Source organism: Pantherophis guttatus, chromosome 3 (assembly GCF_059756535.1).
Source record: "Pantherophis guttatus breed Tessera chromosome 3, ASM5975653v1, whole genome shotgun sequence".
Lineage (NCBI taxonomy): Eukaryota > Metazoa > Chordata > Lepidosauria > Squamata > Colubridae > Pantherophis > Pantherophis guttatus.
In genome coordinates, this window is record NC_142065.1 from 77,549,636 (window position 1) to 77,621,724 (window position 72,089).

Sequence of the window (72,089 nt, forward strand, 5' to 3'; positions counted from 1 at the left end):
AAGAACCTTCCCCAGACTCTAGGACTGGCCCAAGTTCCTCCCCAACCTCCTCATCATCCAAGTCTGCCGCCAGCTCCGCTGGCAGTTGGTGAGCCATGTTGCTAGTTTGGTTATCCTGGTTAGGCCCATATATAAGAGACTGTAGGCTTTCTTGTAATAGTAATATTTATTTCTTTTCTTCCTCAGGAACACAATTAGACAGGCACTAATCTGGGAGGAGCAAGAACTTATATACAGAGAAGGCGGGGCTAATGGTAAGTACTAACCAATGGTAAGTGACACAATGACATCACACAATGACATATAAACAAGCACACATATTTACAGATATCAGGTTAGGTATTTTCATCTGTAACAAATCCCCCTCTAAAATACCTAACTAATGGTGGGTTATTAAGATTATATATGCACATCAAGTTTGGAAGTCAAATACATATGTTGTTTGGTTGGCAATGGCTTAGTGAGGATATCAGCAATTTGTTCACTAGTATTGCAATGGATAGCTTTAATAAATCCTATACTTGACAGTTGTCTTACATGTTTATATTTTATATCGATATGTCGAGATCGTTGACCTATTGCTTCGGAAGCTGATATATCAATTGCTGCCTTATTGTCCTCATTGATAATAATTGGATAAACAGGTTCATCCCACACATTGGTTAACAAGTCATCGAACCAAGTTAGATTGTTGACCGCTTTGGATAAACAAACATATTCGGCTTCCGCTGTGGAAGTGGCAATTAAATTCTGTTTGCCTGTGTACCAGTGCACCGCACAGCCATTTATAAGAAAAACATATCCAGAAGTACTTTTTCTGGTTTTTGAATCAGTAGCCCAATCAGCATCAGCGTAGCAGGTCAAAGTTGGTTTTTCAGAAATGAATGGTTCTAAGAATAAGCACATATCAATGCTAGACTTTAGATATTTTAGAATCCTCTTAATTCCTTCCCAGTGGTATGAGTTAGGATTGCTTACATGTCTTGACAACAAATTTACAGCAAGGGTGATATCAGGCCTGGTCCAATTAGATATGTATAATAAGGACCCAATAATTGATCGATATAACGTGTTATCCTTGAATGGTTCGTACTCATTATACACATTCCTATAAAAATCAGTTGACATAGGAGTATCACAAATTTTTGAATTAATTAAATTACATTTTTGTATGAGTTCCATAATCTTGTCTTTCTGAGATAATTTGAACCCCTTATCTGTTTTGTCAATTTGGACTCCTAGATACTTATTTACCTTTCCTAATATTTTTAAGTTGAAATTTTTGCCTAGTTGTTCAGCGAAATTATCACATTTAATTTTGTCGTGTCCAAAATACAATATATCATCAACATAAATCAAAACATATTCAATAGAATCATTATTTTTTTTTGTGAAAAAACAAAAATCAGATGAAGTAGCTACAAAACCCATATTTTTAAGTATCTTTGATAAGCACTCATACCACCGCTTACCGGACTGTTTTAGTCCATAAAGGCTCTTGTTTAATAGCCAAATTTCTCCCTTTTTTGTATCCTTTCCTGGGGGTGCTTTCACATAAATTTCTTTATCTAGATCAGCGTGCAGATAGGCTGTCTGCACGTCAAATTGATATACTTCCAGATTTAAGATAGAAGCTAACACTAGTGCTGTTTTCACGCTTTCTGATCTAACGGTTGGGGAATAAGTGTCTTCATAGTCATCCGGAAATCTTTGGGCAAAGCCTTGAGCCACCAACCTGGCTTTGTATAGGAATTTACCATCCTCTAGCTCCTTGATTTTATAGATCCACCTAGTGCCAATAGGGGATTTCTCAGTGGGCAGGTCTGTTGGTGTATATACATTTAGTTCTCTCAAACTGTCCATCTCTTTTTTCATTGCTTCCTCCCACTTACTTTTTTCTTCTAGGGGTAGCTTAAGTATGTCATCATATGTGTTAGGAGTCAGGTGTTTAGCTTGGATAGACAGTACGTAATCATCTAATCTTTTAGGAATTATGCCCCTATTGGATCTAATGGGCCTATTCTGGGGATGTTCATCGCTATGCATATACTTAGCTTCTTTTTCGGTTAATTGATCTACTTTCAAAGTGGGGTGTCCTTTTTTCCATTCATCATTAACTATTACTGGGCATTTGATTCTGTTAGTAGATGTGGATTTGGGGTTCGTATCTGATGTGTGATGTTTTGCGTGCGTGTGTGTAATATTTTTTGATTCTGGGTAAATTTCATTGAGATGTAATTTTGACCAGTTCATGTGTTCATGAAACACGGCAGATCTGGATACAATGAAGTGATTATTTTTATCAATGAAGCGATATCCCTTGGTTCCTGATTCGTACCCCATAAATATCAGTCTTTTGGATACTTTCTCTCCTTTGCGTCTTAACTGTGAGGGCACATATACATCAGCAGATACACCAAATACGTGTAAATGCCCAATTTTTGGTTTCCTTCCATACATGAGTTCGTATGGGGTCTTATTGATTGTACTGGACCATAAGCGATTTATAGTGTAATTGGAATAATTAAGGGCTTCAGCCCAGAATGACTGGTTTAAACCAGCATCATCTAACACACATTTAACCATGGTTTGTAGCAAACCATTCTTCCTTTCAGAGACTCCATTTTGGAATGGGGAAAATGGACAAGATTTAAAGTGCAATATTCCTTGTGATTTTAGCCAAATTGAAAATTCGTTGGATAGGAATTCCGACCCCCTGTCAGTCATTATTTGTTTGATTTTGGTATTGTATTGTGTTTCTACCATTTTAAAGAACTCCTTAAATTTTTTGAAAACCTCACTTTTGTGGTTAAGGGTGTATACAAAACCAAATCTACTATAGTCATCGACTATGGTCAGGAAGTATCTTTTTTTGTATTTAATTGAAGGTTTTAATGGGCCTACTACATCCATATGAATTAGTTGAAAGGTTGATTGTGTGGTGCGGGTGGCTTTTTTGGGTTTTGGCTTGTTTTTAATTTTGGAAGAATTGCATACAGAGCATTCTAAGTAATTTTTACAGTTCTTTATTTTTAAATCTTCGGAACACTCTAACATTTTTCGTATGACTGGAAAGCTCGCGTGTCCTAGCTTTCTGTGGAGTAAGTGACTACAATTATCGTGAATAGGTTTTCCATTGTTTAAATTTTCAGACATATTAGTATCAGTGTTTGATGCATTCTTATCATTATTTTCATCATGGCTATCTGAATTTGGTTTTTTGTTTCTTAATTGATAGTTTGCATAGACTAGTTCGTTATCTTGTGGCAGTAGGTATGTTAGTCCATCATTTGTAAATAGTTTACCTATGTTTCTGTTGTTCTTAGTCATGAATACCTTTCCGCCTCTGAAAGTGGTTTCTATTGCATTGTCTAAGCTTAACTTTAGGGTTGCCAATATGTTATTTGGAATTTCGGGCACAAATAGTACCCCCTCTATTTTTCCTATACCTTTTATATGCGTGTCTCCTATTCCTCTCACTAGGACTCTATTTTGGTTTGCTACTTTAATATAATATTTCTTTTCAGTGAAGTTACTTAATATTTCTCTATTATGAGTTGTATGGCATGTGGCTCCTGAATCTATGAGCCAGGTGTTGAGTGAATCAGATATCAAAGTGTTATTATTTCTTATTCCATATAGTGATCCTTTCTTATTTTCTCTAGGGTTATTTCTGTATGTTTGTCTTTCTCTAGAGTGTGGTGATTCTCTTCTCTTATACCTGTAATCTGGGGAGGTTCTGTCTAAAAAGTGTATTCTTCTATCCTTGTGTTTATATGAGTCACTGTATCCTATATTCTTGGGACAGTCTCTACTCTGATGTCTTTCAGATCCACATGTGAGACATTCATGTGGGTATCTGTCTCTGGCCCTGAAATCAGTCCTTCTTTGATTTCTACCTTCTCTTTGTTGTGTATATCGCTCTCTTCTAAGTCTATCTTCAGTAATAAGCTTATTGGTAAGGTTTTCTAAAGTAATTTGCTCTATACTTAGGTTATCTATTAGTGTAATGTAGTTATCCCAGCTGTGATCTAGTGAGTTAATTATAATGCTTTTCATGGTGTTGTCAGAAATGGTTTCTCCCCTTTGAATAAGGTCTGCTCTTACAGCGTTTAAATTCAAGATATGCTCACTCATGGATGTATCATGTTTTAGTTTGGCAGAATAGAATTCCCTAGAGATTTTTGTGGTAGTGGCTACATTTTTGCTATAGAACAGTCTGAATAATTTTTGATATACTTCAAATACAGTTAAATTATGCTCTATACTGGGGAGTATACTTGGGGAAATAGAAACAATTAACATATAGTATGCTTTGTGGTGGAGGCAGTCTATTTCATAGGTCCAAGGCTTATTTGGTGGGTTATCAATAAAAAATAAAACATTTTCTTTCATATATACAATCTGTAAACACTGATCCCATTCTATTAAGTTGCTTCCATCTAATTTCAATTTTATAAAGTCTGGAGGTATTGTCCCTGAGTGTAGTGAGGTGTTATTCATGTTTAGTAGCTGTCCATGATTTAAGACCTTAGCATACTCACAATAAGGCCTGGGTATGGTAGATGTATGTCTGTATTTACTTATCTCTATGTTGCGCTGACTTGTATTTATGTTTCCTTCTTCTTTCTTTGCAGGCTCGTTCTGGGCATGCTCAGTCCTCATTTTTCTCCAGCAGTCGATGAGGGAGGTTCCTGTGTCTGCAGCTCCTGGGGTGAAGTCCCAGACGGCCTTCTGTTGCTCTGCTTTGTTTCCGGAGGGCCTCTGGTGACTGAAGAATGCCTGGGGTGCTGCTCTGCTCATCGGGGAGTCTTCTCTGAGGTCGTCAGTAAGTGGAGCTTGAGGCGGGCCGCCATTGCCAATGGAGCCGGGTTGTTCAGGGAGCTGCTCTTCAGTAGGTAAGTATGATTGCCAGCTTGTCTTTCTTCGGGTGGCTAGGCCTTTCTTTAGACAGTCTATTTCTTTTTGGCCTTTGGTAGATGGTAGTTTAGAATTTTCTATTTCATTTTCTGGTTGTTTGTTTGGTATTGTTAGTTTAGTCCCGAGTGCTGCAGTTAGCACCTGTATAGCATTGTCTATTTCTACTTCAGTAGGTTGAGCTTTGTTTTGTTTAAATAATTGTTTTTTATTTGTTTTTGGACTCGGGTAATCATCTTCTTGGTAGGTTTTGTTTTTTATTTCGTAGTTTGAGGTTTGGAATTCTTTTAGTAATTGGTCAGGCATTTTAGAGGTATTAGGTGGGTAAGATGGCTGCCATGAAAAAGGCGGGAAGCTGTCGCCATCTTTGGTGTCATTTTTGAAGTCAGGGGTTGAATTTTTTACCTTGCAGTTTTCTTGTTTGTTATTTTCGTTATCTGCTGCTGTTCCGTGGTCGTTTATTATGCTGCGGATTTTCACAAGCAGATTTGATTCAGCTGTAGTTGTTTCTATTAATTCTAGTATTTTTCTTTTTACCTCATCTTCTTTGTTTGGTGTTAGCAGTTCATTTTCTTGTAATTGCGTTTGTTTCTTAATATTTTCAAGTGGTGTATATTTGTCAGGAGTTAGTTGAGCTGCCATTCTTTTCGTTATGTATCTGGTGGCAGGTCTTCTTTTGTCGTTATGTGAGTCTTGCATCTTTATGTTCGGTTGGGCCTACCAAACCATCCTCTTGCTACCAATTTGTTGCTAGTTTGGTTATCCTGGTTAGGCCCATATATAAGAGACTGTAGGCTTTCTTGTAATAGTAATATTTATTTCTTTTCTTCCTCAGGAACACAATTAGACAGGCACTAATCTGGGAGGAGCAAGAACTTATATACAGAGAAGGCGGGGCTAATGGTAAGTACTAACCAATGGTAAGTGACACAATGACATCACACAATGACATATAAACAAGCACACATATTTACAGATATCAGGTTAGGTATTTTCATCTGTAACAAGCCACAACAGTTAGAATTCAGTATTGCAGGCTAATTCTGCTGACTGCTGACTGCCAGTAGTATGGCAGTTTGATTTTCACTGGCTCAATGTTGACTCAGCCTTTCATCCTTCCAAGGTCGATAAAATGAGGACCCAGATAGGTAGCGGAAATTCTGAGTAGTTCGGAGAACCGGTAGCAGAAATTCTGAGTAGTTTGGAGAACCAGTAAATACCACCTCTGACTGGCCCCACCCCCATCTATTCTCTGCCTCTCGAGTCCCAGCTGATTGGGAGGAAATGGGGATTTTGCAGTATCCTTGCCCTAGAATGGGGTTGGAATGGAGATTTTGCATATCCTTTCCCTGGAGTGGGGTGGGAATGGACATTTTACAGTATCCTTTCTCTGCCACACCCACCAACTCACACCCCCAGAACCGGCAGCAAAAAATTTTGAAACCCACCATTGATTGATATATTTATATATAGAGAGATATATATTACAAAACCCATACCAAAGAAGAGAGGAGGATCAATTTTTTTTTCATGCTATTGCCTGCCTAAATGGGAGGTAAGCTATCGATGCTGATGTTTTCATATTTAAAGATAGCAATGTTGCATTGATTACAGTATAATACTCTAGCAGTGGCCCAATTTAGAAGTAAAGAAAACCATTATGTTTCTATTATGTTATTTTATCATCCCTTTTATTGCCTTTTTCTGATGGGCAGAAAATGACAGCTTTCGCAATCCCCATTTTTCACAGATGTCCAAATGCAGCAAGTGACAATTTATTTAAAATGTGATTAGTAAGAATATGCCTGGATCAAATCATATCTTGTCTGAAGCCATAATTTAAATACATCCCAGTTTCCCAAGTTCAAAGTAAATACAGGAAATACAAAGCTTTTATATTGAGGAGAATGCCTCTAATCTCATCTCAAGTGTAAAAGAGGAAGGTGAATGGGAGGCCTGAAGTTTGTCATGGCTCATTTGTGTAGCAGAAAACCATGATTATAATTCCTAAACTGTCTGTTCTTGTTGTTGTTGTTGTTGTTGTTGTTGTTGTTGTTGTTGTTGTGTTGATTAGTCTGCATGTAGCAGGGAATAAAATAGCAATCCAGCAAATACTGCTTACAATGACCATTGGTGATTTTTGAGGGTTAGGAGAGAGGTGCAAAAGAGGATAATTAAACATTTCCCATTATTTCCCACCTGAGTATTTGCCCTTATTGTGAAAGTTTTAAAATTGGAATTCAGTTCCAACTATGGATAAGGATCAGTTGTGAGATCCAAATTGTTTACTACCAGTTCTGTGGGCGTGGCTTGGTGAGCATGGCAGGGGAAGGATACTGCAAAATCTCCATTCCCACCCCACTCCAGGGGAAGGATACAGAAAATCCCCATTCCCTCCCCACTCCTGGGGGAAGGATATTGCAAAATCTCCATTCCCGCCCCACTATGGGGCCAGCCAGAGGTGGATATACAACTTCTCACATTAATTTACACATCTCTCCTTTAGCTGAGGGATAATTTTTATATTTATTTATTTATTTATTAAATTTATGTGCCACCCATCTCACTGTCTGGAGTGATTCTGAGTGGCTTTTTCTTGCAGAAACCTTGTCATTATTGTCTCTGGGGGAAAAAAATCATGTTAGAAACTTTGGAATTCCACAACCAATATATGATAATATTATGAGCATTGTACTTCTATGATGCAACTTTTATTACTAATAATTTCTCTTATGTCTATAAAAATGTTACTGGACCGAGGAGAGCTGATCCTGGGATGAAAAAGATGTTTGGTTAATTATGAGAAATGTGTAAGACAATTAATACATTTAATTAGTAAGGAAATTTACTTTGCAGTATAATGCATGCTTACCTGGGAATAAGGCCAACTGCCAAAAATAGAAAAAAAAAATTCTGTGTCCATAGTTTTTTAACAGTCTCAGGGAAGTTATTACATAAAGTAAATAAGAATAGTTTTAGAATAAAAAGAACAAATTGTGCTATATAAATGTAAGCCAATATTAAAGGAAAGCAGAGGAGAAGATTGCTATTTTGAGGATCACATGACCTTAATAACATTGACTAATAATTAAAAAAAAAACTATTACAAGCTGGAAACCGGCCAAGTAGGCAATTGGACATTTGAATAATATAAAAATGAAAGAAGCACTGAAGGAAAAGAGAATTTCAGGTAAGCTAAACTGATTTATCATGTCTCTCCTTAGTGAACATATAGGCCAAATGCTAATATTTGAACGGATACTTTCAGGAAACAAATCTTAGAAACTAAGCCAAATGGTAACAAACAGTGGTGGGTTGCCCCTAGTTTGCACCGGTTCTATAGAACTGGTAGTAAAACCGGCAGGAGGCTTCACCCACCGACCCCGACATCATCAGAACGCTTCTGCACATGTGCAGAAGCTTCTGCGCATGCGCGCGGCCCCATTGCCAACCGGTAGTAAAGGTAAGTACCACCCCTGGTAACAAGTAATGTTGTAGATTGATTAATAAACTCCAGAAAGTTGTACAGCTGGTTAGTTTTCAATAAATTGATAAAGAGCCTCTGAATTAACCAAAATAATCAAATGTAAGAAAGGCAAATCTTGCTGGGATAGAATCAGTGTGGTTTCTGCAAGAGTAAGTCCTAATTTACCAATATTTCAGATAATGTTGACAAATATGTAGTCAGCGGGTTTCAGGAAGAAATTCTTGAGCTGAATTTTAATTTTAATTCAGAGAACTTTGGAGATTAAGAGAAGTCCGCTTTTGAATCAATATTTGGTTACAAATGAGAAGATAGGGATTAAGAAGCAGTGGGCTCCTCAAAGGAGAATTTGCATTTATTTGTTTGTTTGTTTGTTTGTTTATTTGTAATGAGGTGTAATGAAAATGTTGATATAGTCTACTGCTGTTGTTGGAAAAGCAAATTCTATTGTGGGAATCATTAAGAAAAGAAAAGAAAAGAAAAGAAAAGAAAGCTGACAACATTATAGCAATGGCAATACCACATAGACTTATTACCCTATATATATCATCCTATATAACTATATCACCCTACATCCTTTACAACCCTCTCTGGGCTGTTAACAATGTCACCATATTGCTCCCAACAATCTGGTCCTCATTTTACCAACCTTGGAAGGATGGAAGGCTGAGTCAACCTTAAGACCTGTCAGAATCAAACTCCAGGCAGTGGACAGAGTTAACCTGCAATACTGCATTTTAACCACTGTGCCATAGATTATATCAATCTGTGTCCAACCATTACAATTTCTGTAACTCAATAAAGATATCGCGGAACTTTCACAAAAGCATATATGGACAACTGAAATGATAACAAAAGCTGGCACAATTCTCTTGCAAGGAAAGGTTATAACATTTGCGATCTTTTAGCTCAAAGCAAAGAGGAGTGAGATGGATCATCAAATGATGTATGATGTGGAGCAAGAAGAAAGCAGAACTTATGCTTTCTTCCTAGATATTAAGGCATAAAAGGACTAAACAATTTCCCAGTAAAATTTCATTCTACTTTATAATTTTTCATGTCAGGAAAGTGGCATAATTGCAACTCTATTTCCCTGACCATTTATTTTGGCTATTTTTATTAGATTAAAAAAAAAAAAGTCATTTGAATTTCTACTTGGAGTCTAAAAGGTCACATCCCAGACACAGACTTCTCACCTAAATGAAAAGCAATTATATCCACAGCTACAAAGTGTGGTTCTCAGTGCTCAGATTCTTTTGGGAAGAAGCAACTTTGGTTAAATGAAGTTTTGTTTTGGGTTAAGATTACAGCTAGAAATAAGTCAGAGTGCATAAAGCATGACCCTTTCACTCTTTTGGTTGGCCTTATCCTGACATGTATTTGAATTCAGCTGTATTTCTTTTTAGAAGGAGTATGGTGGCCTAGTGGTTAAGACGTTGGGCTTGTCAATTGAAAGTCAGCAGTTCAAGACCCAAGTACCACATAGCAGACAGAACTCCTGTTTCTGCCCCAGTTCCTGCCAGCCTCACGGTCTGAAAACTTGCAAATGCAAGTAAATAAATAGATACCACTTTGGTTGGAAGGTTACATCATTCTTTATGCCTCAGCATATAGTCCATTCTGGCCACATGACCAGAGAAATATCTTTGGACAACACTGGCTTCCTCAATTAAGAAACAGAGATGAGCATCACCAGCTAGAGTCAGACATGGGACAGAGGCAACCTTTTCCTTTACCAATATCTCTTTTGCATGGCGAAGAAACAAGTATGTTGCCTAAATGTAGATACACATTTTAGTTTTGGTACAAATGTTATACTAGGCTACTGTCAAATCCAAAATCTAATGATTAATCCAGACCTATTGTTACAATTTCTACTATGAAAATATGGCCAAGTTTAAAAATCAGGATTAAAAGAAGTTGATTAATTAGTATGTGATAAATGAGCATATGATAAACTAATTTTGAAATTGAAGAGGATCTCACAAACTCATTTTCATAAGATAGACTAGAGGAACAGTCAATATCATTCTGGGTATGTTCACACTTTCAGGATCGCAGCCAAATCATTGCAATAGAAATAAGACGTCCCAAAAATATATAGTTTGCATAAACCACAATTGTTTTTAAAGTACAATGAATCACAAATAATATCTGATTTATATTTTTCACAATTGTAAAATGATGCCAACCCATAACCCAGCAAGATGTCTGGAGAAACCAGGTGCTTCATACTTCTAGGAATTCAAATTCAGGCTTTGGAAGGATGAAAATTACTGTAAAAGAATAAGCAGGGAAATATAATCTGACCATCTGTGCAAAGTGGTCAGATTGTAAACATCAAAAACAATATCTAACTGATGGTTCTTGTTCCTTCTTGTAAAAGAAATGGATGTCTTGATCTATGGATACTTCTACAGTGATAGGATAAGTCCACTGTCTGAGCCAAATCTGGAAATTGATTCATGGCAATTGAACTTCTTGTCTTTTTTTTTTTTTTTTTTTGCTTTGAAACATTTGACTTCTTATTCAAGTAGCTTCTTCACTGAAGTAGCACTGAAGAAGCTACTAAGATAAGCCATTTCAAACATTTCAAACCAAAAAAAGAAAGTAGTCCAGCAGCCATGAGTCAATTTCCAGATCTGGCGCAAAATGGTTAATGAAAGCTCTCAATATTACTCTTTATTGGATTAGTTAGAATTCTTTATTGGCCAAGTGTGATTGGACACACAAGGAATTTGTTTTTTTTGCATATGCTCTCAGTGAACATAAAAAGACAAGCTACATTCGTCAAGAATCATAATAAATTTATATGGGTTTATGTACAACCAAAAAGGGACATGGTGGTTCAGTGGCTAAGATGCTGAGCTTGTTGATCAACAAGTCAGCGGTTCGAATCCCTAGTGCCGTGTAATGGGGTGAGTTCCCGTTGTTTGTCCCAGCTTCTGCCAACCTAGCAGTTCAAAAGCACGTAAAAAAAGCAAGTAGAAAAATGGGGACCACCTTTTGTAGGAAGGTAACAGCACTCTGTGCACCTGCGGCATTTAGTCATGCTGGCCACATGATCACAGAGACATCTTCGGACAGTGCTGGCTCTTCAGCAGTGGTGGGATTCAAATAATTTAACAACTGGTTCTCTGTCCTAATGATTTCTTCCAACAACCAGTTCACCAAACTGCTCAGAAAGTTAACAACTGGGTCTCCCGAAGTGGTGCAAACTGACTGAATCCCACCACTGCTCTTCAGCTTTGAAATGGAGATGAGCACCACCCCCTAAAGTTGGGAATGACTAGCGCATACATGTGAGGGGAACATTTAACTTTACCTATGTACAACCATGCTATTTACAATTCCTATAACTCAGGGGTGTCAAACTTGATTTCATTGTGGGCCACAACAGGGTTGTGTTTGACCTCGGGGGTTGAGTGAGCATGGCTGGGGTGGGTGTGGCCACAGTGGGCATGACTGGCTCAATGTCCTGGAGCCTGTGTGTGGCGCTCCGGGCTCCATTTTTGACTGTGCAGGTCTCCTGCATCCCTCTGCCAATGAAAATTGAGGCCGCGTGCAGACATCCCGAGCTCCATTTTCACTGGCAGAGGCACAATGGGCCAGTCCTTCACTGTTTCCAGGACAGCCCTGTGGGCCAGATCTAAGCATCCCATGGGCTGGATTTGGTCCGGAGGCCTTAAATTTGACACCCCTGTTATAACTCAATAATGATATTGTGGAACTTCCGTTTCACTGAAGAAGCTGCTTGGGTAAGCAGCGAAATGTTTCAAACCAAAAAAGAAAACTCCAGTTGTCATGACTCAACTTCCCGACAACTCTACCTATATGATTGAAAATCTTCACCGACATATTATTTGAGTCCCAGTTGTCCCAGTTCACTACCTCCCAGCAGGTGTTTCAACAGTGAACAGTTCATAAGATAATTGTGTTCTGAGCATGCTCAAGAGAATTGGCCCCTGTTGGAATCCTTTGTAACGTTGGATGTTCCTATTGGTTAAGCCGTCTGACAGTTGGTATAAAAGAGCTGTCAGGCTGAGTTCGAGGTTCTTCATATTGTACTTCTTCTGAATTGTGTTAGAGCTGTATCTGTGAGGTAAATAAATACTTACCGTTATAATCCACCTCTGTAATTTATCGTCTGCTCGAGAACACCCCAATAATGATTAACCCAGCCCATTTTCAAAGGATCTTTGTAAGAAAAGAAGGAAAAGCAGAAGACCAAATAAATATATTATCTATAATATATGGGTCATGATTTACTGCTACCTCACAGATCAATTGATCCACTTACTGCATAAACTGATGATGGCCATTTATTTAATGACATTATTCTCAAAGGTCTTTTTTAGAGGAAGCTAGATCACATTAAGCTAACATCTGAAATAGAAAGAGACACAAACAGGGGAAAGTGCTTTGCTTTCAGTACTCTTCTTAATATACAGTATATGCATACTGTATATAAAGTATATAGGTCTGACAAATGGTCAGCTATTTGCATGGAAGATATCCACCAAAGGGCACCGATCTTTAGTGCAAAACATTTTCATGTTAGCCATGTTATAATGCATGAAGAGGCATTGGATCTGTGATTAAACTATATCTCATATTACCCTTCAAATTTATTATGAATGCAGTCGAGTCATAACAGTTGTTAGCCTTTAATTGGTGGATACTACAAATCTGTACATTCAACTTTTGAGCACAATATAGTAACATTAGAGCGCATGACTGGAAAACATAGTTATCCCACGTTTCACATATGTAAAGCATAAGTGCATAATATACTGTATGCAAATTCCATTGAAAGAAATCAGATATGAACCTGGTAGATATTGGTTCCTCAGAACCATCTTTGGGCCAAATACAAACACAGTTATGACTTCCTAAGTATTCTGTGTTGTGCCTATGAATATGTTTCTCCAGTCACATTTCTTTTTTCTAGTTCTCAGTTTTAGTTTGCTCACAATCTAAAGATTGTGATACAATCATCCTGATCCTTATCTGACAGGGTCTTGGATGACTAAGCTCTCCCTTGGCTTTTTTCCCAAGTCTTCATCTAGTTCTCTTCAGAAATAGATTCCAATCCTATTCCAAGGCAATAGACAGAACCTCTTAATTCTTGGCACAACGCTATATGGGATGCTTCGCCTTGGTACCCATTCAGTCTTAGCTTCACTTTGGTCTGCTAATGTATGTGAATTCTACTCCTGCCTTAGGCACAGAGCCAGTTGAGTTACCTTAACCCAGTGCCGCTTTCTCAGCCTTAGGAAAAATGCACCGGCAAAGCAATTCTAAAAATCTTTCCAAGAAAATTATAGGGATTAGGCCAGGCAACTGCAATGAGTCATCAATGACTTGAAGACACATACACACAAACACAAAGGAAAATGTGAAAAGAACACTAAGCTGTTTATCCATCTTTCCCTCTTTCTTCTCTTCCCTTTGTTTCAATTTGTGAATAATGATTACTTGCTAAAGTTACTGTATATTTTCCAATCTTTGAGAAAAAATACTCATTTTTAAGACCAATATTGACTCAAATAAGGGGCACTGGTGTTTAAAATTAAGATTAAAGCCAGGAAAAGCAAATATTATCAAATATTATACAATTGGAATTTCATTTCTGAAACAGGACATCATTCTTATTCTTTTTTTATTTCCAGGTATATTTTATAAATGGTCTGTAGGAATTGGAGGACACAAAAGAACAGTTTTAAAAATTGAATAAGGGAGCCTATAAATGAAAAAGGAATAACCCTCCTAGTCCATGAGGACAAACTATTACCACTCATGAAATGCATTTTTTTTTTGGATCCCAATCTTTGTCATTGTCAGAAGGTCACAAAGACCTTACCCAACAAGGTCTTTAAAGTGACTGAAAGGCTGGAGAAGCAGGATTTTACAAGGATGTGAATTTGAACATAGATGAAGAGAAATAAATTAGCATTCAGCTTTCATTTCCAAGCTTAGAATGTGGTGTTTGTTTCAACCTGGTCAGATATAAATATACACACACAGTCATATAACTCACCCAAGCCAGAGGCTACTACAATAATTTTATTTTAACGTGATCATTTGGTCTGTTGACACCATTCAAGAAGCAGACTTTAAACCTGATGCAGGTGCAAAACAAGTCATCTTTAATGAAAATGGGTGAATAATCCTTCAGGGAGACTTAAAACTATGAATGAAGTACACCTTGTGGCCTTAATCTGTCTCTGACAAGAATTATATCCTATTTTATAGCCAGCTGTAGATAACTTTCCACCTGCAAGTGCCTGTCATTTACTCCATACTGTCCATTACTGCCCAGGTAGTGATGAAATGGTTTCTTAATAGGATGGAAACACAGGACTCCATTGTATGCAGCCAGTTGCTTTTAATAGTGAATTACTACAGTATGCTGGAAACTTTTCTAATGCTGTGTGAGTTCATTAGAGCAATTATACTGAGAATGCGGGAAAGACGAGATTGTTTTGGACATTGGTAGTGTTAGTAGTTTCCTGTGGTGTGGCTCTTATGATAGTAACAGTGACTCTGCATGCATGTTAGACCTGCCTGGGGCAAGTATGTAAGTTAAATGCCTGCTTTTTGATATTTGCTCTTTCCCCCCATTTCCAGGAAAAAAAAAAAAACATTTACAGTAAGTTAATCTGTTTGGCTGTTTTCCCACTGTCTTTGTTTATGCGCCAGCCCTATTTTCGCAATCCAAGGAAGAGAAGGAAGGATGACATTTGAATCGACATAATTCCAGGCACGGCGAGGTATAATTGTTTGGAAGAGTATATCAATCAAGAGATGTCATTATCATAAAAATATGGGCTGTAAAAAGAAATAAAATCCAATATTATCATCAGCAGTTAATTTCCAATGCTGGAACTGCATGAGCGTGCATTGAAGGGTGTATGTGAGTTTAAATGGTGCAGAGTTCATAGCTGTCACTGTAGCTTGTATGTCTTTGTGTGCGTGCATGCATGCCTTTGAGTCACTCTTGATTCCTGGTGATTGCCTGGACAAGTCCAGGCGGTTTCCTGGCAACATTTTTTAGAAGTGGTTTGCTATTTGTGTTTGGGGATTGTTATGTGTGTTGGACCTGGTCTTTGGGTGTTAAGTGAATTTCGTTGTATGGGTATACTGTGTATACACGTACAATGACACTAAAGTTATTATTATTATTATCTTTTATTCATTAAAAATGAAACTCAGTCAACTGGACATTTAAAAATGTGTCACAAATACCATTGACTGGTGCTAATGGTTGATACGGGTTGCTGCCAGCATCCTAAGTATCAACCAAGTACCTTCTTAAAATATATGATGTTCCAAGTAGCACAGTTTTTTGCAGTTCTGCTGGTGTTATTGCAGGAAGCTACAATTTCTTGAAGTGTTTTGTGAAATTCTTGGACCAAGTGCCCTGATGACAATGGGTATTACTGTGACATGTTTCTTCCATAGTCATATAGTTTCTATGGCCAGGTCATGATATTTCATGATTTTTTCCAGTTCTTTTTCTTTGACTCTGGCGTCTCCTGGTACCGCGATGTCAATAAATTGTATGTTTCAGTTTTCGACAACTGTGATAGCTGGCATGTTGTGTTCCAAGTGATGATCCGTCTATATTCAAAAGTATTATTATTATTATTATTATTATTATTATTATTATTATTATTACCTTCCTCCTAAGATGGGGACAAACTGACTGCCCCAAAGTCACTCATCTGGCTTTGTCCTTAAAGCAAAACTAGAACTTACAGTCTCCTGGTTTGTAGCCCAGTGCCATTAACCACTACATCAAGCTGTCTTTCTGCTTATTAAGAGACTTGCATTTGTTTTTGTTTTTAAGGAGAAGTACATAGGTTTTCTACTCCTGTAATAAAATATACCCTGTGGTAGGCAGTCTACATTCCACACCGATATTCAAATCTTTAAAAATGCATATTTACTTTGCATGGATTACATGGATCACATGTAGAGTGTCCAGTTACGTATGCAAAGCAAATCAGTAATGGAACAAATAGCAGTATCAAAACAAAAACACTTGCATTTTAGTTTACAGGAGCATCTTTATGTGTTTAGATGCAAATTTAAATCTTATTTTCTGTACATATTTGATTGATTATCTATTTTTAGTTTAGTTTACTGCAATTTCTCGGTTCTGAAGTGTCTATTTAACAGAAAGTTCTGGTTACTCACTATTGCAGGAAGTTTGTCATCCAGTTATGTGCTTGCTTAGTTTATTGTCATCAGCGGCTTTCAGCAAACTTTTCAAGTGAGCACCATTTGTGTGATTACGCAACCTTCCTCAATAAATTTCAAATGGGAATCCCAAAACCTCTCATTGTTCTCATGAGAAACTTACATACAGATCAGGAAGCTGCAATATGGACAGTATGTGTTAAAGCAGACTGACTCCACATTGGCAAAGGAGTATGATAAGGCTGAATATTTTCCCATTATTTATTCACCCTACATGTGAAATATATCAAGAGAAGCTGGACAGGAAGAATCAATCAGAATAGAGCTGGAAGAGACCTTGGAGATCTTCTAGTCCAACCCCCTGATCAAGCAGGAGACCCTATGGCCTATACCATTTCAGATAGGTGGCTGTCTGGTCTTTTCTTAAAAACCTCCAGTGATAAAGCACCTACAACTTCTGAAGGCAAGCTGTTCCACTGTGTTCTGTCCCCCGTCCTCACACATTCAAATGCAATATCCAACACACCTGCCAATAATGTATTGTATAAACAGACCAGAATTCCTGGCAGACGAGAGTTCTGGCAGCTACTTGTAAAACGCCTGCCAAATCCAATTAGTACTCCCCAAAAGCAGGAGAGGCCTTATCTGCAGTCCGTTTCCAGAGTGACAAATTATCCACAAGAGTTTAGTCCAAAATATATCTGAGCCGAAATGCAGGATTCACTATGTGATTCTTTAGAGTTTAAGCGTTTGTCCGTCACAAAGCCTGCCGAGCAATCACGCCCCCTTTTATCCCTTGTGGGGCATGGCTCAGTGACTCAGCTCAATCCATGGTCCTTCCACGCCTCTTCCTTTGCTGCGCACGCTTCTCCCTCCGATGCTGCCTGAGATCAAGCCAGGATTCATCACTATCATTCTCTATCAATGGGTGCTCCAAAATGCCTTCCTCCTGGCACATCCCAGGCTGTTCCTCCTAGCCTTCGGATGGAACCTGAGGCATTGCCAGAGAGGAAGGTCCTGGAGAGGGAGGCCTTGCCAGTTCCTCCCCCTAACCTTCTGAATCCTCTTCCTCCATGAGGCAGGCTCGGGAGTCAAAGTCACAACGCCAGGCTCAAGGTTGACTCAGCTTTCCATCCTTTCTAAGGTAGGTAAATTGAGGACCCAGTTGTGGGGGCAATAAGCTGACTTTGTATAAATATACAAAAGAATGAAGGCTATTGCTTAGCGCATTGTAAGCCACCCTGAGTCTCCAGAGAAGGGCGGCATATAAATCAAATTTAAAAAACACACACACACACACACTGGTTAATTGTCCTCAATGTTAGGAAGTTTCTCCTTAATTTCAGGTTGCTTCCCTCCTTGATTATTTTCCATCCATTGTTTCTTGTCTTGCAATCTGATGCTTTGGAAAATAAATTGACCCTCTCTTCTTTGTAGCAGTCCCTCGAATACTGGAATACTGCTATTATGTCACCCCTAGTCCTTCTTTTCTCTAGCCTACCATATCCAATTCTTGCAACCGTTCTTCATATGTTTTTGTCTCCAGGCCCTTAATTATCTTCTTTGCACTTTTTTCAAAGTCTCAATCTCTTTTTGGTAATGTGATGACCAAAACTGGATACAATATTCCAGGTGTGGCCTTACTAAGGCTTTATAAAGCAGTACTAATCCTTCACGTGATTTTGATTCTATGCCTCTGTTCATACACCCAAGGATTATATTAGCCTATTTGGCTTCTGCCGCACACTGCTACCATGGTTTGAAGATGAGCATAATTTTAAAATTGGAGGAAGAAATATCAGTAAGCTGTGCTCTGCTGATGAAACTACTCTGACAGCCAAAAATGCAAAGGATCTTCAGGCTTTGGTACTAAAAGTCAGAGCATAGTGAAAATAATAGGATTAAAATTAAATATAAAGAAGACCAAACTTACAACAACAGGTAGAACAACCAACTTTAGAATTGACATTGAAGGTATCAAAGTGGTGGAGAGCATCTGCCTTTTGGGATCTACTATCAATGATAAAGAAACAGTCCAGAAGTACTGCATACAAGCGCTCAGCAGAACAACCAGGAAGGCCTTGGAAAAGATACTCAGATGTCCCTATGTAAGCAGGATAGGAAGCATATGGATGCCTTTGAACTTTGGTGTTGGAGAAGACTACTGAGAATATTGTGGACAGCCAAGAAAACTAAAGAATCGATCACTGAACAAATCAACCCAGAGTTCACACTTGAGACCCAAATAACCAGACTCAAATTATCAAACAATTCTTGTAGCTAAATAGGATGAAAGATTGCTACATTTTTCAAACTGAGCTTTTGAAGGAAACACATACATACATATACAGACAGAGAGAGACATATACAATGTATACACGGGCACACAGGGACAACTATGCACACACACAAATACACACACACACACACACACACACACTAATATATCATCTGTCTTTCTATACACACACATACACACACACATACAATTCCTGTAGAATACTATAGAAAGATAAATAGATTGTTTTTGTTTGTTTTGCAATCATACATATTAAAAAGAAAAAAGCAATATCCCTTGGCTCCAACAACATTACTATTGCCTTGTGAACAACATAATATTTTGAACCTAGTATGGTGTTTAAATCCTGTATACGTATGTACTTCCCAGCTTGAAATGAAGAAATATTGACTCCTGTTTATTTTGTTATTTCATAGTTCAATATTGTCTTTGCTGTTATACCAATAGTGATAAATTACCATTATTTCAGCAACTCAGATAAAACCAGTACTTTCATTTTTGAATTTATCCTGAATAAGTTCCAGATCCCAGGGGCAAAAGGGTAGGGAAAGGAAACCGCAACATCCTCATGTCAGACTAACACATTCAGAATTGTGCTTTCACACCTCTACTGTCAAAGAATGCACTAAGAACATCGGGCAAATCTTTATCAAGTGCCCTTAGGCTGGGTACATAGATTTTGTCCTTGGAAAATGCACCCAGCATTCTGAAATAATCTCTCAGCCTGTGCAATGGGAAAACAAAAAATTTATGTACATAGTAAACAAAGAGAGACAAATGTAGCATTGTAATACGGTGTTATAATATTGTATTATGTGACAAGAGCACATTACATTATAGCATCGTATTATATATTCTAATTATATTCTTACATTATAAGATGTTATAGAAGGAAAAATGAAATAACTAGGCACATTTTTTTTCACCTTGTGTAGTCATTGGTTTCATCCTGAAGGTAAAGCCATTTATCCTTCAATGCAAGTCAACATGAATGGGCTATTGGCATTTTTGTCAACCTATCAAGTCCTTCCCAAGATCTGTGATAAGCAGCTGTTGTTTAATACTATTATTATTATGGTTGGTTGCACAATCAGCCAGTTGTTTAGACTGGATTTGGCATTTTTGGAAGGATTGAATCCTTCCAATATTTTTACTCTTATTACGGATTTGGCATTTTGGTTCACTTGTTGAGACTTTCCCAAGACCTGTGACAGACAGCAGTTGTCTGATCATGTTGAAGGTACTGTTGCAGCATACAGGCTGTTCCAATTGCCTTTTGCAATTGATTTACGGTAATCTTGCCAATGCCAATGGCATTCAAGTGATGTTCCAGATGTTTTGATTGTACCCAAGGCTCCCATAATTATCGGCACTATTTTACTTTCTTTTGCCAAAGTCATTCTGTTTCTATTTATGCAGGTCCTTATATTTTGTGATGTTTTCCAGTTCTTTCTCTTCTATTCCACTTTCTCCAAATACTGCCATGTCCAGTAGCCAGACTTCTCTGCCTTTCTTATCAACAATCGTTAAGTTGGCACTTATGTGGCAAGTGCTTGTCTCTTTGAATTCTAAAATCCCAGAGCATTTTAGCTTCTTCGTTTTCTATTTGTCTATTTTGTGGTGCCACCAGTTCTTTCTTGCATTAGATTATTTCTAATTCTGGATGTTGTTTCTTATGGAACTGGTATGTTCTTTCCAAATATTCTTTTCCTGTTGGATTTTATTTGTAATAACAGATCATTATTATTATTATTATTCAGTCTTTGAATGTTTGCAGTGGGTTATCAACTTTTCTTCCAGTAGCCTTGCAACTGCTGGTTCTGATTGCACATCCAACAGTCTTGAGTCGCTAGAGGTCCAGGCTTTGTCACCTAGTTAACTCATTTTGACCTGGGTAATAACTGATCCATTGATCCAGTATGGGTTTCTGTAAATTACATCTCACCATATTGCTTATGGGAGAGACATTCCTCATCTGACTTCTCTGATGAAACCTGTTCAATATATGACTGAACCTCTGGCATACAAGTCTCCGAACCACATCAATGTAGTGCTTCACTTGGAGGATAATTATTAAGAGCCTTGGTACTACAGTGGTTTAAAGCACCCTGTTATTAACACAGCTGCCTGCAATTTACTGCTGGTTCGAATCTCTCCAAGGCTCAAGGTTTACTCAGCCTTCCATCCTTTCTAAGGTAGGTTAAATGAGGACCCAGTTTGTGGGGGCAATAAGCTGACTTTGTATAAATATACAAAAGTATGAAGGCTATTGCTTAACGCACTGTAAGCCGCCCTGAGTCTCCGGAGAAGGGCGGCATATAAATCAAATAAAAAAAAAATGGAAGGTGAAATGATAAAAACATTTACCAAGTAATTTTTGAAAACCTTATCTCATCCAGTGCTTGGAAGATTGGCACATTTCCTATGCCATTTAATTAATTTCTAGAGCTTAAGCTAGGGATTTTTTTTTTTTTAAATGCTAACAAATGACCAGTTTGTTGTCAAGAGTATATTCAGTAAGTTTTTCCATTCTGGATTGTTATTCATTATGGAAATATCTGCAATAATTCAATTGTCCTAATAATTCCACCTCAAAATACAGCTCATATACTGTCCTGGGTAGCCAGTTTAGTTTAGTTTGTTAAGAAAAACAGGCATTGATCAGTTTGTCTATCTGCTTAAATTCAAAAGGCGCTCTTGAGAAGAAAAAGACCGCACAACTTAGGTTTTTTTTAGCCATTTTCATTTTCTGTGATAGATTCTGTAAGCACCCTCATACCCTATATTGCTTAGTTCATAGGACTTACCTTGTTGCAATGATCCCAAAAAGGGGCCTCCAGGTCAGGGGTGGGGAGGTTGAGATGAGAAAACTGATACTTGGAGTCACAGAAATGGAAAGTGCCATGAAAGCAGTGATGGGGAATGACACATCTTTATTTATCATTGTTACGATATACAGGTTGAGCTAAGATTATGATGAAAGCCAACCATATCTTTCCTCCAGCTCATTCTTCTCTTCCCAATGTTAGCAGCATCAGGCTAGGCAATGGAAGGAACAAGGCAAGTTCAGCATTCACATAAAGGACCAAAGGAACTGCAAAGCAGAAGAGTGTTTCAGAGAAGGAAGGATCTGACTATAAATGTTATGATTGAGCTCCAATTCTTGTCCATATATTGGTCAGTTTAAGCCACAGTTAAGGAGAACTGTTGGAGCTGTTTCAGTAATCTGCTAGGGGAGGAAGTTGATTTGCTTAATCCTTTCCACTGTTTTTCATATTTGAGCTGTGATTTAAAATGGGTGCTTGTTAGTTTACAGTTTACAGTGCTGATGCCCTTCTGAACCTGCCTTTTTTTTTTTATTTGTGATTAAAAAGCCATAGTTTTCTTCCGGCATATGAAAAAAAGCAGACTAAGGGGTGATAGCTTTTGTATTTATAACAGAGTTGGAAGGGACCTTGGAGGTCATCTAGTCCAACCCCCTGCTCACGCAGGAGACCTGTACTAGGGATTCGAACTGCCAAACTTCTGACCTTTCTGATTGACAAACTCAGTGTCTTAGCCACTGAGCCACCTAGTCAGGAGAACAGAACTGGAAACGATTAAGCTGCCTCTCAACACAGTTTGTTCCACTCACATTTCTCAACTGCTTTGCCTGGTTAGAGTATGCCCTTTAGCTCGCCTCCCATCCTCCAAAGTGCAGCCTTAACATTTATTCTACCAATCCCAATCTACTTGCCCTTCAAATGTATGGATTTTTTTACTCAAAATGCTCAGAAATGATCATGATGGCTGAGTTTTAGGGGGAACTGAAGTTAACAGTTTTGGAAAGGATAAACTCAGTGTCAGGGTTCCAAGTAACACCCCCAACGAAATCAAACTCCGAGGCTTGAAATTCCTCAAAGCTAACTTTTATTAGAGATGTCATATTGGCACATCTGGGAAAACCTGAATCTGAGAGTTTCCGGGTTTTCCACACCCAAAAGAAAGTTCAAGACCTTGCCCCTCACCCACATGTCCACCATGTACCATGTCCATCCAATCATGTACAGTCTGGAACAGAAGATATCTTCCCATTCTTCTCAGCACAGCTGCAAGGCACCTTGGCCTTGACTTTCTATAAAGAATTTTGTTTTGACTACATGTCTTCTTCACTCTATACTATCCCCACTCCCAACTTCCCATGGTAGGACTTGTGGCAGGCCTGAAGCCTGAAGGAACAAAGGGAGAAAGATGGCTTCCAGGTCTGACACTCAGTTTCTTTCAGAAATGATTCATGACATGGTTGCATTAAGGTAAAGGGAATGACTAGCACATATGTGCTAGTCATTCCCAACTCTAGGGGGTGGTGCTCATCTTTGTTTTAAAGCCGAAGAGCCAGCGCTGTCCGAAGATGTCTCCATGGTCATGTGGCCAGCATGACTAAATGCCACAGGTGCACAAAGCGCTGTTATCTTCCTACCAAAGGTGGTCCCTATTTTTCTACTTGCATTTTTTACATGCTTTTGAACTGCTAGGTTGGCAGAAGCTGGGACAAGTAATGGGAGCTCACCCTGTTACGCGGCACTAGGGATTCAAACCACTGAACTGCCAACCTTTCGATCAACAAACTCAGTGTCTTAGCCACCCAGCCACCTTGGTTGCATTAGGAATAGGCAATGTAGTCTGCTCCAAATATTTTGGAAAGGAGAAATCACAATCACTTGCCATTGGTTGCCCGGTTTGACGCTGATAATAAGTAAAATTTGAAGCTTCTGAAAGATTTAAGTTGCTTCCTCCAGTACTTCATGGAAAAACATCAGCTATCTTGTCAGAACAGGTAGCAGCATCTAGATGACTGTGGCTGATCTAAAAAAAAAAAGGGATTAATAGTTAGATGAGAAAGTATCAGGAAAATTTAGGACTATAGATCACTGGGAAATTTAAAGCAATGCAGAAAAGGGCAATGGTGAGCTACTTCCATATCATTGCCAAGAAAACAACATACACCTCACAAGGCACTAAAGTTACTCAAAGGAGTTTTAACCTTGTTAGCCAGAGAATAAAGAAATTGTACTGCAAATGACTTTCACGACATTTAAATTCCATTTTTGATTCCCCAAATGAGAAATTGCTCTTGTCTGACCACGTTTGTACAAAAATCAGGTTCAAGAAATGCTCCTTGGGGAGACAGCCCATTTCGTGTAAATAACCACTGTGTGAAACTTCCCCACCCCCCCTGATTAAACAGGACAAAGCATTGTGTTTTACTACGCAGCAGAAAATGTGCAAATTTGTGTGGTCCACTGTGATATTGACCCAGAGGTTCTCCTATACCAAAAGTCTCCTTGAAGTTCCTGCGTGACTAATGATACAGCAGACTATTATCCTAATTAAAAGTAATATTGTTCAACTCACAGATACACCCCAGCCCTTCACTTCTCTGAGAAAAAAAAGAAGAGAAATGTTATGGTTCTAACTGAGTCAGGAGATAGTTCAGCAAAAGTGTGACTGTAGGAAGCAGCTGGAACCAGAAGTTAACATTTCATGAACCAGAAACCAGTTCCAAAGCATAATAGACAATGGCCTGCTGTCCTCTTTATGCCATTTAGAGTACAGAATGTAATAGCAAAATATCTGGAAATGGCAGATTTAAAATAAAGTAAAAATCAACCAAAGAAGGAAGATACACGTAGCCTGATGCCATGCCTTGTTTTCATATAAGTGAGCAATGACCCTCGTTCTATAACCATACCACATAAATGCACAAAGTCTACATAAACATGTCCATGGTTAATTGGAGTTGAGGCAAATTGAGAAGTAGGGAAATCAGAAATCCTCAAGATATGTGGAAAGAGTGGAATTGGGGTGGGGGGGGTGGAAAGCTGTGAACAATTTTATCACTGTAAAAACTCTACTGAAAAGAATTATTTTATTCTGCTGAGCGTGTGATCACACGTCAGCAGACAATCAGACATACAAAGATCAACCAGCTTTTGAAAAGTACAGGAGGAAGATCAGATCTTATTCCAACTTCATTTTTGAAAAATAACCTATTGATGTAACGCTATTTGTAGTTGCTTATTATTTTTCTGGTTATTATTTATAAGCAAATCAATAAAAGCCATTATAGATGGTACTGGTCACTAACTAGAATGACTTTAGAAGGAAACTGGATAACTTCATGGAGATTGGGGTCATCAAGGGCTAATGGTCTTGAAGATTTAAAGGCACCTCCAGGTTGGCGACAGCATGTTTCCAAATACCAAATGGAAATGAATAATGAGAAGGTTATGGCTACATATCTTGCTTGTGAACACCTTAGCGCCATGTTGGTGAACCTATGGCACACATGCCACAGGTGGCATGTAAAGCCCTCTCTGCAGGCACGCCAGCCGTCATCCCAGCCCAGCTCCAGCATGCATGTGCATGTGCCTTCCACTGGCCAGCTGGTCTTTGGGTCTCTGCTGTGCATGCGCGGGAGGAGGGGCACATGCGGAGGAAGTGCACGTACATGCACGGGGCAGGGCGCATGCATGGGGGGTGCTTGCATTCATTTTGGGGTTCACATGCACGCACACCAAAAAGGTTAACCATCACTGCCTTAGAGGCTTCAGGTCAGCCATCGTGAGGAATACAACCCTTTATTAATGAGGGCTTTGGCCCGATTGAGCAGGATGGCTTTTGTGGTTTGATATTTAAAATTAAATAGTTAAAATGTTGGAAATGCTAAAGTTTTTTTTCAAGACGTTCTTTGCCCTAGCTATTCTAAATTTTCCTCTAAAGACATTTGTGAGCATACTGAGAATGCTCAGTCATTATCGCATTCTTTTTTTTAGGAGGAAATATTCCATTAAAAAAAAAAACCCTTTTCTGCAAAATGGATTTTTTTCCCCCACCACACAGTCCCTACCAAAAAAAAAAAAAAAAAAAAAAGGAGGGAAAAAACCCACCAGCAAATATATAACAAATTGTATATGAGTATAAAAAATTCTTATTTAGCCATACCGTAGTTTAGCTGCATCCCAAGGCCATCACGAGAATAGCTAATTTCCGTGTACTCAGAAAGGCATCAGGAAAAAGCTTAGAGTTTACTCTTGAGCATCGTCATATATAAAGCATTTGACTTCTTTGCCCTGTAGAGGGTAAATAATCTGTTGTGTATCGGCTTCCTTCTTGACTGTAATAAAGATTCTAATCTAATCTAATTGTGCCTGAGAGTCTTCTACGAAGTTACCCCAATTGCTGAATAAGGATTAAGTATTTGGAGAGCTGAGATTTATTTAAGCGTCCTGAGGTGAAGCCTTACAGTTGGATTTGCTCTCTTATCTATTTCTATTGCTACTGAAAGAAAGCCTTCACCTGATGACCAAAGATTAAATTATTGCTATAGACTTTCTTGCAATTCAGCCAGTGTTGGTCAGAATTAAATGGCTATTTAAATAGGCCAGATGATGAACCCCAAATTCCACAAAGTAGGACAAAATATATTATCATTCCCAGTCTCAGCTCCAATAGGTAGCTCAGCTCAGAAAATCAACTCTGTTGGAAGACTAGAGTGACATTTTAATGATATTAGCTTTAATAACAAAATCTGATTGTGCTTTACCTTCTTCTAATACCACTGTCAATCAGGGAAATGTTTGCCTAAACCACTTCAGGCACTTAAAAAACGTTTTAGCCCTCTTTGCCTTGGTAGGGTCTTATATATTTCTATCAAAGTTATCTTGCTTACATTCTACACCTCTCCAAGAACCTGCAATATGAATCACCCTCTTTGCCGGATAAAAATTATGGGGATCCAAACAAATGTATTGCCTTTCCCACTGAATATACAGTAATGGCCAAAATTATGGAAACCTTTTGAGAAAAATGTATTTTTGAGGTTTGATGGCTAATAACACCACTTTTTTGGGGGGGAGTTTCAAGATAATCATATTCCACTGCTGGAATGGCCTGGGAATAGCCCAGTTCTTAACCCAATTGAAAATCTATGGAGCTGACTAAAGAAACTTGTTAGTCAGAAGTGACCCAGCAACCAAACCCAGTTAATAGAAGCAATCATTCAATCTTGGTTTCACATTATAACAGCTCCAGAACTAAAAGACTTGGTTCACTCCATGGGAAGATGTTGTAAGGCCGTAATTCATGCTAAAGGTTACCCAACTATTAACTGACATGGTGATAATTTTTGTATATCTCATTTTTTCTACATGTTTCACTTTTCTTCTTTATACTGTAACTGCTATTCTAATATCAAATCCTTCATAAAAGTTATTGCATTACATTCTTGATTAAATTATCTTTCCATTGATATATAATTTTATGATACAACTCCAAAAAAATGGTGTTATTGGCTAGTTTTAGAAAATACACTTTTCCCAAAAGGTTTCCACAATTTTGGCCACTACTGTAGACTAGGCATGACATGAGACCAGATAACTTTCCCACTGAATGAACCTGCCTATGAGTGTAATTATGACAACAGGACTATAAAATAGGCAAGACATCTTGTGATTCAGAACAACCTAGATTTGGACAACTGTGCTAATGCTGTAGTAAGCTTAAGAGCTAACTTTGAGGATCTGGTCAAGCCAGTGACAGCCAACTGTGAAAGCCATTGCCAATGACAGCATAAGCATGTGGTGTAGGAATAGGCTGCTGAGTTTCAGATGTTAGCCCTGGATGAGGGCTGGCATGAAAGAAGCTTAACTGACCAGCTCAAAGAGAGATGATCAGATGAAATATGGAGTAACTCATTCAGGAAAGCATCTCAGAGATCAAAAGAATAAATCTAGGTCTGCTTGTGTATCAGTGAAAGAGTGGCAAAGGAGAATTTCACTTCAAGAGATTTAAACACTGAAAGGGTTAAAAGAGTTAGGTGACCTGTCAACTGAGATAATAAGTGGAAACAGCTGAAATCCAGGAAAACCAAATGCTAAGAAATCGATCAGGAGATTGAGCTTCCCCTCTCAGGTGGGTTTTTATAAAAGGAGAAATCTGTCTCCCTTTTAGTATTTGTTTTCCTCTTGAAGGCTAGCTGAATGCAGGGGGAGGGAGAGTTATTACAGGGTTGACTCTACTTAACCTAAACAACAATCTAGTGAAGCTAGTTATAGTATCCGTTGCACTTCGTGAGACCTGGGCAATGTGACCTGGGCATGCTGCAGATTGGTGCCAGGCCACAGACCAGGGGTTGGGGACCTCTCTCCTAGAACAGAGATCCCCAACCCCTGGTCTGTGGACTGACACCAGTCCGCAGTGTGCCAGCAACCAGGCCACGCAAACAAGCAAAGCCCCATCAATGGGATGCAGGCAGCATGCAAAACCATGTCCCCTCCAGTCCGCGGAAAAACCTTTCTCCATGGAACCAGTCTCTGGTGCCCAAAAAGTTGGGGGCCACTGTTTTAGGATATATGGTTGTGGGAGATCCTAAGTTAAAGGAGAAGTGAATCCCCAAATTGATAAAGGTTGAGATTAACCTCTTCATCCTTTTTTGATAAACTTTTCTCCCAGATTTCTGATTTCACGATAGAAAACATTGCAAGGATTGGAGTTTTCCCAATATGGTATCCTGACTCAGCAGGACTTTTTTCTCCTTGCTGAGAGACAGTTGGTTTTGCCACCAAAGCTGGCTGTTTTGGTAGCACACTTCCCAGATTTGAATGGGAGCTACTTTGAATGACTCAAGATGACTCTTGGATGACTGAGAAGAGGACCTAAAAGATAGCACTTCTCAGTGGGGAGCAGTCAGAGGGTGAGTCTACTCTTTTCCTTATAGCTGTCTGTTGTTTCGTGTACCTGCTTTGCAAGGGGGGATGAATTATTATCTTTGAAGTATATTTATCAGTATTCAACTAAAGGGGGGGGGCGTTTATGTATATGGTTTTTTTTATGTGCTCTTTTTGTGTAGTCTTGTTTAGTTGTGTTTTGTTTCTGTATTTTTTGTATTTTAATGTTTTGAATAAAAATAAAAAATTGTGAAAAAACACTGTAAGCATTTAAATTCTTAGTAAACTTATGGGGCTTATTCTAGGAAAAGCACTTAGCCTTTAATGCATGCCTCCTCTCCAATTTAACCTCCACTCTGATAAATCAGTGGCAAAATGGTTTAGTGACATTATACCTAAGGGGATCTCCTCAAGAATTGGGGTGAGTGTAACAGGGCTCATGGAAGGAATATTGGAGAGTCTATGTCAGTAGTAGCTGAAGCCACCATATACCATCTGTGCATTCATGGTCTCATTACAGATTTCTGATGTTAAACCCAGCTAATAGGACTTTGTTATCTCCTAAAAAAAGTTGTTTAAAAACAATTTATAGATGCATATATAGATTGCCTTTTCTTTTTAAAACTGGCAAAAGAATGTGACAAAGGAAATAAGATTTTAGCTGCTTTGAGTAGTTTATAAAGAGATTTCTCATTTGAAAATAAAAATGGATTCCAGGACCTCACTAAACACTACTAACTGGACAAAAAAATGGCTTATTTAGAAGAATGTATTTATGACAATTTACAGAAGGTTTACTAGACTCTCTGCATCTCTAGCACCAATATAATACAACGTCTAAGAACTCTGAGTCAAGAACAACCAGAAACTATGTGAAGTTACTAATGGTTTGGCCATTCCTTTTATTCTACAGATCTATATTGTTTATGAAGTGCAATTACTAACTTTAGTATATGATGGCACAAAAGCTACTGCAGAATGTAGTGGTCTGCCTACTCAACTTGGTCCCTATTACTTATGGTCCATTCTTATATTTAGAATTCATCATTAAGCACAATGAACTTCCACAACTCACCTTCACTCTTGCATATCTGGGAAGAAAAGCTTATAGTCTGCAGCATCTCAAACCTCCATCATGGTTCATCCCTGTGCTACTTCAAGTTTCTTATTGCCTTCAATTATATATTGGTAGTCTATCCCAATGTGCTTGGAAGGGAGAAGGAAAGATACTGCTTCATTGATTCTGCAAGTGTACTATCAGTTTTATTCTCAGAGCTTATATTGCACCTCAAATTGCCTCTATCCAATGTCAAAGGCAGAAATAATCAATCTAAAGGAATTTGTGAATGAAAGTGTAGAGAAAGCTTTTGTCCATCCTCGCTCCTGTACCAGTTCTCCAGCCTTTTCTCATTCCTAAACTCTCCGAATGGCCATAGAGAGTATTCGTTTTTATCACGTTGGATCTCACAAGGATTTACAATCTGATTTTCATGAAAGAGGATCATGAATATTTAACTGCCTTTGATTCTTGTTATAGAAAGTTTGCATGTATAGTAATGGTCTTTTGAGGGATTGACATTGTTAGTGTTCCAAAGATTTGTGAATCATATTTTCCATGATTTTTAAAGCAGTTTTGAATTATGTATCTCTAGACAATTTTTTGATTTACTCTGAGAATGCTACCTCCACACCAATAAACTTTGAGCAGTTTTTCAATGCCTTAATTACAGTTTGAAGGTAAGCTAAATAAATATACCTTTAATATGCCTGTTTTGAACTATGGGATTAGTATATTTCCCCAAAAGAAATTCAGATGGATTCAGTTAAAGTAGAATCGATTTTGTCTCCAGAGCCTAAATTCTTAAAGGGAGACCCATATAAAAGCTTTAATTTAATAGGCAGCCTGAGTGGCGTAGGAGGCTAATGCCTCCTACTAAGGCAGCATTTAACATCCAGCTGCCTGCAATTACTGCAAGTTCAATTCTCACCAGGCTCAAGGTCGACTCAACCTTCTATCCTTTCTAAGGTGGGTAAAATGAGGACCTGGTTTGTGGGGGCAATAAGCTGAATTTGTATAAAATATACAAAAGTATGAAGGCTATTGCTTAACGCATTGTAAGCCGCCCTGAGTCTCCGGAGAAGGGTGGCATATAAAAATAAAATAAATAAAATTAAAAAAAAAAATTTCTATGGGCTGCAGAAGGCAAATAATCTATTATATTTTAAGTTGCATTCTTGTCCATAATAATAATATATATATATATATATATTATTATGGACAATATAATTTAATATAATTTAATATAATTTAATCAATATAATTTAATATAATTTAATCAAGTGATATACTGAGACACTTCTGCTAAATCAAACCTATATTATCCAAACCTGGATAATATAAAGATATGGAGAGCTAAGATTTATTATGTACTGCTGCGAAGCCTCAAAAAAAAATTGCCCATCACTTTCCAGGAGTGCTCTCAGGGTACAAAAGTTGTTAGTGGCCATTAGAATATAGGATATAAGTACGAATGTTTTGTAGTAATAGAGCATTAAACCAGATTAGGGACATCCACATTTAAATTCCAACTCAGTTATGAAACTCACTGGCCGCTATCAGCCAGTCAGTCTAAACTATCTTTGAGACTTCCTGCAAAGATAAATATAATGATAATAAATAATAGAAGAAATGCTGACTGCTTCTGTAGAACCAATTTCAAAGTAGAGAAATATCCCCATAAATTACATTCCATCACCCCCCACTCCGCAGACATGAAGGCAATAAGAAAGTTAACAGAGTTTGAAGGAAAACAAAAGCAAGCCAACAAAGGACAAAACTTGGTGATTAATTATCAAAATATTTGAGCTTGTGGATAGATACTCCGAAGATTTTTTTTTTATTTTTTATTTTTTACATTTGAAGCCTAAAGGTTGATTTCTGCAGTATGCAAGATTATTTAACTGATACCACTAGAAACTTGGCATGTAGTTGTTTTGCCTGAAACATGTAGAATCAATCTACATGCAGGAGGGGGAATCCTTTCCCATTTCTCTGTGGACACACACCAGGCATTCTATGCAAGTTCCTTTTGACTATTTTTGTTTTGTTCTGAGAGCTAATGTCCTAAAATTAGAAATATGTAAATGTAGCATGTCAGAGGACTAAGCATAATTAATTCAAGTGGGAAGATCATACACTACGTTGATAAACATATAACTGGAACTTCAGCAAGAAAGGGAGTAGGAACTGAACGTACCTTTGAAGTTTTCAGACATTTGGAAATGGCTTTGCAATGCTGTTTAGGTCTTATTTTTGTCTCTGCATGGTGCTCCACCCCACAGATAGACACATGGAGTATATCATATTTAGTAATTTCTCTGTTTACAACATCAGTGAAATGCAGCCACAAACTCACTGGATGCTCTCACAGTAGTGGAGGCACATTATTAAAAATAGATGTTGTAACCCTCTCTGCAAGCACGCCAACTCTGTGTGGTGGGATGCACCACACAGAGAGAAAAATAGCACCAAATCCTTCAGTCTACAGGCTAAGAAAAAAGTTAAGTAATAGAACTGAAATCAATTTTTGTTTGTTGGTTTTGGTAGTATGTGTTTGTGAGTGTACGATAGTGACAAAACTTTACAGGGGATCTTTGCTCTATGTCTTATCAGCCTTTCAGGTATGTGGCTGAATTTCTAAATAGTCATAAAAATGCATCTAGACCTTAAAACATTTTATTTTCAAAAGTTATTTTCTAGAAGTCTGTCCTCCAATTGCTAGAGAGAGACACAATGCCACCAAAGGTGGCTTTAACAAAGGATATAATCTAATTTAGCTATTACTTTGGACTTCTGTATTATGAAATTCCAAAACAAGGCTAAACAAATGCTATTACCGTCCAGCAAACTAGATATTGATATAGTGGAGAAAATAGAGTACCACAGACATTTTTAAAATAAACTTTATTATGTGTACAAAAATGCTTGGGCTACTTGGTTCTTTCCATTAGAAAACTTTATAAGGTAACTTTTTAAGCTGATGTGGGGGGGGAACCTTTCTCACACTGGAGAATTACCTTGTGATCAGTTTCAGACTTTGTAAAAAGACAAAATATCAAAAGATATGGCCTAGTATTTATAAAATACTTTATTCCTTGTGGATGTCTTTTTGATTTCAAAATATTTTTCAGTATTTTTGCAGAGTACAATGCCAGTCATATTTATTCATTGTTTTTTAATGGGAATGTTAAATATTTAAAAAATAACCACATTTATTGCTACTTTTTAATGTATTTTAATATGCACATGCATATTAATAGCATGAAGGTCCTTTCTTCACAGATCTTGACAAATAATAATCACTAGTTATAACTGATAATAGAATTTATTGGAAGTATCCAAGCATTTAATGGCTTTCTTCCTTACAGTTTTGGTTTCAACTCAGGGAAATGTGATTATTTTAAATGTTCAGTATAGTACGTTCAGGTTTGGTAATGTCATTAAACAGGAATTGAAATAACTATGTTGTCATGCACTCTGGGATCAAAATAATTGAGCTACTAATAATACCAGTGTTCCTGCATAATATTTTTACTGAGAGACATTCTACCTAGTCTTTCATGGGCTTCAAACAAAGTCAATCTAAAGAATGATCAAGGATGGTCAGAAATGGCCAGATGGTTTTTGGAGATTTAAAGCAAAATAGAGCAAAAAAAAAAAATAATGGATGAAGTACAGTAGAGCAGAAGTGTGATGGAATGTGCGCCTAGAGAAGCAGTGGGGAGAGTTTTGGCAACACAGAGGTTTCTTGGAGAAAATGTACGTCAGATCAAATGCCTTAATTTTATCTGTAGTTTTGGCCCTGGATATTACTTTGTCAAGAAATAAATTCAGGTAAATCTAATAGTAAAAAAGAGTATACTCAAATAAAATTGTAATTAGTAGATAATAAGAGGTCAGAGGTGGTATTCAGCAGGTTCTGACCAGTTCTGGGAACCAGTAGCAGAAATTTTGAGTAGTTCGGAGAACCGATAAATACCACCTCTGACTGGTCCCACCCCCATCTATTCTCTGCCTCCCAAGTCCCAGCTGATCAGGAGGAAATGGGGATTTTGCAGTAACCTTCCCCTGGAGTGAGGCGGGAATGGAGAATTTACAGTATCCTTCCCCTGCCACACCCACCAAGCCATGCCCACATGAACCAGTAGTAAAAAAATTTGAATCCCACCACTGTAAAGAGGTGCTAACATTCCAGATGGAAGCATTGTATTTGTCACAGTAAATGTGGTGGCAGGGGAATTCTGGGAAAACTCGAACTCTCGGTCTTCTGATTGCTAGGCCAGCACCTTAACCATTAGAACAAACTGTTTTTTTTTTCTTAGCAGAATAACCATATGCTACCAGAAGAAAAAGAATCTAAATAGGGAGTGTCATAAAATTTTAAATAAATAGACTTCACATTGATTTAATGCAGAAAGGTCAGTTCCAATATCTGCAGCATATAGTAATTCTTATGATTTTTTTTTTCATAGCTAGAGGCTAAACCAGACTGATGACTCTAGTCTTTAGCACTATCCGATAGACCCTTCCCACCATCTCTCCTAATCTTTTCAAATTAATCATTTAAAGGGAAAGGCCGAATCAAAGGGCAATTTCCCATACATGTTCTCATTTGCTCAAGTTTAAAATTAATGACACAGAAACATAACCCCTCAACTCTGCATTGTACTCACTCATAGAACATAATTATACGACAGATCATAATTATTAAGGATATAATTGATAATAACACTTATTGAAGGTGGCCAAGCATTTAATAGACTCTCTCTTAGCGCTGCTGAAATATGTGTATCATAGATCATAAATGTTAAATATTGTATGCTCCAGGTTTTATAATTAAATTAATGGTAAGTATAATTTATGTCAAGTTGTCAAGCTGATTTGCAACAATCTCATGAATTTGCATGTGAGGGAGGCTGGCTAACCTTATTTAAAAACAAAAACAAAGGAGGACAAGAAGGAAAGATGGATTACCCATTTATCAAAAAAAGAATATGAACAAACAACATATGTATCAGATCAATGTGAACAGTCCCTTTTTTCTTTATTATGGCTATTGCCTGCATGTAGTATATATACATGTAATGCACGTATATCAGTGGTGAAATCCAAACTTTTTTACTACCGGTTCTGTGGGCGTGGCTTGGTGGGTGTGGCTTGGTGGGTGTGGCAGGGGAAGGATACTACAAAATCTCCATTCCTACTCCACTCCAAAATCCCCATTCCCTCCCCACTCCTAGGGGAAGGATACAGCAAAATCTCCATTCCCACCCCACTCCTGGAGAAAGGATATTGCAAAATCTTTCCCCACTCCTGGGGAAAGGATATTGCAAATTCCCCACTCCAGGGGAAGGATACTCCAAAATCCCCATTCCCTCCCCATTCCTGGGAGAAGAATATTGCAAAATCTCCATTCCCATCCCACTCTGTGGCCAGCCAGAGGTGGTATTTGCTGGTTTTCCAAACTACTCAAAATTTCTGCTGCTGGTTCTCCGAACTGCTCAAAATTTCCGCTACCGGTTCTTCAGAACCTATCAGAACCTGCTAGATTTCACCCCTGACATGTGTATGTGTGTGTGTGTGTATTAAGTGTTTTTCTGTATATATGTGCATGTAGTATATATACATGTAATATATATGTATTAGAATTGTATATGCACAGAGATATGATATGATACTATCACAAGGTGGTTTTTAGTTAAGTGATGCTGGTTTCCCAGATAGAACCCCTACAAATGCTTGGCAGACACTGGTTTCTTGCAAAGATCAAAGACTTTATCCAAACTGTTATTAAATTAATTCAGACGCCCTCTAGTTAATTTCTTCCCAAAATAAATCTGAAGAATTTGGATGACTTTTCCAGACCAATGGAAAAAAAATTGTAAAAATGTTCTCACTGCCAATAGGAAGTCACCTTCCAAAATCATCAATCTCATCTTGGAACCTTCTTATCTGTCAAACAGCCATGGACTGAATTGTGCACTGAAGTAATTCCCCATAATCTTCTTGGTCCTTTATTAAGATCTTCACCTTGTCTCTGCAAAGTCCCTTTGTGGCTTGGTACTGTTGCTGCAATTTTAGCATGGTAGTAAAATCTACTTCTGCCCTATTTTACAAAACAGAAGTGCAAGGGCTGTCTACAACTATGCATTAACCTTAAAAAAGGCCCTTATCATTTCAGATTGAAATAGTTTTATTCATATTATCCTCTTTATAAAAAAAAATTGTGTGGAGAGCAAATGATAAGTATTTTTTCTACTTCAGGCATGGGCATTTTATCATCTACATTAAGTCTTTGACAATAGTTTAATGCTCTCCAGCTTATAAGGATGAATCTCTGCATATTCACAAAGGGTATGTCAAGGCTTTAAACATTACTCACAGAGACACACAGAGACGAAAAAGTGATTCAGGGTATTCTCTCCAGTTGTCAGTAGGCAATCTCACCATAGGTGGTTTTAATAATTCTTTTATAAACTAACTTGAACCTTTGACAATAACAAACCTCTCTCATTCTTATTCTCTCTCTATTTAATTCTTGTAGTCATTAATGAAATCTATAAATTCTTCAGATTCATAAACTATTTTCTATGCCCTGACAGAGCAGGAGGAACTAAATTTCTATATGTTAAATCTTTCTCCCTTTCTCTCTCATTTTCTTTCAATTAACAGACTCTGCTTTAATTCTGTGTTCCCTTTTCTTTATTTTATTTTTTTTAAAAAAATGGAAGTGGGGCGTACGAACAAAAACAGAATATTAGAAAATAACTTGAATCTGTAAGGATAGGGGTCAGGAAGGCTAAGGCTCAAAATGGACTGAGATTTGCAACGAAGGCCAAAAATAACAAGAGTAACAACAAAAATGTTCCTTTGTGTAAGAAAGAAGAAGAAAATTGAGCAAACGATCAGTCCACTGGTTAGAGAAGAAGGCAAGAAAGTGAACAGGGAAAAGGCTAAACTGCTTGTTTCCTATTTTGCATTTCTCTTTTTATAAAAAAAGGAAGGAAGGAAGGAAGGAAGGAAGGAAGGAAGGAAGGAAGGGAAAGAAAGAAAGAAAGAAAGAAAGAAAGAAAGAAAGAAAGAAAGAAAGAAAGAAAGAAAGAAAGAAAGAAAGATGATCTAACTTGTCAGAAGCTGCATTAGAGTGGGCAGGAGAGATATGCAGTTCCAAAGAGTCACCTTGTGGTGAAATGAGCGTGAAATAAATGTAAATAAATAAATAAACAAATAAATAATTGGTGAGTCAAGACCTAGTGCTTTGAATGAATTCAAGTTTCTGGGGTTGAATTATCTACATTGCAGGTTGCTAAAGGAACTGGTGGATGGGTTTGCAGAACAATGATTACTGTATAATCTTTGAGAATTCCTGGAGTATAGGGAAATACCAGAAGATTGAGGAGTGTTAACATTCTTTTACATCCAGTATTTTAAAAAAGGGAGTGGACCCAGGAAATTGCAGGCCAATCACTTTGTTAACCATATTTAGGACTGGGATCCTCAACCCTCAGGCTATAGCCTGTTCAGAACAGGCCAGCGGAAGCTGTGGGTGAGTGTGCATTCAGCTTCACCTGTGCGCACAGCGGGCCAGTGAGCGCACATGCCTGCAGCAGGCAGGCAAACACACATGCCACTCCATTTGTGCAAGTGGCGTATGTGCATGGCCGCCACTTGTGCAAATGGAGCTGCATGTATGTATGTGCTCATCCGCTGCTTGTGCAGAACCATCCCTTCCAGTCCACACCCCACCAGTCCACAAATCTGGAAAGGTGGGAGACCCTGATATAGGAAAACTTAGAGAACATAACCGAGCAATGGGTTAGCAAGTACTCAGAAATGAATAAGATGATTATTATAAGGCGGCACGGTCTTGTTAAAATAGGTCATGCCAGATTAATCTTATTACTTTTTTTAAAAAAAAAATCAAAATGGCTAAATTGGAACAAGAGAATGTTATGGATATAGTATATCCAATTTTCAATAGTGCTTTTGATAAGGTTGACCACAGCCTTCTTCAGTACAATGTGGAATGGATGGTGCCACTAAGAATTGGACTGAATTTTGTTTGAACAACTATACCCAGTGGGTGGTCTTTAATCAATCTATGCCTACATGGAGAGAGAGATATGCGAAAGGGCACCTCAGGGTTCTGTCCTGAGCCAGTGCTCTTCAGTGACTTTATAAATGACTTAGACAAGGGAATAGAAAGGATGCTCAGCAAATCTGCAGATGACACAAAGCTGAAGGGAATTGCTGACAGATCTGGAGAGAGGCTCAAGATTCAAAGGATTTTAATAGAGTTAAATATTGTGCCTTCTCCCATAAAATACTGTTCAGTGGCAAGAACATTATCAGTGGTAAAGGTATAAGATTGGTACGAGACTGGTGGTAGCTGGATCAGTAAAGGTACTAGTAAGAAGGATATGGGTATTCTGGTCTCTTCACAGCAGTCACCTTCAAGGCTGCTGAGAATATTCCTCCAGTAAGTAGGGAGGCATTGGCAGTCTCCCAGAAAGTGGTCACCTCTCTGCTTTCTCATTACAACCACCAGAACATATAGGGCAGTGATGGCTAACCTTTTTGCTATCGCGTGCCAAAAGTGGGGATCATGCAGGGGGATTGCGCATGCGTGTGCCCATACCCATAATTCAATGTGCGCCACCCCCCGCACATGCGCGTGTGACCCCCCTGCGCTACCCCCACTTTTGGCACGCAATGGCATGGTGGGCCCGGTAGGCCCGTTTTCCACCCTCCACAGGCTCCAGAGACTTTCGTGGAGCCTGGGGAGGACGAAAACGGTAGGGTTGCCAGGTCTGCTTCCAAAAAATAGCGGACAAGCGGGGGAGGAGTTAAGTAGTAAAAAAATAAAAAAAAAATTACAATTAAATTATATATTTTCTTACAAACATTTTAACACGTATTAAAATAATCACTTCAAAACTTTACTTAAAATTCAAAACATCAAATATATTATAATAATATGTAAAATATTAAATTACATTTTACTTTGCTGTCGTGTGTATTTTTTATTTGACTGCGCAGCTTTGATCAATTCTTTGTGTTTAAGGAATAATGCTTTAATTTCAGTACAACATTGAGAAATATTAAAAAATATACAAAGTTCACTTCGAACTGATGGTACAAGCAGTCGGTTACGTTCGTCAGTCCACAAATTTCCCATGACGCTGAAAATTCATTCAACGTTTGCATTTGATACCGGAATTGATGCACAATACTGGAACAGTTTCAGTAAACTCAGAGCTGGCTCTTTCTTGAAAAAGTACGTCCACTTATCAAGGGATGAATCGCCCTGCAGATGAACATAAACTTCTTCTAAGGCAGAAATTTCATTGAAGAGAGGGTGGAAGTTCTTCTTGCCATGGTGATAATAACAAGATGTTCGTCATTTCTTCTAAAGTTGGAGGATTATTGCGATCAATTAGATTGAAACAACTTAGCGTCTCATATACAGAATCGGTGAAATTATACCACTTTTCTAGGTACGCAATGGCTCTTTGATACATGTTGATGGCTTCTTTCTTGAACTTTTGCACAGCATTCTCAAGCAAATGTTTTTTATGTAAGGCAAATAAAACTTTCATTCCAAAAAACTGCTCATCGTATTTTCTGTCTCATTCTAACTTATGAAAAAAAAGACAAAACGCGATTCTCCTATCCTTATTTTCTTAGACTGTACAGCTTTAGATTACGTACCATTTCATCATAAAGCTTTTGAATAAAAAAAATGTCAACTATTTTGTGAAAAAAAATAGTGAACATAATGTGAAAAAAGCGGACTGTCCGCTCAAATAGTGGACACCTGGCAAGCCTAGAAAACGGCCTTCCGTCCCCCACCTGGGAGGCCCTCCGGAGGCCAGAAACAGAACATTTCCTGACTTCAGGTGGGCCCGGAAGGCCCGAAAATTAGCTGGCTGGCATGTATATGTGTGCTGAAACTGAGTAGGGCAATGCTCGCGTGCCCACAGATATGGCTCCGTGTGCCACCTGTGGCACCCGTGCCATAGGTTCACCATCACGGATATAGGGTTTTAAAAGAAAACAGCAGACAACAACTAGATAGCATCATATCCATTTTCTCAAAGGCCACAGATCCAAAGAGTCCCAATAACATCACAAGGCTCCAATCACTACTAAGAACTCAGATCGCCCAGAATTTAAGCCGAATGAATTTATGTGAAGTATTGAACAAATTAATCACACAGTTTTTGTTGTTAACCTCCTTATTGCGGTGGTGAAGACTTGAATGTAGGTCTGCATCCATGCTTGATCAGATTTACTTCTTGTTTTCCTTCAGCAATGCTCCAGCCAACCTTTCTAATGCTCTAATTCCTGGAAGAAATGAAGGCATTAACTGAGATAGATCATCTGGAAAAACATTTTTGAGAACAATGGTGTCCATCACATTGATTCTTTTGGCAGCCAATTGCACATGAGACAATGGATACAATTACCTGCCAAAGGTAAGGGAATCTCCCCAAGTGCCCACATTGGATGTCAGCTTTGGAAGCCATATTAGGCCAGAAGCTTCCAAGCTGTCACCTTCTCATGTGCGGGAAAGTAGGAGGGGGATTTATTTGAGGGTTTTGAATTTAGACAAAATAGCATTCTTCCAGTCAGTCAAGGTCAGGACAAGCCTGCATCTGAAGAAGGCATGGTTAGAGTGCTGTCTCGAGATGGAACAGATGGTGATTGGAGCATGTGATCGACAGATGAGTGAGGGAATGGTTTTGGGGATTTTGATTTACTGAGGGAAAACCCAGAACTCTCAGATTCGGGTTTTCCCAAGATGTGCCAGTATACCTACTCTAATAAATGGAACTTTGAGAAAATGCTTGCCTCAGAGTTTTTAATTGGAGCAGAGGTTTTTCTGAAACACTGACATTGGATCCATTAAGCATCTGGGGCAGACTGTCAAAATAGGTCCTATTTATCGAAGCTGGTTCCCAAGCATCAAAAGAATGTTCATGAGAAGATGATAAAACTTAAGTAAAAGAAGACCCCAACATCATGTATACAAAGAAGTACATTCCTCCCACAATATCTACTACAGAATTTAGAATTTTGCAACAGTTACTACGTTAGTCCAGTTCTCTTTCAAAGTTCTGAAAGTTAGCAGTTATTTTTTAATATTATTTATGCTGTGATATCTGTAGCATGTTTTGGATATCTTTAGCAGAATTCCCACATATTCGACCTCAAACAGCTTCATGATGAACTGGCCATCATAACATTAAAGTGATCTGGTGGAAGAGAGTTTTTATTTTTGCAGTCCAAGCCAGAAGCATATACCTTTGTCTTTGAAAGGCAGTGTTGCCTTTCAGTCCTGGGTGAGGCAGTAAATATTGCACGATCATCTTCATTTATATTGTGACAATTGAAATTCTGGCAAAATGCATTGGAGCAGCTTGTCAATAAAGAAACGATGCTCAGTTCTTACCCTGGGGAGACTGTCGTATCCTAACAATACATCCTGAACCGAGCCCTGCCAAAATGATTGAAATTTAAGTTGTATGAAGAAGAACGAATATAATTACCATTAGTAATTGCCTTTGTTTGAAGCAAGAGCTTTCCTACTGCTCATACTGTGATGATGGCGGAAAATTCATTCCTCTGTTGTAAAGCATTATGCTACTGCATATACTTTGGAAAAACAAATCTACATACAGTCTGACACATTGTTAGAACAAATAGCGCTGTTGATCAATGCCTTTGTCCAGGGGGATCAATGGTATCCATGCTGGGTGATTTGCACTAACTGTGTTTCCCATTTTTATTTCCTGCGCAGAAAGCTTACAGTCTCATAAACATACCAGAGGGAGGACTGCCTGCTGTAGACTCAACAGCATCTAGGCTTAGCTACATACCATTGATGGCTCTTCTGCGATATTCAGTATCATTCTTACAACTCTAAAAACTGCAGAAAGAAAAGGATCATTTTGCACTTTCTAAAAAAGAGAAAATAGAGGGGTAGCAACTTTCACCCGGAATCTCTGATGAGAGAACTCCCACATTCAAACTTGATCAGTAAACAGATAGGAAAACATAAAGGACATTCACAAATTGACCTGTATAACAATAGTCTAACATTTTTATGGTCTAACATGTTTTACAGTGGTCTAATGTAACGAATAGAACTGCATGAAGAGCCATAGACCTTGCTGAATGTATCTATGACATGCAATATATTTTAATTCTTTAGGTGCTTAAATTGAGCTTTGCATTCTGGAATATCCACCCAAAAATGGTGAGTTTCTTCTACTTTAATGCAGATGTGTATGCATATACTATATATGCAGAAGCTATTATATATTAGTGGTTAAAATATTGTATTGGGTGTGGGTCTGAGAAATGTAGATTGAAGTGTACGGTTGCGAAACTCATTGGTTATTTCAAGCAGTTCAGTATTTCTCAGTCAAACTTACCTCACAGGATTGTTGCTCTCTTAAAATAAAGGAAGATGCCTATTTTTCCCCCTTCATGCACTCATAATAAATAAATAAAGGAAGATGCCTATTTTTTCCCCATCATGTACTCATATACATTCAATAAATGATTATATGAGATATAGAAGAAGGGATGAGACCTTGGGGATAATTTTGTTAAATGGGTAAAATTGATTTATGCTTCTCAGAAAGAACAAATAATTACTAATGGAGAACTAAAAAAAATCTCATGAGATTCAAAAAGGGACAAGGCAATGATTTCTACTGTCTCCACTTTTGATCATTTGGATTCTTGAGACATTGAATAGACGCTTGATACAAGATCTGGGAATTCAAAAAAGACTTATAAGTTAAAGGCATTTGTTGATGATTTGGTATTGATTTTAAAGGTTCACTAGAGGGAGAAAAAAATGTAAGCAAAAGTATAACATGCGCTGAACTAGGGGCACACATAACTGCCCCTGTTGTTGCATTCTGCATTAGTTGAAGGTTCCAGATACTTTTCAAGGGCAGCCCCATGTAGCATGCATTTCAATAGTCAATTTAAAAGTGATCAGGGTCTGCATTATGAGAGTAGAGCGTCTCAATCAAGGAACAAGTACAACTGCCCAGAATGTAAAGTTGCACAAAGGCCCTCCTAGTCACGATGGGTATCTGTTCCTGAAGGAGGAGTCATGAGTCCAGAAAGTTCCAAAACCCCAAACCCATTCAATCTTGCCAGGTTTGAGCCAAAGCCTGATGTTCCCTATCCAATTGCTCCCTTCTTCCAGACACAAGATAGGACATCAGCATTATCCCTTGATTTGCCAAGGGCAGAGATGTACAGGTGGGTATTGTCAGTATATCTTTCTTGTTCAGCGAAAGTTCACACTGTACAATCTGATTTTTTTCCTATGGAAGACAATAAGGGAAGCTGCAGCTTTTCAAGTTTTTCACACACACAAAAATAGATTAACCTCCAGTTGCATAAGTTTCTCCCGATTCCTGATTTACATTAAGAATAAGTCTCAATGAAGTCAACGTAACTTACATACAGATGAGCAGATGGAGGAATGAGCATTTGCATAGTATGCTGAAATGAAATTACTTTTTCCCCTAGAGTTCTTGTGTTGAAATCAACATTACATATATTTAGAACTTGTCCAGAATGAATGGCACAGAAAGTGTAAGAAATGCATGGTTTAGACTATTGAAATGATGAGTTTACTCCTTACCCTTTCTTGTCCACCAATACCCTCCATTAAAGCTCAAATAACATTTATTTGTAATTTGAATATCAAAGAAAGTCATACAAAAGCAGTTTGGGTGGGGATCTAACAGATGATCAAAGGACTGAGCACCACTTTTCCCATGCTTAAAAGCTCTTGGATCTTTTTCTTAAACATAAAATTATTACGACCTTTGAGGCTACATACAGTTAATTTCCAAAAATGCGAGAAAAGAATAAACAGCTGAGCTCAAAAAAGCTCTGATACCAACAACCCAAGCTGATTAACTGCTTAAAATTCTACGTAGACAAGCTCTTAAGCATTATTAATTTGTATATCAATGTGATCTCTATGAGGCCCTTGTATTATTGATTATCTCCACAGGAGTCTTACTGAAATTCTAGACTGTTTTGCTACCTGGTAGCTTTTGAGTATCTCTGCTTTGTGACAGAAATATAGTCTTTATAAGTGAGAAATTAGGATAGCAGTCAATGCCCAGAAAGAATATTAGTTAATTTCCCCAAATATTGTATATTCCATTCCAGCATTTGAGACACTTTCACTCCCTTTATTTAGTTTAGCTCCTCCCATGTCCATCTGGAAAGTGTCAGTTCAAAACCGCATTTGGTTTCCTTGAGTAACTCCCAATCACCAATCAGAATAGAGCTGGAAGGGACTTTGGAGGTCAAGTTCTGTTCAAGCAGGAAACCTTATATCATTTCAGACAGGTGGCTGACCAGTCTTTTCTTTAAAAAAAAGAAAGAAGTTGTAGATGAAGCATCTATAACTTCTGAAGGCAAGCTGTTCCACTAGTTAATTGTTCTCACTTTGTTAGGAAGTTTCTCCTTAATTCCAGGTTGCTTCTCTCCTTGATTAGTTTCCATCCAATGTTTCTTTTTTTGTCTTCTAGTGCTTTGGAAAATAAGCTGTGGCAGCCCCTCAAATACTGGAATACTGCTATCATTTCACCCCTAGTCCTTCTTTTCTCTAGACTAGCCAAACCCACATCCTGAAACCATTCATCATATGTTTTTGTTTCCAGGCCTTTAATCATCTTAGTTGCTCTTCTTTGAACTTTTTCTAAAGTCTCAACATCTTTTTTGTAATGTGGTGACCAAAACTGGAAGCAGTATTCCAGGTGTAATCTTACTAAGATTTATAAAGCAATACTAATACTTCACATGATTTTTATTCTATGCTTCTGTTTATACAACCAAGAATTGCATTAGTAGTTGTTGTTGTTTTTTGATGCTGCTGAAACTCAACGAACTCAACTCAAAACTCCTTGATACCAGATATATTAATAATTCTTGTGATATTATTGTTGTGATCTAGGCTTCCTGAGTCATTAAAACACATGAGTAGTCCCAAAAACCTCTTTTATTGCAACAGCTATGAATTACGTTCATTCACAGTTGAGTCCCAATTAGTTACAAAAAGTCCTTCGGGAGAAGTCCTTCGAGATAATCACCAACCTTTATCTCCCTTGACACTCTGCCAAAGACCTACTTGGCAAAGCCACACGGATTCCAGAATCAAACAGAGATGCCGACTGGGAACAGAATTAAGAACGTCACTTTCCTGCAAAGTGCCACGTGCCTTTACTCCTCTTTTAAGCCTTATGGGAGGTGCCAATCATCTCCAGGCCTTACTCCCGAGTCATCCCTTTTGTTCATGCCTTCTGGCAGCTCTACCCATGTGCACACTAGGAACAGGCTCCTCCTGTTCCTCTGCCTCTCTGCTGTCTGACTCTGGAGGCTCCAGAGTCCACGCATCACTCCCAGATGGCCCTGGCCCCATCCCTGCCTCTGATGCAGAGCCCTCATCCGGGCCTTCCCTAGATTCCAGTTACTCCCCAGTCTCCTCACTGTCTGACTCTGCTGACAGCTCTGCAGGCTGCTGGCAGACCATAATAATTATGAGTTACTCATTCCTGACGACATCTCCTGAAAATATACTTCAGTATAGACTTGCCTGGAAAGGCCCTGCAAATTGTCAGAGAGAAGCTAAGGATGGTTTGTTGTTGTCTCTGATAGGAACAGGGTTCCTAGCCATTGAAGGATGTGAGATTCTGTTCTGTATTCCTATTCTTCTATAGAACAGCTTGCCTGTATGTATAGAATACTAACAAAAAAAGTCTTTTTTAAAAAGATTAGTTTTTTCCCCCTGAGATTCCCATGGTTCCATTTTGGTTTGTTTTGGTTTGTTTTAAAAGAAACCTGGCCACCCCTCATTTCATCTGTTTTTCCAGTCACTCAAGTTAGAAGGGACTTCTAACCTTCAGTTCTCAAAATAGCCAAATAATCTGGAATATTTTTTCTGGAATAAAATAGGAATGCTTGAGCCAACATGTATCACAGTAAAAATATATTTTGGAAATGGAGCAAAAAACAGAGCAGAGGTCACTGTGAAGGTGAGTGGGGTCGAGAGTTAAATTATTCTAATAACAGAGATCAAAGTCATCTATATTTATCCTCTAGAAATGGTGGCCAGCCATTCTGGCAACAAGACAAACAAATAGTGTGGATTAACTTTTTGTGTAGGTTGGATTGTGCACTGAAAAAGAGAGGCCTGTATGATTCCCTCAGACTGTATGATTATGTGATGTTGCTGTATATCATTTTATAGTAGAAAGTGTTAATCACAGAATTTAGAATCTGAAGGACTATACAATAATCCTGTCTTCCAGGCAGTGCAGGACCTGAAGTACAGATGCCATTATAACATGTTTACGAGATCCAGCCTCCTCTTAAATATCTCCACTATACCGCAAGGCAGTATTTTCCATTATCAAGCACACCTTACTACCGCCTAATACTCAATAATAAGCATAGTTCTTTAGGTAAAATAAAAACATTTCAGGATTATCACACAAATGCACCCCTGCTTAATATATTAAATGATAACATTCAGAGATGAAAAATAGGAAAGGATTTTTTGAATTGCCACCATAGAACACTAAGATTTAAATAAATGCAAAGCTAGCAGGGCTATTGTGCAATGAAGACTTCTTACCACTGAAATGAGGTGCTAAGAAAATTTGAAATAAATTCTATTTGAGAATAAAAATTGTAATATGGAAATGAAGATGGTCATTAAAAATAAACTCCTATAGAAGTGGTGGCGAATCTTTTACTCACCACACGCGTGCCATCCACGCTAATGTGCAGCAGCTCCCCATTCGCTACGCATGCAAGCACACCATCTGTGTGCTGTATGTGCAATTGCACAATCTGCGCATGTGCATGGTTTTTGTGTGCACAATGCACTTGCGTGAACGCTGTCTGTGCACACCAGCAAACATGCATACATGCGCAGGAGAGCTCCAAAGACCAGCTGGGTCCCCTGAATTGCACGCATGCATAACTGAGGCCTGAACACCGAGCAGCTGTGAGCAGGTGAGTTGGGCGACAGTTCACATGCCTGAAAAAATGGCTTTGCGTGCCACTTCTGGCACGCGTGCCATAGGTTCGCCATCACGGTCCTATAGATTATCCAATTTTGATAGAAGAGTACGATTTGTGTTTATTTTATTATCTTCATATATTGCACTTAATTCTTCATATACTACACCCAATTTATTATCTTCCGCCACTGTACTTAATTGTTGCTCCTTAATTTTGCAAAATTCATCTTGTGAAGGAGAAATATGGTCCAATGAATGTCTGAATGGAAGCCACTTATTTTACTACTATATTTTTCAAAGTTTCAACACCAGGAGGAGATAACATTTGGGAACTAGATCAGAGTGCATACTTTATTTGCACATCTGGCCTTTAGGTGATGCAGTGATGTCACTGTATGATATGAACACTTTTGTCTCTCTGTTGGGGGAATACATTTGAAAAGAATTAAAAATGCAAATGACATTTTGTATACTGTAAATTAGAGTAAAGGGGAGAAGGGTAGAAACTCATGCTATGGAAATCAACAATTTCACCACCAAATTTCAGTGGCATGATCTAGTGTTCTGTAGGCTGCAAAAAGGGAGCTACGGCTTTTTTCTGATGTCCACTAGAAATGTCTCCTATTTGGCAATGATGGATGTCTCTGAACTGATATCTCTATTATAACTGAACAAGGAATGGATGTAGTATGTGAGGAGGGAGCCAGTTTGAGATCCCGAAAGACAAGTGGCGTTAAGAAAAAAATTAAATCAATAATTAAAAATTTAATACACTGATATAATCAAAACTGGGAGAGTAAATGTGCACAAACCTACCTTGGCTCATGTTCTCAGATTTCCCACTGTTCTCTCCTCTTGATTTTGTACCTTTCTAACCTGTTCCAGAGACTCCTCTATTTATTTGAACCTGATATGGGAAATTTTGGGATTGGAGGTTATTCAGAACGCAGTTTCTAAATTAAACAGCATGCACAAGTGCATTAACACACCCAAAAATGGACCCAATTAAAAAATCTACTTTATAAGCATACATTTATTTTGAAGCAATGGATGTTGAATTCTACATTTAGCCCTTCACTGACAGATTAGACAATTTGTTCTATGAATAATTAGTCTTTGGAAGAATATCTTGTCTTCCTCCTGAGATATACTTTGGGAATATGATATTATGAGTTTTTTTAATTATTGCTGCTGTTTCTGTAGCATGTTAATAGCTCTGGACACCTCTTTTGGACACCATCAACATGAATTTTGACTGATGGTATCAGTCTGATTGTATGCGGAATGATCATGAAGCACCTTAAGGCTACATTGATCTCTGTTCTTTCCTTGTCTTTGAGGACAATTTTGGAAGTTTTTATTCTCATACTTTTATTTACCATAACCCAGAATATCAGTAATCCCCTAAACTATAGGGTTGCTTCAACATATAGCCTCATGATATGAACTTATGCAATGAAATTGGCTTGCTTCCAAAAAATGATAAAAATAGACTGATTAATCATAACATCCAAAAGTAATCAAATGTCTTTCTTTAACATTGATTTTGAATGATATCTGCTCTTTTATACAACTTACTCTTTTCAAAATAGATCAGTACACATCAGTGATGAAAAAAACATTTTGCTAGTTCAGCTCATATGATGCAGCATTCTGCTTACAACTGTATTTCTCCTGACATTTCCTGAAATAATGTCTTTAAGTAGGTCTTCCTAAAGAGGAAGCAAATCTTCAGATTCCTGAACATTCAGACACTTTTTTTCTCTTTTTATGACCCTGTAATCTTTGGGATGGGGTCAGGGTAACTGAGTGGACCTGAGCATTTACTGGCTGGACACCCTTCCTGATGCCTATCTGGAGTTTGCAGCAGATATTTTCTCTTTGCTCTTTCAGAGTCTATTTATATTGTACATTGTAATTTATAGAATTACAAAATGTAATAAAATTACAAAATCTAAATTGTTGTTGTTAGTTGCGAAGTCGTATCCGACCCATCACGACTCCATGGACAACTTTCCTCCAGGCCTTCCTGTCCTCTACCATCCCCCAGATACCATTTAACCTCACGACATTTAAGCTCACACTCCCCTTCTTCTTTTGCCCTCAATCATTCCCAGCATTAGGCTCTTCTCCAGTGAGTCCTTCCTTCTCATTAGGTGGCCAAAATATTTGAGTTTCATCTTCAGGACCTGGCCCTCTAAAGAGCAGTCAGGGTTGATCTCTTCTAGAACTGACCGGTTTGATCACATTGCAGTCCAAGGGACTCAGAGGAGTCTTCTCCAGTGCCATAGTTCAAAGGCCTCAATTCTTTGACACTCAGCTTTTCTTATGGCCTAAATAGATGTTCCTAATTAAAAAGGTAATGTAATTCCACAATTATCAAGTTTGCACAGGTATACAGATCATCATATATCCCTTTTGAAAACCTCAAAGTGTCAGAGAAGCCTTTCATATCTTCGTCCTTCCAAGTAACTTTAAGTGGCATGTGTTTGCACCAGGGGTGGCTTCTATGTACCTTTACTAATGGTTCGCAACAGGATTGTGCGCGAATCCGCAGATTGTCTATGATGACATTCGGGGTGGTGGATGGTGCCTCCCGCCGGTTTTACTACCGGTTCTTGTGAACTAGTCTGAACTGGGGGCAACCCACCACTGGTTTGCACACGGAACCTATATGGTACAGATCTACAGTACTGACATAATGACCATTCAGTGTGGCATCATTTGTTCCTGCATTTTCAGGGTCAGATGATGTGATAATATCTCAGATCAGTTACACAAGCCTTCTAGAAGTTATGAATTCTCCATACTTTGAGCCCTGGCTTCAGAACAGTATTTTGTTCACTTCTTGATTTTTAATACTCCAGTATTCTTACCTGGTAGAATACATACAAGTGAGAATTGAATGAACAGTTTGTGGCTACTGCAGCCAGGATCAACCTAGCTTTGCAATGAATACTTGAAAACAATGTTGCCAGAAAGCAACTGTTGATATCACCATGGCAATGAAGCCTGAGGGGAAACTAAGGATTGATTTTGAAGGGAAAGGGTAGAAGATGCTGTTATGATACTCTCACCAATTGCTGGGATTCTGAATTGGTTTAAATGATTAAAAAGAAGAGGGAACCATCCTTCACTAAGTCTTCTCAATTTCTTTCGATAATTTCGCATTTTATCATATATGCGATACCAATTATGCATTGGTATTGCATATATCTGGACACAATTATCTGCCTATAGATCTTGCCTAGGGAAAGCTTAATAACACCTCTTAAACTGCTGCAGAATTCAATTGATGCAGTAGAAATTAATGGTCAATACTAATAATACTGTGTTTATGAGATTTGGCTTCAGGACACAGGCTTTTGAAGAGAATTTCAACTATTATTTCAGATATGTTTGGAAGTGCATCTGGTGATCCTTAATAAACACAAATAGGATTATAATGAATAATTCTACAAGTTGATGATTTCTTGCTTGAGAAAAACAATCCAACAAATGTTTTTTTTTCCTAATGCAGCTTAGCAAGAGCCATCTGAAGAACTTGCATTGTACACCCACAAGTTTTAATTTAATAGGCTACATATTTCAAATTACAACAGACAAAAACACAAAGAATATACAGAATGGTTTATCAGGTCAGATAAATGCCTGGAAGAGACTACTCAGGCTACAGTAATTAGGTCCTAAATTAAATAAATGAAATACTTCCATTTGAAAGGGACCACTCACACCATTGTTCCTGCATTTGCAATTTCACAGTTGCTCATCATTTAATTAGCTAAAAGATGCCATTGTATGCTGCCAAATTCTGTGTAATGGTTTGTGGGAATGACCTTGGGAAATGGGACAAAAAGATGCTGCCTAGGGAATGATTAGGTAAGAAGCAGCATCATAGCCCACAGCTGCATGGTGGGAAAAACAAGAGGCTCAGATGGGATCCTTCCTTAATTATCAAACTATAAAGGTGACAGTGGGAGAACCGTACTTTTAGACTTACAAGATTTTGTTAAAGTAGCTTTAATGTAAACTAGAATTAGCTGATCTGGTCATGTTTCCTGTCTGGTTGACCTGGTGAGACTGACATTCTGGCATACAGGAGGAAAACTTAGTACACTTATCACCGATAACTGCCCGCAAGTCATTATGTTAATTTTGCTTAGATACTTAAATGCATAGGTACTAAATGGTTAATAATACAGCCATTAATTCAATAGGCCACATTAGTGCTGCTGAATACTTAGCAACTAAGCAGCTACAGAAACTAAGATGTCATAATTTTTTTACGATATCGCTAACTAATATGACCAATTCTCTGTACCATCCCCTCTTCCTTCTACAAAGATAAGGGTTCAGAGAATCACATACAGTTAGTCCTCGCCTTACAACCACAATTGAATCCAAAATTTCTGTTGCTAATAACTGAGACAGTTGTTAAGTGAGTTTTGCTCCATTTTATGACTTTTCTTGCCACAGATGTTAAGGGAATCTCTGCAGTTGTTAAGGTAGTAACCTGGTTGTTAAATGAATCTGGCTTCCCCACTGACTTTGCTTGTCAGAAGGTCGTAAACAGTGATCACGTGACCCCAGGACACTGCTAACCATTATAAATATGAACCAGTTGCCAAGCATCCAAATTTTGATCACATGACTATGGGATTGCAGCAAAAATTGTGTGGAAAACAGTCTTAAGTCACTTTTTCAGTACCATTGTAACTTCGAACTGTCACTAAATAAATGGTTGTAAGTTGAGGACTATCTGTACTGTACCATTGGCAGTTTATACATATTTCTAATTCTGTCTTAAGTCTGTAAACTGGCTGGCTTACTTTGAACCAGTGACATATTCTCAACCCAACTCATTTCATGGGGTTGCATAAGGGGAAAAGCATATGTATCAGGGGTGAAATTTGACCGGCTCAGACCGGCTCGGGCAAACCAGTAGGGATGATATGAATCGGTTCACTGAACTGGTAAAAACCACCCCTGGTTGGCCCTGCCGATGCCCGCCTGCTCACCTGCTTGCCCAGTCACCACTCATCCCTTTCGGCCGGTCGCTCATCCCTTCTGGCTGCTGAACCCACCCACCCCCGCCCTATAGGGTGAGACTTTTCTCCCTCCATTCACAGCGGAGCTGGTGCTCCTTTTATAGTCCCCCCCCGGCCCTCTCCCTTCCAGATGTCAAACTACCTTAAAAGAACAGGCTGCAGCAGCTCTGCTGTGAATCGAGGCAGAAAACTTCGGATTCTCTCGGCCACAGCATTCACTATGAGCCCTTATCATGCTCATACACACATTTTTTTCCTACCGGGTTCTGTGCGTGTGGCTTGGTGGGAATGTCATGTGACTGAGCGGGCATGGGCGTGAATGACATCAAGTTGGCCATGCCCGCTCAGTCACAGGACCCCCCCCCATACACACCAAGCCACACCCACAGAACTGGTAGGGAAAAAATTGAATGTCACCACTGATATGTATGCCACCTTGAGCTGACCCACAATAAAATCTCGATAAAAATCTAATAATAATAATCCATTTACTCATCTAGAGATTTTTATGTGAAAAATGAAAACTATTGCCAGGAGGAAAACTAGAAAATATGGCAGAAAGTCTAATTAGGCTAATTTGAGAGTAAGCACCTTCAACTTTTAATTATCTGAAAAAAGTACTCTGCTAGATTAGTATAGTGTCTTATCAAATCCTGTTCCTCCAGGGGCTAATCAGAAAGCCATAACTAAATATATTGAGGCTGGCAATGATTCATTACATGGTTGGACAATTATCTGTTGCTCCATTGATCATTTGCTAATACTCAGAGAGAATATAATATATTTTTTGAATCGGACCTTATGACCTGGCCGCTATTCTTGAATGGGAATTTTATTACCAAATCTGGCAGGTGAGAACCATACTCTTTCTGTGTTCTAACCCTAACCCTAACCCAGGAGTGAAATGCTCCCGGTTCGGACCAGATCGCCCGATCTGGTAGCGATGGCGGCGGGTGGTTCGGAGAACGGTAGCAAAAATCTCTGTGCCCCCCCCATGCCCAGCTGAGCCGCGTGATCATGAGAGGCTTTTTTTTTTTACTTTTAAAAGCATTTTTTCTACAACCTCTTCCGACGAAAAAATGCTTTTAAAAGTAAAAAAAAAAGCCTCTGATGATCACGCGGCTCAGCTGGGATTGTCAGAGGCTTTTCAAAGCATTTTTTTCTGCAACCTCTTGGCCAAAGAGGTGGTAAAAAAAAATGCTTTGAAAAGTCTCTGACGATCCCAGCTGAGTTGCCTGATCGGCAGACAGGCATTTTTAAAAAGCCTCTCTGACGATCCCAACTGAGTTACCTGATTGGCAGAGAGGCTTTTCAAAGCATTTTTTAAAAAGTTTCTCTGACAATCCCAGCTGAGTTGCCTGATTGGCAGAGAGGCATTTTTTAAAAAGCCTCTCTGACGATCCCAGCTGAGTTGCCTGATTGGCAGAGAGGCTTTTCAAAGCATTTTTTAAAAAGTCTCTCTGACGATCCCAGCTGAGTTGCCTGATCAGCAGAGGCTTTTCAAAGCATTAGAAAAAATGCTTCGAAAAGTTTAAAAAAAAAAGTTGGCCACGCCCACCCAGTCACATTACTCCACACACATACTAAGCCATGCCCACAGAACCGGTAGTAACAAATTTTACATTTTACCCCTGCCCTAACCCTAATTGTGTGCTTTTTACTATATCAGGCAGCCTAGGTTGAACATTCTGGATCTCTTTCTGGAAGATGAAAACCATTTTTAACTTGGAAATATTGAGTTATGTGGTTTTAACTGGTCTGGAAATAACCTTGAGGGAAGATTGATCTACACATTTTCCGCTGGGAAAACAAATGCTTTTTGTCTGATCTATGCTTTTGATGTCTTGTTTTTAGGAATCTGGTTGTTTCTACAAAAATCTCTGCTTTATATTTGTATTTTGGCAGGCACTACCACCCTCTGAGTTGTTGCATTCAGAAGAAACTGGATTCAGCACTGTGCTTTATCTTTATTAGTTCAAACAGGGAATGTGTTATGAACTGAGTGGTCAGGCGATGGGAATTGGGAGAAGTTAAGATAGGAGATTATTTATATGTATTCATTAATTGTGAATTAAGCAGCAAAAGGAACATGCATGATGGTCAATCATGGATTTTCTTTGGTAAGTCTTTGACAGGTCAAACTTTGCAACAATCAGCACAAGACAATTTTTGCTAGAGGAGCTTAAAGGATCTTAAAGTTCATTTCCCTCAAGTTTCATGTATTATCTTGAAAATATTGCACATATTTACTGGCTTCCCTCTCACCCTTCACCTCTCTGAGTTCAATATTTTCCATCCATTTAATAGTGAAATAATTCAGCAGAATTATGTCATATTCAAGGTTTATACAGCTTGTAGAAAATGTTCCACTAATATGGAAGAAAGTAAAGAAGTCAGTTAATTTCCAGGTACCTTTTAACCCATTAACCAATTGTTAATAAAAAGTGTTTGAGCAACTTGCGGTGTTTGGATGTTTCTTGCATTTTTATCATTTAAAGTCTAAAATCATTTCTGAAATCACAAGAGCTCTGATTTAGAATAGCTCTGATGTAGAGAATTAAACAAGTAAACTCCAGCAGTACTTGATTGATTTCAGACAAACTTTGGGAAATAACTGATTTAATATTTTCAGCTAGTGTTGTCATTTACATATGATGATGTCTTTTCTCCCTACAAACAGTGAATCAGCCACGTTGCCAAGTTTTGATAAGTGTCATTATTTCTGAGATGTGTTTCCTCAAGTTTCTGTTACTAAAGTTAAGAGTAGAATGATAGGTTTACATTACCTGACATATGGAACCAAGTGTCCTTAGACAAGATGGGTAAATTTCTTTAGATGTTAAATGTGAAATGATTAATGTTTCCTTGCCTTAAACCTGTTCTATTTTCATTGTTCCATTTCATATCATGCTGATTGCTATACTATTAGTTATTATGCCTAACAGAGATAGATATTTGCAATACAGAAGAAGACTGCACGCTTACAGTGACCAGGGAAGTAAAATGAAGAGGTGAACTTATTCTATTACTTAAAACAAACCAGGAAGGGTCAAAAGGACAATTTTTCTGTTATTTAAATATAAAAACTATGATACCCACAAGAAAAAAAAGAAAGTCCAATGGCAGTTCAATAGTGGGGGAGGGGAATTAATATATTATGGTGATTAAAAATAAACTAAAAATGACCAAAAAAAAGCTAATCAACAAAAAAGAGAAAAAAGACCCATATAATAACCAAAGGCATTGATATATAGAGCCTGAAATGTATGATTTGATTGAATTATACTTTTTAGGGGCCTCGGCTTTTTTGCAATGTTTTATTATTTCTTGGTTTCTGCTTGTTTTGTGAGCTGCCTAGAGCCATAAGATTGAGATAGATAGCTGTATAAATCCAATAAATAGCAATTGCAATAGCAATTGCTTAGACTCATATACCTCCCCACAGTGCTTTACAGCACTCTCTGGGCAGTTTACAATGTCAGTATATTGCCCCCAATAATCTGGATCCTCGTTTTACCCTTCTGGGAAGGAGGGAAGGCTGAGTCAAGAATTGAACGCCAGGCCATGGGCAGAGTTAACCTGCAGTATTGCATTCTAACCACTACGCCACCAGGGTTCCTAGGGAGTAAATACATTTTCGTATCACTGAAGGTTTTTTAAGAAATGAGAAGTCATAAATTAATATTCAAATGCAGAAAGGCCTTATCAGGGAGTTCTGAGTAAGAAGAGCACTAAAGTTTTAGATTAAAGATTGCAATACTGAAAGAAGCTGGGCAATCCAAAAAACAAAGAAAGATTAGGAAAATCCATTTGGCTCTAAGCAATAGATAAATAATGTTACCTTAAAATCTACTTTAGGATTATAGGCATCATTTGATTCTGTTCATTTAAACCTGACTTATGGTTTCAGGTTATTTATTGTTTTATAGTTGTCAGGCACAGGAAATCATGAGCCAGGATATAGCCTGATGTATCTCCAAATGGGCAGATGCTGACTTTCATAGTCATATGCCTCAATATTCCAGACCAGAAAGTAAAGCTATAGAATATATTTCAGTTGCACCAGTATAACTTAATAAATTTAATTATAACTTAATAAATATAGTAACCTATTATCTTATTTTAATATAACATAATAATACTATATTATACTATAACTTTTGCTAGACCAATTCTTGAATACAGCTCATCTGTTTGGAACCCGCATTGCATATCAGACATTAATACAATTGAACATGTCCAGAAATATTTCACAAGAAGAGTCCTCCACTCCTCTGCTCACAGCAAAATACCTTATGCCACCAGACTTGAAATTCTGGGCCTAGAAAACTTCTAGGTATGACCTAAGCGTAGCTCATAAAATTATCTGCTACAATATCCTACCTGTCAATGACTACTTCAGCTTCAACCATAACAATACATGAGCATACAATAGATACAAACTTAAAGTGAACTGCTCCAAACTCGATTGCAGAAAATATGACTTCAGCAACAGAGTGGTCAATGCTTGGAATGCACTACCTGACTCTGTGGTTTCATCCCAAAACCCCCAAAATTTTAATCTAAGACTGTCTACTGTTGACCTCACCCCATTCCTAAGAGGTATGTAAGGGGCGTGCATAAAAGCACCAGCGTGCCTACCGTCCCTGTCCTAATGCTTCCTCTATTTGTATCTATTTTATGTATTCAATTAATGCTTATACTTTTATATATTACCTAATATGTTCTTGACAAATAAATAAAATAAATAACTATACTATACTATACGTTGGTTGATGATCTCTGGAGGGCTCGGGACAGGGGTTGCTCCTCTGTTCTGGTTCTATTAGATCTCTCAGCGGCTTTTGATACCATCGACCATGGTATCATGCTGCACCGGCTGGAGGGGTTGGGGGTGGGAGGCACCGTGTTGCGGTGGTTCTCCTCCTATCTTTCCGACAGGTCGCAGTCTGTGTTGGCAGGGGGGCAGAGGTCGACCTTGAGGCGCCTTGTTTATGGGGTGCCACAAGGGTCGGTCCTCTCACCACTCCTGTTCAACATTTATGTGAAGCAACTGGGTGAGATCATCCGTGGATTTGGGGTGTGAATGCCATCTGTACGCTGATGACACTCGGCTGTACATCTCCACCCCAAACCACCCCAACGATGCCCTTGAAGTGATGTCCCAGTGTCTGGAGGCCGTGCGGGTCTGGATGGGGAGGAACAGGCTTCGACTCAACCCTTCCAAGACTGAGTGGCTGTGGATGCCGGCATCCGATATAGCCAGCTGGCGCCATCACTGGCTATTGTGGGCGAGTCATTGACCCCCACAGAGGGGGCTTGCAACTTGGGCGTCCTCCTGGACACGCGGCTGTCTTTGGAAGAGCATATGACAGCCGTGGCCAGGGGGGCTTTTTATCAGGTTCGCCTGATACACCAGTTGCACCCTTTCTGAGTTGGGATTCCTTATGCACAGTCACTCATGCTCTCGTCACTTCTCGCCTGGACTACGCTAACGCTCTCTACATGGGGCTCCCCTTGAGGAGTACCTGGAGGCTCCAACTGGTCCAGAATGCGGCCACACGGGTGATTACGGGAGCGACATGGCACTCCCATATAACACCTCTCCTGCGCGAGCTGCACTGGCTCCCGGTGGTCTTCCGGGTGCGCTTCAAAGTGTTGGTTCTCACTTTTAAAGCGCTCCATGGCTTAGGGCCAGGGTATTTACGAGACCGCCTGCTGCTACCGATAACCTCCCACCGGCCAATATGCTCTCACAGAGAGGGCCTCCTCAAGGTGCCGTCGGTCAAGCAATGTCGGCTGGCGGCCCCCAGGGGGAGGGCCTTCTCTGTGGGAGCACCTGCCCTCTGGAACGAGCTACCTCCCGGAATATGGCTGATTCCAGATCCCCGCACTTTCCGTAAGGCCCTGAAGACGTTTTTATTTCAGCAAGCCGGCCTGGCCTGAATAGGTTTTAAGGGTTTTTAATTGTATTGCTAGGGGTTTTAAATTGGGGTGGCCATTTAATTTAATTTATTCTTAATTATTTTAACTTTTATATTGCATGTTATTTTAATTCTCGGCTGTTCACCGCCCTGAGTCCCTTCGGGGAGAAGGGCGGGATATAAATTTAATAAATTATTATTATTATTATTATTTTATTATTATTATTATTATTATTATTATTATTATTATTATTATTATTATTATTAATACTATACTATACTATACTATACTATACTATACTATACTATACTATACTATACTATACTAACAGTATAACTAAATAAATATATTCAGTATAACTAAATATATTTCAGTTGCTGAACTTATCCAAAGGACTTTAAACTAAAACTGAGGGGATAAAGTGGCCAATCTTTAGAACCTAATCCCAAGCATGGACCTCAGGACAATCAAGCAAGCAAGGAAGGTGTTGGGAAGGAGGAGAAGCTCAGATACACATTAGGAGATGCCTATACATTAACACTCAAAATTTGAAGAACAAACAGGGAGAGCTTGAAGTACTAGTACACAAGGGCAGGTATGATATAGTTGCAGGTATGAAATTTGGTGGGATGAAACTCACAACTGAAATGTACCATCTTTTTTTCATTTGCATTTGATTGTAAAATGCATAAAGAAAAAAAGATGATACATTCCAGTTGTGAGTTTCATCCCACCAAATTTCATACCATAAGAGTTTGGGACCCTGCCTCTCTTATAGACTAAGATTAACTGGGCAGATTTATTTATTTATTTATTTATTTATTTATTTATTTATTTATTTATTTATTTATTTATTTAAGCATATATAAGATAACAGGTAAAAGTATAAACATAATTTGAATATATGAAAATAGTAAAAAGGAATATTAGGATAGGGACGGTAGGCATGCCCCTTAAAACCTCTTAGGAATGGGGTGAGGTCAACAGTAGACAGTTTAAGGTTAAAGTTTTGGGGGTTTGGGAAAGAAATTACAGAGTCAGGTAGTGCATTCCAGGCATTGACCACTTTGTTACTAAAGTCGTATTTTCTGCAATCGAGTTTGGAGCTGTTTACTTTGTGTTTGTATCTATTATTTGCTTGTGTATTGTTGTGGTTGAAGCTGAAGTAGTCACTGACAGGTAGGATATTGTGGCAGATAATTTTATGTACTATGCTTAGGTCAGACTGAAGTCGGGATAGTTCTAAGTTGTCTAAGCCTAAAATTTGGAGTCTGGTGGCATAAGGTATTTTATAGCAAGTAGAGGAATGGAGGACTCTTCTCATAAAATATCTCTGGACTCTCTTGATTGTATTCATGTCCGATATGCAGTGCGGGTTCCAGACAGATAAGCTGTATTCAAGAATTGGTCTAGCAAATGTTTTGTATGCTCTAGTTAGTAGTACAATATTACCAGAGAAGGATCTACTCAAGATTAGGTTAACAACTCTTAATGCCTTTTTGACAATGTTGTTATAGTGGGCTCTGGCACTTAGATCTTTAGAAATGAATACTCCAAGGTCCTTGACAGAGTGAGGGTCATCTATAAGGTCATGTCCATCTAATTTGTATTTTATGTTTTGATATTTTTTTTTTTTGCCAATGTGCAAGACAGAGCATTTGTTGGTTGAGATTTGAAGTTGCCACTTGTTAGACCAATCTGACACATAGTCAAGGTCTTTTTGAAGGGTAGTTGCATTGTCGGTGATGTGAATAGTTTAACATCATCAGCGAAGAGAACACAATTGCTTTTAATATGATCACAAAGGTCATTTATGTAAAGTATGAAGAGTATTGGACCTAAAACAGTGCCTTGGGGAACACCTTTATTAACATGTACAGGATTTGATAAAGCGCAAGTAAAATTTGATAGAGCGCAAGTAAAAGCCCAGTTTTGGCAAAACATTCCATATGCTGCACAATTTACACTATAATCAGTCAACAGAGGAAGCAAAGACTAAGGGATATGGAATTTCAGACTGAAATTAATAGGCTGCCCCAACAGGGCAGAAATTGGATAAATAAGGGCACTTGACAACCACAGGAAGATATTCACAAAATCTAACTTTCCCCAAGCCGAGAATAACATTTTTCAAAGCCAGGCATAACATCTTACAATCCACACTGCTGGAAGGAAGATATCCAAAATATCATTAACTAAGCAGACCTGCCCATGTGGCACTAAGAAGATCAAAGCCACTTTGCATGTATTATTACATTGTAGACGCTACATTGATATCAGGTCGGTTTGTAATCTACCCTGATATGTAAATTCCTTGGAAGGCCAGACAACTACTGTGAACTATCTCCTAGAATATTTGAAAGCCTTTATCAATAGCTAAAGTTTCTTTTGCCACAATGAAAAGAAGGCATACATGGTTATAGAAATAATCACTTCTGATTTATTTATAAGTTTACATTTAACACATATTAGCTAATTTGTTTTTAGATATATATTTTGCTTTGTATACTAGTATTTTAAGTTAACACTATCACAGGTCATTAATGCACCATTATAGCAGTGTATATCATTTTTTAAACATGTTATTTTATCTTTGCTATGTTTGTATTTTATCTCATGTGCTTGATTTTACTTTGGCGTTGTACTTTTTAAAAAACGTTTTGCTGGTCATTGACCAAATGAACAGCATTTCATTTCCTCAACAGAGGAGTTTTAGTTTTGTTAACATGTGAGTGGTGTATCTAGTTGATGCGGCAATATTCCCCATGTTCTATGTATTAATATAGAAGTTTTGGGGATGGGGGGAATAATTTAAAGAAACTTTCACTGCATCTGAAGAATCTCTCACTTGTATAATATATAGTTTGGTTCTTGGATGAATTTAAAACACAAATTTATTCCCGGGGTGCATCTATATCTAGTATGAATAGAGTTAATGCAAGCAAAGAAACAATGGAACAATCTAGGCCATAAGGCCAGATAGGAACCAGCTACAGTGGCACAGTGGTTAGAATGCAGTATTGCAGACTGACTCTGCTCACATTGCCAGGAGTTTGATTCCTTCAATCCTGACCGGCTCAAGGTTGACTCAGCCTTCCATCCTTCTGAGGTCAATAAAATTAGGACCCAGATTGTTGGGGGCAAAATGCTGACTCTGTAAACCACTTAGAGAATGCTGTAAAGTACTGTGAAGTGGTACATGAATCTAAGTGATATTGCTATTGCAAGTAAAAGATGCCTGTTGCTATAATCCTACTTACTCAATCATCTACTCCATCACTTCCCTTAACTCTTAGTAGAATTTCATTCCAGTCCCCCATTTTTAGAATGACCTCAGTATTTTAAATTGCAGAAAAGTATTAGGAAAAGTAGTGTTATCTCAAAGTACTTCAAATGTTCTCTGATGTAGCTCCATGTTTTTTCAACATATTGAATTTCAGGTCAAGTTTAAGAGACTTGTGACAAAATGCTTGGTAATAAAAGTTAACACAACCACAGCAGAAATGTTCGGGTTAATAAAATCCAACTCAAGCTATAGAATTTGTAATGATTAATAACAATTATTTTGTTTTGTTTACATTTTAAGATGATAATGTCTTGTTGAAAATCAATTACCTGAACAAAGAAAGGAGCACAGATACCTGAATGTTGGGAAGCCATGGTCAAAATCTATATACTTTCATACATGACACTAGAATTTCTACTACTTGTTTTCTGCCAAAATCTGAGAATCAATAAGTAAACAGTATATATAGTAACCAATAGGTATACAGGAGAGAAGGAGAGAGCAGGAAGTGTATCACATGTGCTTTGATATCATCACACAAATGACACCATTAAGGAATTAATGCCAGTTGAGATTCATAATTGAGGCAAATTACATGATTTATATCATTTGACTAGTCATATCATTATACATACGATGTCTTTGTACGTTGTAGTAGAAACTTATGATGATCTCTTCCTAAAACCATATGCAAAGCAGGTTTTATTTTGGCAATTAGAAGCCCTGGAAATTTAAAACCCAATACCACTTTGGAAAAATGTATTTTTGTATTTATAAATATAACTTTTTAAGAAATGACAATTTTATAGTAATAACTATATTTTGTATAGTTTTAAACATTATTTTTATAATAAGCACATAGATTTAGAAAGAAGTAACAGATATTTATTTTTATATGAATATTTTCTACGTCAGTATTACATGTAGGTTGAGATTATCAGCCATCAACACTATCTGATTTGTACATACTGCTCTTATCTTATTTTGCAGAGTTTCTTCTTTTTTTCCATCTCTGTAGTTCTTCGTGAAGATGTTGCATTGATCCTATTACAGTCCTTTTACCCTGCTGCTTACTAACAAGGGTTTTGAAGAGCTGCTATTTTAAAAAAATGATTCTAAGCTTAACACTCTCTAATTTCTTTTGTCTGTTAAATTCTAAAGCCTTGTTCACATTTTAACTGTATTCTATCAATCAATTTGAAAGCACAACATGCTATTATTTTATTTTTTTATGTAGTATGGTATTTGATTGTCAGATAAAATATAAGTCTTATAAGTCTTTAGACAAAGAGTTTTGTAATCCAGTGGTTATACCAGCTGGGAAAATTTGGATTTGTAGTCCTAACACATCTGGCATCAGATTGTGGGAAAATTACTCTGTCACAATACATTCCTTGACATCCTAACACAAATACTTGTGAAAAAATGAGAGGTCAGTAAATGCTGATCTTATATAGATGGCCTGTTCCCACATTTTTAGACTCAAAATAATAATAGCAATAATAACAACAGCAACAACATTATTTCCTAACAAATGATATATTACTCCAATGTAGCAATGTTATTACTAAGTACCGCCCAAGCATTGCTTAGCTTTTATAGATTATTTTACGTGAAACTAGTTTTTTGAAAGGATACATTATGTGGACATTGTAAAATAGCCTTCCATAAGCAATATGTAAGTATTTTGTAATACTTACACATATTTTCTTTCACATATTTTGAGGACTGAATTATGCTGCTCCTGAGATATTATTTCAGCAATTATCTCAATAACATATTAAGAAGGAAATTCTACAATGACTATTATTTTATCTACCAAAGATAAGTGTGTTCTTCTGAGCCATTCCCTTTAATTAGCTTTATAGTGGAAATTTCAGCTGAGCAAACCTGTCTTTTGGCCTGCATAGTTATGCATCCTCCATTGCAAAGAATAACCCTCCATGTGAAGAGATGGCAGAGGACAATCATCTATTTGATGGTATCCTTTCTTTAGAAGGTTATCCAGTTCAGTTCTTGTTTAGAGACAAAGAGCTGTGTGGACATGTATGTTATATTTTAATTTAAATTTGCATAACAATTGCTAACTGCACATTTTTGCCTGTAGTTGCTTTCCCTTTTAAAGGATATCCTACTGGGATTTTCCCCCCTTCATTTTAGAATAATATGTATTGTATTACCTTTTCCTTACAATGTTTCTTCCCATCTCTTTCTAGAACAAGATCCCTGTGAGCTACCCTATCAGGACTGCAAAAGTCTACACAGCTATTAGATAGCAAATATGATCATCCAAGTATAGTAAGATGAGGCAAATTGAATAAGGCTTATGCACTGTCTCATGAGTACACGCACAGACAACCGGAAATTAGAGATTTTTCATAACTTCATCAGCCCCTTCTTTTATATATTGGAATAAATGCAGCTTGGGTTAAAAAGACAGTGAGAATTTGATGGAGAAATTAGATGTATGCCAATGTCTATTCTTCCTAAAAACAGTTTTCTTTGTCTACCTATCTAGCTGTCTTCTTGGATTTAAAATGAAAATATATAATTATGGGGGAAACAGTGGACTAGTTTAATACAAGCTTCATTCTTGGAAAGCTCCAATATGGGAGGATCTAACAGTGCTGGATTCCTTTAGGAGAAATGTGGGAGAAGAGACGTCTATCTTTTTTTCCTCCCCACCCCCCGACCCCCCAGATTTATTTAAAGGTCTTTTCTCCCACTGAAAGAAATCCATGTGAGTTTCAGGCCTGATGTTGCTTATACATTTGAACATATGGGAAAACTAGTGACCTTATGATCTAACAAATCTATGGGTCCTCTTGATATTTTTCACCCATCCCTAATATATATCCTTTCATTTCTTTCCAGCTTGCTCAGGTGTATGTGAGAGAGGATTAATTCAAAGTTGGAGAGAGTGTTCCATTTTCAGAGGATGTAATCTGAATATTTCTGTGATCTCTGAGACACTCCAAGTGCTTCAAAGTTCTGCTCATTTTAATGGCCATCTCAAACACAAGGGGAAGAATTCCCCATAGAAATAAATCTGACTCAAAAGGAAACCAGACTTATTTTACACCCTATTATAATCAAGCCATGGCATGAAGGTAATAGCAAAATAGAGCCGAACAATTTAAAAGAGAGGACAGAAGAAAAGCCTTTTCTGCCATGCATATTGATTTTTTTAAAAAAATTTAAATTGAGGGACAAGATGAGGCAAGATTAGAAAAGTGCACTTTTAATAATGAGGAAGTGACTTGGTATGTACCATCCGTGACTGCATAAATTTCATGTGGGGTTAAATAGAAGATGTTCTGGGAAGCTGATGAGTTATTGAGAGTCATCCTTCTAGGGATGGTAATAATCAGTTTCACCTGACCCACCACTTCAGAGGGTTAGAAATTGAGATCCTTGGCAAACAGAGTCCGTCAGTATATTTCTGGACATAATTCACAAGTGAAGAACATTTTTTTTTCCTTCTTACTGGAGACAACAATTCTCATAAAGGCTTTGAATACGGAGGCATCTGACAAAAGTAATTACATCTATCTGTCAGATATAATAACATTTACTGGCCATCCACACATGTTCATCTTTCAGATTTATTTTTAATCATCATCCCCAAGACCATCTTTTTCTAGTCTCCATTTTCCATAATTCACACAAGTATATTCTAACACTGTTGACAGGATTTTTGCAAAGTCAAATAATAGTAGCACTTTATATATATGATGTATGGAAACAATGAACAAATGTTCTTTTGCATATTGTTTACAACTTGCCTCCTTTGTCTCTCTCTTTTTTTAAAATTAGATTTAATTAGATGCCCTTCTCCGGAGACTCAGGGCAGCTTACAATGCATTAAGCAATAGCCTTCATACTTTTGTATAATTTTTTATACAAAGTCAGCTTATTGCCCCCACAAACTGGGTCCTCAATTTACCTACTTTAGAAAGGATGGAAGGCTGAGTCAACCTTGGATCTGGGGAGATTCGAACATGCAATAATTGCAGACAGCTGAATGTTAATAACAGGCTTTTTAGTCTGTTGAGCTATCCAGGCTCCTCTTTAAGATATAAGGCTTCTTTTCCATTAAAATATTATGTGGATCCCATTTGTTAAAAGGAGGTTGGAGAATGGAGAAAGCTGATATAAACTGATAGGAGTTTTCCATGACAAACAACATATAACTTGGATGTTAGGAATCTGACATCCAACCTTATGGTTTATAATTAGCAAGAAGTACACATGCGATGGAGGTGCAATGGTTTAGTGGTTAAAGATGCTGAACTTGTCAGCTGGAAAGCTGAGAACCTGGATTGGAGACCCGACCACCATGATGGGGTGAGCTCCTGTTACTTGCCCCAGCTCTTGCCCACCTGGCAATTCAAAAGCATGCTAATGCAAGTAGATAAATAGGTACCACGTTGGTGGGAAGGTAACAGAGAAGTGAAAGGTAACAATTGTGATGAGCATCAGCCTCTAGAGTTGGATACAGCTGGACAGGGGAAACCTTTCCCTTTACATATACTACACTTGTTCACATCCCAAAGGTTGAGAAAATAGCTAAGTCAAGGAAACCCTGCAAAGAAGTTGGAGTAAAGGAGAAGGGAGTTCACCCTGAACAGTATGGGAAAAAATGTGGAGTTCTGGGTGCAAAGAAATGCAGGTAAGAAGAACAAAGTCAGACTTAAATGCCATGCTTGACACAGAGTTGGCCAAGAGGGAACAAGACCACAAGAAAGAAGTTTGAAAAAAGGAAAATAAGTGGTTAGCATCAGAACCCTAAGCCTATAAAAGAGTCAGAGGTTTCAAGTAAAATAGAAATATTATTCAAAAGTACAGAAGAAAAAAAGCAAAACTTTAAAAGAGGGAAAATTTTCCAATTACTAATTTTTCTCTCTCTTGGCCTTGTCCAGTGGTGGGATTCAAGTAATTTAACAACCGGTTCTCTGCCCTAATGATTTCTTCCAACAATCAATTTGCCAAACTGCTCAGAAAGTTAACAACCGGTTCTCCCGAAGTGGTGCGAACTGGCTGAATCCCACCACTGGCCTTATCCCATTAACTATGAGTAATGATTTTTAATCCATATGGAAACTGGCAACTAAAATCTCATGATTGGGCTTCTTTCCAGATCTTCTACTCAGCATGAGATATGATCAGGCCAAAGCACTCTTTAAATAGTGTCTAGCAAGCACAGACTGTCAATTGGATCTTCCCAGGCCCCAACGTTGTTGTCTTGAGTGTCCTGGATACTTTGCCTCCTTTAGGATATCGAAGTATCTAACCACCAGAGGGCTTTCACTTTGAAATGATGTGATGTCCCCTTCTCCAGTGTTCTCTCACCGTTAAGTACGTAGGACACACAGGAAAATTTGTACACTGCCCTGCTGCTTTAAGATACCAACACTGCTATAATCTACAATGTTGCCATCTTCTGCACAACAGCACTTAAAATTTGTACAATAATGACCTGGGCCATAAACTAGAAAATGAGCATTTACTTCTCCATACTAGAGTGCTCTGTAATTTGATATAGTTTTCCACATACTAACCATTATGCTCCTGCACACCCATCTAATGGTCCTATCCCTCTTTTTATATGTTTTCAGACTCTTGTTTTTATATACACTTTTTGTTCTAGTATATTTTTGTCTCTTTTAATTTTTTATAATTTTTATCTTTGGACTGTGATATATATATCTTCTAGGCTTTTAACTGACCTTATCCTACCCTCCTTTTGCTGATCTATAACTGTAATTTCTATAACTGTAAAAATGAAATTTCTTTATGAGTTAGGGAAAAGGTGACAATAGACAAAGTGGTCCAGTTAGGAGAACAAGGGAGAGAAAGTTTACTCATGAAGAAGGCCAAGAGAGAATGCACAAGGATTTCCTTCCTGCCTTGATATTTGTCCATTTGACATGTTTGTCTATCTGAAGCTTGAGTTCAAAGGACTACCCAGCAAATTCCACTTTTGAAGGGAATCTATCCACCCACTAAAGAGAAGAGTGAAATGTCCCAGTGTGTGATGGTTGAGGGAAAGCAAATTGGGCCAGTAGATACAAAGAGCTAATTGATTCTGGGTGCCCCAGCAAGGAGGCCTAAGTCACCTGAAGTGAGAATTTTCTAAAGCAGCTAATACCTCTGTATCTCTGTCAGAGGAAAAGCTGAATGTATTATGTGACTGAAAATATATTGCCCTTTTCAGGAACTCAATAGGTAGGTGAGAGAGGTATTGAGCATGAAGTTCTGTAGTTACTGTTATATAAAATTAACCTTGTATCTGAGTAAATCTAAAGGATAAATGCTTCCTAGACATCGAGGGCACCAGTCGTTTAAGAGTGCTCCACGAAATTATTGACACAGAAGAGCCAGTGTCCATTTCCATTCTACAAGGTTTACCCTCTAAAAGAACTGTGAGGAAATTTTTTTTCCTCAAGTCCGATTTTGACTGGCCTATAACTGTTTCAGGGTGGCAGGCACCCTTGTAAATATTAAAACATTCTTCTTCCCTCCTACTCTGCCTGTTTCGGGGTTGGTAATTTCAGCTAGGTCTAGGAAGACTGTTATAATTATTATTATTATTACTGTTATTAGCCGGTTGGCTAGCTTTACAAACCCTAGCAAGGTGGCCTTTTTTACCACATCGTCTGCAGTCAGCGTTTTTGAATCTGCATGAGGAACGGGAATGATTCCCTCCACACCCTGCACATGGGGCTTGAGTCCTCAATCCCTCAGAATTCCCACCTTTCTTTTGGGTCCTTTGTAAGCGACTTACATCTTCCTCGCCCTCTGACAGCTGGTCAGACTCGACCTCAGTTTCCTCATGGTGAACCATGGTAGTTTTCAGGGCAACTTGTGGGCTGAGGTTCTTCCTTATCTCGGTGGTAGATTTAACTGGTAATTCAGAGGCTCTAGATTCATCTATGGCCATTTGCAACGTAATATCAGTTCTAGCTAATAGGCGACACTGTAATCGGATATCCCTGACCCCACAGATTAACTGGTCCAAAAGGATATCCTCCAAGTAATCCCTAAAATCACAATACAAAGCGGCTGCCCTTAATGCTGCCACGTATTGACTGATAGTTTCTCCCTCTTCCTGGAAATGATGTCTAAACGCAAAACGTCTAGCAACTCTGGAGGGCAGAGGGGCATAGTGGCCCTTCAATATGGCTAACAATGTCTCCCAGGGCACATCGAGGACTGTCCTAGGTGCTAATAACACCCTAGCTGTCTCAAACATGTCATGACCACAAACACTGAGGAAAACAGCTAACTTCCTATCCCCAGGCAGGCTCTTATAATCATTTGTGGCTAGGAAACAGTTAAAATGGTCTAAGAAGGAATCCCAGGTCTCCACCACCTGGTTGAAGGGCGCAAATGTAGATAAGGTGGACATGTTCCGGGAGAACAGCGTCAAACCTTAGAAATTGCGACGTCTCGTTGCCGTGACTCAGCTCAGTGCTTCAGCTCTTGTGGTGGCTTCGCTTGACCTGCCACCTCAGAGTAATCCCATCCTCGTCACCAGTTGTTCTATTCGCGGAACAAAGGCTAAAGAAGGGAGGCGAGGCAGGATAAACATTTAACAAATGTTTATTGGCTAACAATAACAGCTAACAGAGACTTGCTCTGATTAACTAACTACCTTGGAGAGCGAGCAAGGTTTTGAGGCACGGACAGCTCTTTTATTCTGCAGCTGTCAGAGGCTGGGCCAATCAGGAGCTGCCAATTTCCCGCCGGCTGCCTGCCGGCATTTAGACCAATCGGGTGCTCTCTTGGCCGCTCGTGCTTGCCGTCCGGACGTAACAGTTACTGTTTTAAGTTAGCAAGTAAATGAGCTGTTCTCAATCTTTGGTACTGAAAACAAGAAAGCCAATACATGATACATGTTCCAATATTTGAGGAGCAGCCACAAAGAAGAGAAGGTCAGCCTATTTTCCAAAGCACCAGAAGGCCAGACAAGAAGCAATGGTTGGAAACTAACCAAGAAGAGAAGCAACCTAGAACTAAGGACAGATTTTCTGATGGTAAAAACAATAAACCAGTGGAGCAGCTTGCCTTCAGAAATTTAAAAAGAGGCTGAACAGCCATTTGTCAGAAATGGTATAGGGTCTACTGCTTGAATAGGGGGTGAACTAGAAGACTTCCAAGGTCCCTTCCCACTCTGTTACTGCAGTACTGTACTGCTCTGCTGTGTCTGTTCATAACAATAGGTTTTTGAAGTCTGGTTGGTTGGTGTGTTATGGTAAGTAAATAAGCAAGATGGTAGCAGTCTGGTTAACAGGGTCTTGATAAGAATTCAATAAGAATTGGTTGGGAGATCCAACTTTGGAACTATGTTCCAACCAGTATATTAAAAATATGGCTATCCATAGTGCTACACACATAAATATGCAATATCTTTTTTTTCTATCCTTAGATATCCTCTACATTTTCCCAAGGCCTATGGCAAATGGCCTATGCCAAGGAAGAATCATATTGAGTTAATTTGTACTTGTGGAAAAGCAGTATGTTCCTAAAGACAAACATTTCAGAATTGTGGAGAAACGCTGCTCTTCCACTCTTCACGGTTCTACCACAAAAATGCAAATAATAATAATAAAAAAAACAGTTGGCCTAGAATATGTCAGGATGTTAGAATCAGATCCTATTCTCAAGAAAGAAATGTCATAATGAAGCAGGAGAAATTACATTTTAGTGGGAGAAGTTTAATGAGCTGTACATAAGATACTTGAAGCATGAGCCAATGTCTTCCTTTAACTTTCAGGATTTGAAGTGTGATAACTAGAATATAATTATGGGGTGAAAATCATGCTTAAAACACACAATCCTATTTGTCTTCACATCTAATATGTCTAGGCACTATGTAGATTACCCAGGACTAAGCTCCATGGAAATTAAGTGAAGTTTACTCCTATGAAAAGAGAGAGGGAGAAAGCAGATTCTTTGTTTAGTAACTTTTTCATTTATTCCCATTGAACAAATAAGACCACAAGTACTGAATGAGCCCAGATGTAGTACAGGATTATTGGAGTTTATAAAGATGGACATTGCTGGCTGCATGTTTTGACTCTGCTACAGAACTTTTAAAATAATATTTAACTAAAGCAGCAAGCTTCAATCAGATTAATAGACAGATTAATCAACACCTTTTAATTGGCAGCAGCAAATTCCAATTTTAGCCTTTGTCTGCTGCAATCTTAAACAAGTGATGACCCCTTCTGTTAAACACCACCTGGACAAGATGCATGTCCGCTGTCAGGGGTTCTGGAAAACTCACTGCTACTCTTCCGGGCTTCAAATCCTAAGAGGCTGTCAGTCAATTTATCCATTACTGTTGGAAAGCAATGTATGCAGGCATGGCTTATTGAATTATTCCTTTTATATCTCCTACAACATCTCTACTGAGCTTTAGTAAACAAGGTTAAATTGTATAATTAAATTGATTAAATTATTAATGGGGGAAACTACTAACAATGCTGTATCTTAAATGAGCCATTATAATCTTTCCTCCTAACTGCTTCAGACCAATCTCAGCAATATCGAGAATCCAATCTTTTATTTAACCTTTCAATCTATGCTCTTTACTCAAAAATTTGCATCCATTTAAAAGAAAAATAAGAAAGTCACACTTAGCGATGGTTTAGAGCAGTTGCCACTTTTGGGCACCAGGGACCAGTTCCATAGAGAGAGTTTTTTTCTGCAACCAGAGGGGGCATGGTTTGTGTGCTGCCTGCATCGCGCAATAGGACTTTGCTTGTTTTTGTGGCCCAGTTTCTGGCATGCCGTCACCTAGTGCCAGTCCAAGGACCAGGGGTTGGGGACCCCTGGTTTAGAGGCCTTCATAGCCTAGAGGTATTTGCCTTATAATATAGGATACACATATGGGACATGGTGGCTCAGTGGCTAAGATGCTGAGCTTGTTGATCGAAAGGTCGACAGTTCAGTAGTTTGAATCCCTAGTGCCGTGTAACAGGGTGAGCTCCTATTACTTGTCCTAGCTTCTGTCAACCTAGTAGTTCGAAAGCACGTAAAAAAATGCAAGTAGAAAAATAGAGACCACCTTTGGTGGGAAGGTAACAGTGTTCTGTGCGCCTTTGGCATTTAATCATGCCAGCCACATGACCACAGAGATGTCTTCAGACAGAGCTGGCTCTTCGGCTTTGAAACGGAGATGAGCACTGCCCCCCTAGAGTTGGGAACAACTAGCACATATGTGTGATGGGAACCTTTACCTTTACCTTATATAGGATACAAATATTGCTTTGTTCTGAAATGCCACTGTTCCCAGGGACAATCTTCAGGGGAACAAATGTGACCATTCCATTTAGTTCTTTTAATATTTTATTTTATATTGGTTAGGTTTTCCACTCTTGCGCTGTCTAATTTCCTCACCTTCGGACTAGTTGTTATATTTTTCCATCTCATAATTTTCAGCTGAAGTTTTCAGTTATGAGTACTTTTGCTGACATCAAGGAGACTGACTGCTTATGGAGCAAGATGTTTCAGCTATAGCTTAGCTCAGCAGTGCCACAAAAGCATATGATGATCTCTGTATAACACAGAGGTCCAACTGATTTCACATCTGTCTCATGTCTCTGTGTTGTGCAACTGAGGCCTTACCCAAGAATAAGGATGCTGCCATGAAACTTCTAAATATTAAGAAAGGAAAAATAAAAGAGAAACAGATGACAGCTTCTGAAAAAAAATGTCATGGATTCTGCTTTATGCTCACCTCTAGGAGCTCAATCCTTTTCTCATTTCTCCATGTTGTACTTTGGTTCGCACATGTGTTTTTGTAGAAATTAGCATATAAACAATTGTTCCTTCCTTAAAGGCAAACCATGAAAAAAACAGAACAAAAATGAAAGAGATTTAATCCCTCCACACTACATAGCAGTTTGATCTTAATAAAAGTGATCTTAGAAGATGATTGGGATGGGATTTTCTTTTAAAGTTCAGTGCCACACTCAAAACCCAGCTTCAGTAGAAGGGAAATGATCTGATGAAACATTGACGGTGTTGTAATATGCTAAGAGTAGAAAGAATCCAGTCATCTTCTATGATAGGG

The 72,089-nt window shown here is 38.3% G+C and overlaps 1 long non-coding RNA gene across 1 annotated transcript; it reads left to right on the forward strand.

Moving 5' to 3' along the window:
* Window positions 1–12,453: 12,453 nt before the first annotated feature.
* On the forward strand, window positions 12,454–42,953 carry LOC117677347 (uncharacterized). Its single transcript, XR_004594760.3, has 4 exons — window positions 12,454–12,503; window positions 28,398–28,638; window positions 41,890–41,934; window positions 42,904–42,953. It is a non-coding gene; the product is annotated as an uncharacterized LOC117677347 (long non-coding RNA).
* The last annotated feature ends 29,136 nt before the right edge of the window (window positions 42,954–72,089 follow it).